The 71571-nt window shown below is 37.0% G+C and overlaps 7 protein-coding genes across 10 annotated transcripts; 3 read left to right on the top strand and 4 right to left on the bottom strand.

The window, feature by feature from the left end:
• Positions 1-7502: 7502 nt before the first annotated feature.
• Positions 7503-12397, bottom strand: LOC113292955 (DNA polymerase epsilon subunit B-like). Its single transcript, XM_026541758.1, has 12 exons — positions 11893-12397; positions 11654-11807; positions 10878-11009; positions 10684-10761; positions 10236-10340; positions 10062-10142; positions 9842-9972; positions 9660-9754; positions 9477-9576; positions 8756-8870; positions 8526-8636; positions 7503-7899 (listed from the first exon to the last, which is right to left on the bottom strand). Exons 1-12 carry the CDS (start codon positions 12231-12233, stop codon positions 7759-7761), a joined length of 1584 nt encoding a protein of 527 aa, XP_026397543.1. The 5' UTR covers positions 12234-12397; the 3' UTR covers positions 7503-7758.
• An 11779-nt stretch (positions 12398-24176) lies between these two features.
• Positions 24177-24719, bottom strand: LOC113295167 (trigger factor-like). Its single transcript, XM_026543524.1, has 2 exons — positions 24518-24719; positions 24177-24454 (listed from the first exon to the last, which is right to left on the bottom strand). The coding sequence occupies exons 1-2, from the start codon at positions 24717-24719 to the stop codon at positions 24177-24179; spliced, it is 480 nt and encodes a 159-aa protein (XP_026399309.1).
• An 11647-nt stretch (positions 24720-36366) lies between these two features.
• Positions 36367-40420, bottom strand: LOC113298332 (glutamate decarboxylase-like). The gene is made up of 5 exons (XM_026547046.1): positions 40114-40420; positions 39820-40020; positions 37787-38255; positions 37370-37422; positions 36367-36998 (listed from the first exon to the last, which is right to left on the bottom strand). Exons 1-5 carry the CDS (start codon positions 40405-40407, stop codon positions 36501-36503), a joined length of 1515 nt encoding a protein of 504 aa, XP_026402831.1. The 5' UTR covers positions 40408-40420; the 3' UTR covers positions 36367-36500.
• Positions 40421-40924: 504 nt separating this feature from the next.
• Positions 40925-46468, bottom strand: LOC113298331 (putative D-cysteine desulfhydrase 1, mitochondrial). The gene is made up of 10 exons (XM_026547045.1): positions 46104-46468; positions 45928-45993; positions 45150-45344; positions 44931-45041; positions 44467-44558; positions 43696-43788; positions 43239-43296; positions 43053-43166; positions 42046-42143; positions 40925-41414 (listed from the first exon to the last, which is right to left on the bottom strand). The coding sequence occupies exons 1-10, from the start codon at positions 46218-46220 to the stop codon at positions 41210-41212; spliced, it is 1149 nt and encodes a 382-aa protein (XP_026402830.1). The 5' UTR covers positions 46221-46468; the 3' UTR covers positions 40925-41209.
• Positions 46469-51717: 5249 nt separating this feature from the next.
• On the top strand, positions 51718-52365 carry LOC113295166. The gene is made up of 2 exons (XM_026543523.1): positions 51718-51946; positions 52001-52365. The coding sequence occupies exons 1-2, from the start codon at positions 51718-51720 to the stop codon at positions 52363-52365; spliced, it is 594 nt and encodes a 197-aa protein (XP_026399308.1).
• A 3605-nt stretch (positions 52366-55970) lies between these two features.
• On the top strand, positions 55971-67237 carry LOC113298329 (probable cyclic nucleotide-gated ion channel 20, chloroplastic). 3 transcript variants are annotated; one of them, XM_026547041.1, is made up of 15 exons: positions 55971-56184; positions 56805-57309; positions 57847-58038; positions 58684-58782; positions 59507-59644; positions 59950-60025; positions 60121-60164; positions 60532-60798; positions 61395-61540; positions 61927-62004; positions 63293-63422; positions 63996-64242; positions 65443-65605; positions 66523-66646; positions 66863-67237. In XM_026547041.1, coding segments are annotated over exons 1-14 (2193 nt in total). In that variant the 5' UTR covers positions 55971-56182; the 3' UTR covers positions 66629-66646; positions 66863-67237. The 3 variants fall into 3 exon arrangements, with proteins under 3 accessions (XP_026402826.1, XP_026402824.1, XP_026402825.1); XM_026547039.1 differs by having other exon boundaries at positions 59916-60164; XM_026547040.1 differs by lacking the exon at positions 66863-67237 and having other exon boundaries at positions 59916-60164; positions 66523-66758.
• LOC113298330 lies at positions 67234-68896 on the top strand. 2 transcript variants are annotated; one of them, XM_026547043.1, is made up of 2 exons: positions 67234-67694; positions 68030-68896. In XM_026547043.1, exons 1-2 carry the CDS (start codon positions 67256-67258, stop codon positions 68539-68541), a joined length of 951 nt encoding a protein of 316 aa, XP_026402828.1. In that variant the 5' UTR covers positions 67234-67255; the 3' UTR covers positions 68542-68896. The 2 variants fall into 2 exon arrangements, with proteins under 2 accessions (XP_026402828.1, XP_026402827.1); XM_026547042.1 differs by having other exon boundaries at positions 68024-68896.
• Positions 68897-71571: the final 2675 nt, after the last annotated feature.

Raw genomic sequence — 71571 nt, 5'->3', positions numbered from 1 at the left:
GCTAGCACTCCCATGATTGGTCGAAGCTTAGATGTAAATAAAGATCCATTTCGTCCCAAGCAAGAGGACGAAGAAGTATTATGAGCTGAAACTCCTTACCTAAGTGCAATAGGTGCATTATTGTACTTAGTACAATGTACTCGACCAGACATTTCATTTTCACTGAACTTATTAGTTAGATATAGATCACCGCTAACACAACGTCATTGGAATGGTATAAAGAATGTATTCAGATACCTTAAAGGAACCATTTGCATGGGTCTGTTTTATCCCTATGAGGACGAAAGGAGGACTGCTAAGAAAAACCCTACACTAAAACCCCAAATAATATCTTGGTTGGTTTTGCTGATGCTGGGTACCTCTCAGATCCACATAAAACTCGATCCCAAACTAGTTACGTATTCACCATAGGCAATATAGCGATATCCTGGAGATCGACCAAGCAAACTCTTGTAGAGGTACCTCCACGAACCACTCCGAGATCATTTCCCTACATGAGGCAGTTCTTGAGTGTATATGGTTAAGGTCTATCATTACAAATATTCGAGGGACAAGTAGTTTAAATTATACCACTAAGAATCCGACATGCTTTTATGAAGATAATGCATCTTGTATCGAACAAATGAAGCAAAGGTATATCAAAGGTGATAATACGAAATATATTTCACCAAAGTTCTTTTATAATCAGCAACAACAGTGTTTGTTAAACATTTAAGTCAGCCAAGTACCGTCGAATGAGAATGCGGCAGACTTATTTACTAAGTCACTTCCGAAATCCTTATTTAAAAAGAATGTAAAGAGTATTGGACTGAGGAATTGTCTGAGCTCCCCTGAGTGCAATCGGGGGTATCTAATGATACGATGTCGACATCTAGCTTAGTGTGCTGAACTATTTTTCCCTTCGCTGATATTACTTTTTCCACTAGGTTTTGTTACTCGGCAAGGTTTTTAATGAGACGAAACCAAGAATATAATTTCTCGATTAAGGTTTTTCTTTTCCCACGGGGTTTTTCTATTCCAGTTTTATGAAGCAACTTTATTAGGACTCAACACGTTGTACTCTTTTCTCCGTCAAGGTTTTGTCTCATTGGGTTTCCCTTGTCAAGGTTTTAATGAGGCAACACATTTGAAGTTCTGCTTTTATACCGTAGGGAGTGCTATATGGTCTATGGTCCATGGATGTGCGGTCCATCTCTATGACAAGGATTTTCACTATCATGTATATAAAGGATATTATATTCATGTAACCCCATTACTCTTGTCAATCAATAAAAAACTCTCTGCCTCTTTACTTTCTCTATATTTTCCACTACAGAATCGGCTGGTTTTATTTTTATTTTCTTAGCCAGACTTGAGATTCGGCTAGTTTTTTTATTTTTAATATTCTAGCCGAACTAAGTGTGTTGTAAATTAAAAAAAATAATAATAATAAAATTACATAATTGTATGTAATAAAAAATAAGACAAAATAAAAATAATGATAAACTATATATGTATATGATAAGGATAGTTTTGTAATTAACAAAAGAGTTATTTTGTAAAAGAGACGTATGTTTTTGGTCATATTAACATCTGGGTCGTACAACGTGTCGTTGATGCAATAGGGTCGTAGACTGACTTTCACCGTTTGATGTGTTTACTAAAATACCCTTATCAAATAGTAGAATGACCTTATTATCTTAACCCAGCTAAATACTCAACTAAACTAAACTTTACGTTTACGATTGCATTTTATGATTCTAGTGGGTGCTAGTTTAGGGGGCATTTAAAGAAGACGGGACTTCGGTGGTCGAATGATGATAGAACTGAGACTTTAAAGTTAAACAAGAAAATAATGAAATGCGCCTAGGTTCAATACGAAGTGCATGAGGTAGAGATACTGGCACATTGTGTTGTGTTTCTCGCATCACTGCTTCTTCACTTTCGTGCCATGCTGCTTTGTTGTTTTCTTCACTTTCGTGCCATGCTGATCTGTTGTTTTCTTCACTTCCGTGCCATGATGATCTGTTGCTCCTGGTGGAATCGGAAGAATGTGACCGCTACCCATCAGCTGGACTTACAGTTGGAGTCAATCCATACATTGTGTCGGTATGCCATTTTCGTACTTGTTCCAAGTGCATTGCCTCTACTTGCCGATTCCGCCAATGCAAATTGTTGAGTTGAATCCGAAACTCTTCCTCACTGGCAGGGACATTGGAGTAAGGATAATCACGGTCCATGCCTTGGGAAACAATGGGGATCGTGGTTGGCTCACCTTGTGAAGTAATAATTTGCAGCTCCCAACGAATTTCGGGCATATTTAACGAGGATGATGAAGAACTTGCACCCGTCCTGGGATAAGTCATAAAGCTTGACTCTTCTGGAGGTGGTTGGCTAGGAACGATACATGGATTATGGGACAAGTTTGATAACCCTGGGAAATCAAACCCATAGACGTGCATGTTATATGTCCCAATCACAGGCTTCGTAATTGACGTGTACCAGTTGACATACTGCGCTTCACTAATATCCAACTGTGTATTTAGTTCATACCTCTCCCAACCGGTTATTCTCAGCCGATAAAAATCTGATGCGGAGGTTTGCATCTGTTTTAGCGGGTTAATTGCAATTGCAAATATACCTTGTATTTGGTACTGCACTCTTTCTCCCAGATACCAAACCCCTCGCTTTGATTCCGGACTGAAAAAAATAACTCCACGCATAGAATAATCAAAAATACTTACTCCAACATCATCACTATACTGAGGTAAACCAGCGTAACTACGTTGTTGTGGCTCCGAGTCATCTGATATAACATGTAAACAAAACTGCAACCCAAGACGTCGCTGCCAGTGTTCTTGTCTAAGTTGTTCTTCATATACATGTCCAACATTGGAAATCTAACTGTCCCGTCTTTTAGGATTGGTTTACCAACACGGAAGTAGGTATACCACCAATACTGCAAATTACTCCATAATTTTAGTATATTGACTAAATAATCTACATTTGTTCATAAAAATTATTTAAATTTAGTAATAATAATAAATTTAAAAATAATAATTTTGATATTTACCTCTATGATGCTCCAGAAACCAGTGAGGTTTTTATCGCCCATGGACGCTTTATCCAGCGCACAGTACAATTCTGCTAAAATTGCAGATCCCCGGTCATAATCTGGTGCTTTATCGAGATCTTCTAACGCTTCAAGACAACCAATATGAGCAACAGAAGTTGAGTTTGGAAAGAATGCCTGACTCAGTACCCATAAGATAAACATCCTTTCGAGTTCAAGATAGTCATCTACATGTTCTGGGTCTCTGGCTTTGGGTAGGAAAATCTTCAAGGCCGCACATCTAATCCCACCTCCTTTAAATCTTTATAATATCGACGCATGTTTGTTTCCAAAGACGAGGGACAAAGCGTCTCTCATTTACTATTTGACATCCATTCGTCTTGGTTGAATGGTGGCGGGTCTCCCTTTCCACTTGGAATCCCAACAATGAAATACAAATCAAGGGGAGTAATTCCTATTACAAGTATAATATCAACTATGATTATTTATTTTGATTATTTAATAATTATTTAAAAAAATTAATTTAACTTAAGTTAAAAAAACTTACCAATTTCGAAATCCATAAAATGGAATGTGTGCGTCGTCATCCACCACCTTTCTGCCACTGTTTTCGGAATTTTTTTGTTATGTTTTCTAAGATTAATTCGATAAAGCGCACGCCAAGGATATCTGTCAACCCTTTCTCGGACTGCAGGCGGTAGACGAACATAAACATAATTTAATTCTGAAAATCCACCTCTCGTGACATAATAATCCTCAGACCGTTCACGATGCCCCGACACATGACCTGGGACTAATAATGGAGCAGCAACTATATTTGGCGAAGCAAACTCTGCTTCTCGATTTTGAGTAAAATCTACACCTGTGTGAGGCAACGGTGCCGATTCATTGTTCCGATCTCTTTTCTTCTTTATATTATTCACCGCTCTTCTCACTATGTTCATATATTGTATAGAAATTTTTGATTCAGAAGAGTTTTAGAAGAAGGAAATGGTAGTGGTGTGACTGAAAATCACATCAATACAACGAATTTATAGTGTTGAAATTCGACCGTTGGAATATAGGCGTTGGAGAGTCGACCGTTAGAGACTTTGTTTCTAACGCCCGCGTCAGCGCACCGAGCGCCCGCGTCAGCACACCGAGCTCTCGCGTCGGGCCTTCCAACGCCCGCGTTTTATCTGCAAACGCCAGAGTCTGTCCTTCGGTCGCGCGCCTGTTTCTCCAACACCCTATACTTTACCATAGTGGAAAACCCAATTTGGCCATCCACGTGGCTCAACAAATATTTGAGTTTGGCCATTGCCATAAGAATTTCCCTTAGCTAATCGAGTTTTGTATCCTATGTTTGTGATAAATAAAATGTATCTTATCTTCAAAAAGAAAAAGAAAAAAAAAAGAAAAGATTTAAGCCTAGTTTTAGAGAAATAAACTTTGCTGCAAGGTGTTGTGGAGACCTTTATTGGCAGGCCTGAGTTCCTCATTGAGGGGAGGTTTGAGCTATTTTAGATTGTTTTCAAAAATAATATTGGGGCCGCATCGACTTCTATTTCTTGTAATTTTAATTTCTCTCCTCCATTTTAATAAACCTGGCGTTTTTAGGGGCCACTCAAAAGGATTTAGGGGCCAACAATAAAACAAAAAAGGTCACCCAAAGGGAAAATGTAGCCAGCCCTTATCTCGCGTAATTCGTAATGGAGAAATTACCCTTATATATTCGGAGGATATGATAACATTGTTACCCTCCGAATGCAATCGGAAGCCAAAATCGTTCCCATACTTTCGATTGTAGTCGGTGCAATATTAGAATGATTTGTGTTTCATTTTTTCCATTTCTTTTTAATTTTTGAGTTGTTAGAGTTATAGAGAAGAAGGTGAAGGAAAAAAAGAGAAAACCCATTTTATCACTACAAAAATGGATGGATACGAAGAAGAAGAAGGTGAGAATCATGACGAAGAACAAAATGTTGAGGGTTCACGACCGTTTAGAGAAGACGATTTGGGGTATATGTTGAATGATCCAAACTTTTGTGGAGAGGAAAACATAGACGACCCTTTCATGGAAGAAAATGGAGAATCGCATGATATTGAAGCTAACGATGCATGTAAAACACAGGTATTGTGTTAAGAAACTCAAATACTCGATTTGCATGCGTTTGTGTGCTTTTGTAAACAAGAAAAACCGATTATTGCATGCATTGAATTCCATGAACTACCCAGATTCGGTGGATAATTTCTAGATTAAACTTACGAATATAACACACTGAGTACCAAATATGTATATTCGGTAGTTACAAGATACTAGTTTACTGCCGAATATGAGAAAAACCCCAAACTGGTTTTCCAAAAATATCTACATTCGGTAGTTATGTAGAGTTATTTACCTCCGAATGGCCCCAAAAACGAATTCCTCAGAAAATTTCAAAACTCCGTATTCTTATCCTTTACAATCGGTAATAGTTTAACATTATTTGACTGCCGAATATAACAGTGGCCTCAAAATAAAATTTCCGAAAACTTGAAAATCGGATGTTTATCGATTAAAGTTATCTCCCGGTTATTTATATTCGGCTGTTTTACTATATATTTTAGCTTCCGATTATATCATTTTTTGCACTCAGTAAACTGTGTACATTCATTTGCATAAATCGGGTGTTTTGGGTAACCGATAAGATTACGAATATAAAGTATTCGGAAGTTTGACTTATTTAATTACCTCCGAATATATCATTTTTTTCACTCAGTAAACTGTGTACATTCATTTGCATAGATCGGGTGCACTACAATCGGTTGAGGTTTCGTATCATTGGTGCACTACAATCGGTTGTTAACGATACACGTATTACCTCCGAATAAGACATTCGGTGGAAAACTTAAATTCTTATCTACGGATTAAGTTGGTGTTTCTAAACACGACTATATTATTCGGAGGATAATTGTTTTGTAAAGTTCCGAATGTACGATGGCCCAAAAATCAGAATTTGGGAAAAACTTATACTTTTCAAATTTTGAAATTGAAATAATCGGAAGTATAATTAGTTACCCAAACTTCCGAATATGGGCTGTCTAACATTCTATATTGGCCCTTGGAACCACCTAGAGCCAAGGCGTGGTTTGTTTTGAACTTGCTATATTCGGAGGATAATTGTTTTGTAAAGTTCCGAATGTACGATGGCCCAAAAATCAGAATTTGGGAAAAACTTATACTTTTCAAATTTTGAAATTGAAATAATCGGAAGTATAATTAGTTACCCAAACTTCCGAATATGGATTGTCTAACATTCTATATTGGCCCTTGGAACCACCTAGAGCCAAGGCGTGGTTTGTTTTGAACTTGCTATATTCGGAGGATAATTGTTTTGTAAAGTTCCGAATGTACGATGGCCCAAAAATCAGAATTTGGGAAAAACTTATACTTTTCAAATTTTGAAATTGAAATAATCGGAAGTATAATTAGTTACCCAAACTTCCGAATATGGGCTGTCTAACATTCTATATTAGCCCTTGGAACCACCTAGAGCCAAGGCGTGGTTTGTTTTGAACTTGCTATATTCGGAGGATAATTGTTTTGTAAAGTTCCGAATGTACGATGGCCCAAAAATCAGAATTTGGGAAAAACTTATACTTTTCAAATTTTGAAATTGAAATAATCGGAAGTATATAACATTATATTGTCTTCCGAATAAATACTGGCCCCAAAATGGGATTTTTCCTATATCAGAAATTTTGAGATTTTTCAATATATATATATATATATATTCGGTAGTGAGTGTACTTCCGAATACTGTGTGTCTACTTAAATATATTCGGGAGACAAAAAATTCATTAAACTACCGATTATTACCAGTTTGTATCCAGAAAGATATGACCAACAATATTCGGCCGATAACCATCAAATATTTCTCCCGAATACTGTCGATGTTCTTGAGAAATGGAGAACACGATTACATTCGGAAGTAAAGGAGCATGAATATCGCCCGAATCTGGATAAATAACCGAAAACCCTAGAATTATTTTTTCTCGATTCGCCGAATTAAAGCGAAATAAACCCCAAAAATGATAGATTCTTACCTAATTGGGGCCATTTGACTTTGGATCGGAATTTTTTTTTTTCTTCCACAATCGAAAGATAATAGGAAACTGGAAGAAGAAGAGTTGAAATGAGTAGAATTGTTTTTGATTTGGTTTTCATACAGTTTTACCATAAGGGTATTTATGTAACTTCAATATCATATAGGGTACCCCTTAACTAGAGTCTTTGGCTGGGTATAAATTGATGGCCCCTAAATCCTTTGGGGTGGCCCCTAAAAACGCTAGGTTAATAAAATCTCTGTTATCTCAAAATAAAATAAAAAATGGCTGCCATCCAGGAGGATACAAGGCTTCCACACCACACGCAGCATATCATGGGTGTCTAATGATGATTTCAGAAAATAACAGCAAGAGGGTAAAGGAAGCAGAAGACTGGCAAAACAATTAAACCTCCACAGTTACATTAATGGGTTAAATGCTTGGCATGCATATCGTTTGAATCATTTTGAGTTGCATATCTTGGCAACATTAAATATTACAGTTCATACAAGTGTGAAGTTCACTCCAAATTCTAACTCTGAAGATACATATAATATTGGATGGTTATCATTATCTGAATTTGACACTAAACCTGCTGACGTTGCAATTAGCACTAGAAAGATCTGCTGTAAGATCATTTACAGGGCTGACAATTCAACCTTCTTCATGCAAGGAAAGTATGCTGCGAATGTACTGTCACTAGAGAAGGAGCCGGTGTTGAAACACGTTGTGCCTGTGTATTCGAATGTCTTCTGTTCACTTCTGTCCCCCAACACTATCTGGAAAACCGATGCATGAAAAAATGATCATTTGTAGTAATGCAAAATGAGGCAGAAAACTGAACACATAGAAAAGTTGCACTGGAGAAACTAAATCTCAAATCCAATAACAAGCTTAAGGTTGAAGGTCTTTTTACTATTTCCAAATGTGTTCCTCTATGTATTTATTAGTCTCTCCTCAAATGATGAACAATATAAAACAGGATACTGAGTGATACAACTTTCTATTAATGTAAGCACGGCATAGATGAAACAAATGCCTTTGACATGAAAGAAACCCTTCGAAGGTGTACAGAATATAAAATCAAATTAGCGGCCTTTGATATTCATTGATGTTCAAGTTATTATAAAAATTGTATTCGTTGATGGTTCTGGGCTAGACTGCTAGTTGAGTTGATATTATATTGGAGACCTAGTACTTGATTTTGACGGTTATTGGTCCCCAAATCAGGAAACAGCGCAAGAAATCATCAAAAAGTCTAAATCACTTAAAATGATATAAGGTTTCCTCATCTAAGAACAAACAACATACTACTAAATAAACAAACTGGCAGGACCTCATAGTTTGACTGCACATGTTCGGATAATCATAGAAAGACTTAAAGAGAGGAGAGTGAATAAGATACCGTATGCGGGGATGGATATAGGCGGAGGCAATGATCATAATTCCAGATAATGGGTTGAACAGTGAGAGGCAGGGGACATAAATGGCTTTGATGAGTTATGGTTGCAACAAGCTGCAATACACGCACCTATTACTTTAAGACAAGTATCTTGCTACTTTTTTATAACAAGAAAAGAAGAGAAGGGAGAAATAGAAAGAAAACAAGACAAAACAAAACTGTACTCAACTCACATGCTCAAAAGGATCACTGGTTTCTTCTGTTGAAGGGGGAATCAGGCAGGAACGGCGCATTTTATAAAGGAGGTCTTGACGGAAGAAGATGATTTCCTGGGTGTAAAACTTGATTCTGAGCTCACAGAGAAAAATAATAATTCATATATGTCAGTTTTTGTACTGCAAGCAATATGTTAATATGCAGTCTTTTTAAAACTTAAGAAGTAAGAACTGCGAAAGTGAAGTAACTGAAACACTTCGGCATGTAAAACCAAATTATACCATACTCTACTGCTTATAGTGCAGTACTTGCAAATTTCAGGACTCATTTCCTTACATAATCGCCATGCTTTCAAAAGACTACTACAGATTTGCTAAATTTTGACCCATCGCATCAACCAATCCATGTGGTATGTCCAATAGTGCATGTTCCATTAATTAATTAGTTTGCATCTCATCTTTGAATTTCACAAAATTGTTTAATTGCAAAAGGTAACCACAAAAGCTCTTAACTAATTTATTTTGTGGGGGGTTGAAATTCATCCATCTTCACCAACAAATTTGATCCTAAAATAATTATTTTCAGCATTTTATACTACTATGTGGAGTGCAGGATATGCTAAGTGACATCAAACAATGATAACAGGCTAAATGTGGTTATATAACTATAACTGTATACTTAATAAAGAAAAGTCATAAACTGGCATATATGAAATGAATCATTAAACAGAGGTCTGACCTGCAAGGGTTACTTTTAAAGATGGCGTTGGGAACATGCTTCTGAAGCTCCTCTGTCAGATACTTGGATAACGCAGGCCTGGGCAAAACCGTTGAAGGACCTGAAAACACGGAATGTGTCTAAGATGCAGCTAAACATTCGTGAACAAAATTTCAAATAAAAAAAAGTGTTTATTCAATTTACCTGCATCCTCCGGACCTGGAATAAAAAGGAACTGGCTTTGCTCCATTAAGCGGGTATGAGCCCCAATTATTTCTCCCAGCTTTCCAAATTGTGATCTGCATATCTAATTTGTTCAATTGCTTTTCCACAGGATATCTTACATCAACATTTTGGAAAGGAACCTTTACGCAATAAATTCTAACCTGAGACTTGAGAAAGCATTAAAAGCCAGGTTACATGGACGAGAGCAGAAATTTCCCATAAAGACAAACAAGGAAGGAACCACCGCCTCATTCTCATAACCATTCAGTACAATGGCTAGTTTTTCCATAGTCTTCACAAAAAAAAAAAAACAATGTTACTGCCTCCAGCAATAAGCTGATCTATTAATTGCAAGGTAAACTTAAATACGAGCTCAATTACCTCTGCATCATCCAGCCAAATATCAGAAAAGATGACAAACATGTCATTCACAGCCTTCTTCTCCAACTCTGAAAGTCTAAGCTGTTGCCATTTTAATTGAGACCAAACTTATTATCAGCTACTCCAAATCAAAAATGCCGAAGTGGCTAAATATAAAGGCCTGATGAAGCATACCATTTCCTCTGTTGGGACTGCACCACAACCAAAAAAGTCTAGCCCTACAAGTAAAGAGAATGATTCATCCCTGGCCTCCAATGGGGGAAACCCACATGTATTGACCTGCAATACATTTCAAAATCACAGGTTTACAAATTTGTGGAGATGTTAAAAGACAGACAGAAAAGAAATGTGGCAGTTACTCATTTCAAAAACCAAAGCAAGTAACATCCGATTTTTTATTAGTATGTCAACTAAGTAAAGCTAGAAAACCGAAGTACCAGACACAAGACCCAAACTAAGTAAAGAGGCTACACGTAATTATTCAATGATGCAAAGAAGCAACCAGGTGAGAGTCATAATCTTATTTTCTAATGTGGACGTCGACTAGATTGGGAAACAATTGTAAAGTAAATCCACCATGCTCACAGTAGTTACTAGAGACATGAATAGGATAGAATTGAACCTGAAAGGTACCACTTGGGAGCAGCTCTCCTTCAGCTACAATTACAGTGTTCTCCACAAAAAAACCTGTTGTGATCTTGTGTTACATGTTAAAGAAAATGACAGTTCGCATTACAATTAAATTAGACAAACAAAAATACAAAGCTGGTTTCATGATGATGGCTTATTATAAAACATGGAACTTGTCAAGGATATTGCATTAGATAAGTTAACTGGTACAGCTGCAGTCATATCTTCTAAGTAGAAATGACCATCTTCTAATTGGGAGATTACACCCATAATCCATCTCCTCCCCGTCTGCCCAATCAGAGATTGAATTGGAGAAATCTGCAACACAAATTATTGGACGTCAACCTCAATGACAATGGGACTGTTGATAAAATTATCAGTAGCGTGAGTGCAGATTTCTTTTATACTATCATTATCATTGCGACAACCACTTATTTGTGCTTGCAACACAAGTCCTTTCAGCTCTATCATGAGACACATCTTCTCATATACATACATCTAATAATGCATTCTTGCTTGGGTTGTATTAAGAACCAGACTTGGTAAGTTAAGGAAAACATATCTATAAAAAATAAAAAATGTAGATACAGATTGGATTCCCAATTAAGTGCCTAACGAAGAATCAATGCATCCTACAACACCTCAGCTCTCAGATCCCTACTTTCCAAAAACCAACAGTCAATTTATGTCCTGCCCTTTGCTAACCGTCCCCCATTTGGTTATCATCAACATACTCAAGCCAATTTCTATTTTACATTTTGATCTACTGAGGGCAAAACCTAGATCATGTCAACATATGTTTCCTCCAGATTCTGTCAATTGGTCTTCTTTCCCCATCAGAATATCTCAGTGATACCAATAGCATACTATAAGAAAGTGTTATATTCGACATTTTAAAGCAGATACATATAAGAAGAAAAAAAAGGAGAACACAAATAATTGATGTGTGTTTTAATTTATACCTCACAGCTATCAGAGCTATTAAATTCAGAATCAAAAGCCGGTTTTGCAAAATGAGGATCACGAGAAAGCCTCTGAAGCAACAACTCAAACCTATCTCTGTATAAAGCAGCTTTAGAGGAAGCTTCACCGTGTATTGGAAGCTTTCCAGTACGCCTAAAATCAGCAATTGAAGAAAAAAAAATTACACAATCGTAAAATAAACCTATTTTGGAAGTTTAATCAGTAAAATAAGACTTACTCGTAGAAAGTTTTCTTGATTGGATCGTAACAAAATTTAGGGATTATAAAGGAATCAACAATTCTGAAATGGGAACGATTACTAGAACTAGGGCTAGCTTCAACAGCAGATTCAGCTTCGTGTAGAAGACTGATGACTCGATGAACAGAATCTCTATCGAGAACAGATGAGTTGAGAGATTCTTTATTGATTTCGTCGAGAAGGACATTGATTGCTTCATCCTCAGCGTCTTCAAATTGGGTTAAAAATGATAAAATCTCTTCTAGGGCATCTGTTTGTAAGATGTAGCCTCTTAACTTAAACTTTCGAAGTACTTTCTTCCTTGTTGCTCCCACTGCCATTTTTATTTCTCCCTCTCTATCTCTCTTCTTCTTCTCTCGTAATTGATATGGGCGCGAAAACGGCTGAAAAGGGCCTAAATGGACTGATAATAGGCGGGAAATGGAAGTGTTCAGTGTTCTTTACTAAAAATGATTTTTTTTTTCCTTCTTCTTTTTCTCGCAACCTAATTCTACTTTTCGTTGTTCCATTCAGCGCATCGAGATGCTTGATTAGAATTACCATAAGTCTCAGGAGGTTATTCTAGCTTCCAATCTAACATATAAATTGGAAGCTAGAATAACTGAACCATTCCCCGTGATCGCGCTGAATGGAACAACGTAACCATCTCAGCCGTGGGATTAAAAAATAAACAAATTTGCGCTGAACCAAACTGCGAAAAGTTGATTTTCTTTGCCCTGAACCATTCGGCGAAACTATCTCGCTACTAGTTTACATGCGAGATATATCTAGAGAGAGAAGTAGTGTTAAAAATAAACAATGCTTTTTTTTTCTAATCTGCAACGCTTTTTGTCTGATCTAGTCCATAGAACTTAGTCTAAGAGCAACTCTAGTGGGATGATGAACGAGGTAATTTGTTCACTCCATCCACTCCCACCCCAAGGAAAGTAAGTAAATGGTCAACCAGATGGGCTTGCCTATCTCAACTTGAGATGATTGAAACATTCATCCAACGGCTCTAACTTCATTTTCTATAATTTGACTATTTTTAACTCTAGAATTACACCTTATACATCCAAAAAAAAAAATAATAAGTATAATTTCACTTTGAATCTAAAACTCTTAAATTCAAAATCTAAAGAAAAAAATCCCCAAAAAATGACCAGTTCATCACAAACACAAAATACATCGACAGCGAAAGTTCGATGTCCAAAATATAGTCTGGATGAAAATAAAGTTATTTGCAGGGATTATATATCATTTACGCTTGATCCTATCAATGGTGTTCAACAACAACATAATACGCTTTGGGGGGACATTTTTAAACAATTTAGTCAGTAAACTAGGAATATAAAAAGTGGTGATGTTTTTAGGTTGTCGGGTCGTTTTAATACAATCAGTAAAGACGTGAACAGTTAGGTATTTTTGATGATGCAAATGAATCGTTGCAAAACGAGTTGTGATACTGAAGTTGGTGCGGTAAGTAGCATTTCAAATTGTTTAATTAATTTTTAAAACATGTTATGCTTGTTCGAATTTATAAATGTTCAAACTGCAACAACGAAAAACTCGAGAGGAATATCAAAAAATAAAGAAATGCGAGTTTCAAGCACGAAGCCTATTTCCACATCTCCAGAAAGATGATTAAATTATAACTGTTGATACATGAAAATAATTACCCCTTAGCAGGGCTAGGAAGCCCCTAAAGGGAGGACAAGCCCACCATGAGACATGGGGACTAAAGCCCAAGTCCAATAAGACATGCCCATGAAATAGAAAGGACAAGGAAAGAATTTATGGAGAAGTTTAAGGTTACACTAGGAGAAATGGCAATAGTTGTAAATAAAGAAGCTTCCATGACATGTGGCATGATGTCATGAAAAGAAGGGTTTTGGAAAAAGCCTATATAAGTAAGGACATAGTACAATGGAAAGGAGGTTCTCTCTCATTCAATTCTAGAAAAAGGTGTTGTCACTGTTGTGACTAGGACGTGTAGGACTAAATCGATATTCACATCTCAACAATAACCATGGTATGTTGAATATATATCAAGTACCAAAGGAACCACCTTACGAGACTACATATGTTTCTCAACAACCTGGGTCTCCTTATTATTTACCACAAACAAACTCAAACCCTCAACCCAATATTGGCGGATCCCGACAAGGTAATTTTAATCTTAATGTTAATGGAAATGAAAAAAAAAGGAACATACGGGAAACTCAAGATGTCGTACAATTATCATCTTGAGTATTCAACATCCAAGAATTTTTTGAAAAACAAGAAAAGGTCGATATTGTTAAGACATCTGAGCGCATATGGTTGAAGAAATCAAGAAAGGTCATAAGGCAGTTGAACAAGATTTGTTTAATGTGCACATGAGAAGAATTCTGGGAATGGACATTGTAGATGGTGGATTTTCGTCAAGGGCTAAAATCGTAAAACCATAATTATACATGCTCCTGATCCAGCAATCAGATGAGTATTGAGGCTCATGTCTCTCATTGAATCATGAAAGCTCATGCCACAAGAATCTCTGACTGAGAATACTGTCTCTCAGAGTATATGTAGATGTGTAGTCTCTCAGCTGAGGCAACGACATATCTCATGAATACTGAGCAATTTCAGTAAGTTATTCTATATAGAACCGCAAGATTAGACGGCTCCTAGACAGCTTTCCTGCTATTATAGAGCAATAACGTCTTCAGGATGTAACAATGTTTTCCCTGACTATATAGAAGAAGTATGACGCTTCAACAAGCTCATATCACTCAATTCCTGAATAATTAATGCTCTTAGACGATCGTACTAGTATATAGTCATCAATTAATTATTCCTAAATTTTCAGATTCATTAACTGAATTCCTGAAAAATATTCTACATTATTCATAATATTTCGTTACTTCAATTCATGGTTTTTCCCGGCAGAATTCCATGGGTTAATAGTAAATATTCAATGTACGGGCATCTGAGCCACTATCGAGTAAGCCCCGACCAAAATGGTTCAAGTGTACTCGGCAATGATGCATTAACGAGCACTTGAATGCACGAACGAGCATTCCAAAACACGAAGGAACGATGAACCTATGCAAAATAGGAAGAAAATAATAAACAATAAAATATTAATCATGATGTTGGGGATTGGGCCCACCAGCCGGCCGGTCGTGTCGTGGTCAGTCCCACGCCCAAATTTATATTTTATCATATTTTTATTATTTTCCTTGGTCTCATGAAAATTCCCTCATTTGAACAAAATTCCTTCGTTTCAAAGAAACTCCTCAGTTTTATGGTGTTTCCTTCACATCAAGGGAATAATAATTAATTAAGGAAGGTATGCGGGACCAAGCCTACTAGCCGTCCGTTCATGCCCTAGTTGTGGCCGGTCCCACACCTTGCATTCCTTATTGTTTTATTATTATTTCCTTGATCCCATGAAATTCCTTGATTTCATGATATTTCCTTCACATTAAGGAAAAAGGATAAAATTAGGGAAACTCGTGGGACCGGGCCCTAGCCGGCCGACCATGCCCAAGCCGGTCCCATACATCCTTATTTTATTATTATTAATATTGTTTGTTTCCCTCATCTCATGGAAACTCCTTCACTTCAAGGAAACTCCCCGATTTCAACAAAAATCATTGGTTTCAACAAACTCCTTGATTTCATGATATTTCCCTAAAACCATGAAAATAATATAAAGTTAGGAAAAGTGCCATGGGACCGGGATCATTGGCCGGCCGGCAATGCCTTTTCCATATCCGGTCCCACACTTCATGATTCCTTCATTTTATTATTATTATTTCCTTCATCTTATGAATTTTCCTCAGTTTCAGCAAAATCCTTGATTTCTTCATATTTTCTCAAAATGTTGCTCAAACGCACATCAGAAAATATCAAAATTCTCAGGACTGAGACATGGACACTCTGGCGACGTGAGAATGTTACCTTGATCGACCAAGGTTGGCTCTTTGGCTTGCAAGAGGCCGGTCCCACTTACTTTCATCATTTGACCTAATTTGGTCATATTAGGTTAAAACTCTTTCAAACAATTTTGGAATTTCATAAAACGATCGTCAGTCGATCCCATGACCAACCAGGGACTGTTTCATGACCCCTTGGTCGGTCCTTCATCTCTTCATAATTTATTAGGTTTTATCACCTAAGTTTCAGACAAACATTGTTTGAATAAATGATTAAACCAGCATTTAATCATCCTTTCACCAACTGGTCTTCAAAAGACTTTGGTATTTGCTCACTCGAGCATTTGGGAGCTACATGGTCGACCCATCATCCCATGTAGCCGGTCCCTCCTTCACCCAGTGGTTAATTTTCAATAAACCATCAATTGATCATCAATTGTTCGAATTAGGGTTTCGAGTCCAAGGTTCATAATTCCAGATTCGAACGCTAATAATTTTACAACGATCCCATGATCAACATTTTATTAATCATACTCGGTTCAGTTGTCAGTATCTTAAAATAATATTTTATTTGGTCATGCTACCAATAATTCATCAAACGAGCAACATTCGTTCAAATGAGAAACATTTCCCAGACTAAGGAATATTGGTTCAACTATCAATATTCAACAATTCATCAAGTGAACAATATTTTTTCACCTTAACTATATTCAGTTATCGACAATTATACCTCTGTCTCAACAGACACATTCAATTCATGAGTCTCAGAATATTTGCAAACCACGTTCGACTCAGCAATACAAGGACTCATCATCCCATGAAGTCAGCAACTGACTAACCAAATACACGTCTGCCTTGCATACTCCACAATCACGAGACATCAATCGTGTTACATGGGTGGATATTAACTAGGGTTATGGTTTGGCGGTCTACGACACGTGTGTTCATACACATGATGAGAATGTGAGCAAGTCGTGCAATCAGTTGAAGGAGTTAGCAAAGTAGTGGGTAGAAAATCAACCAAGTCTCCGCACGATGAGCAACTGGTTTTAACACGATTTCCACTTCCCCACTCTTTGACTCCAGCAACTACCACACTTCATGGGATCAAGGTGTTTACAATTCTAGCAATATAAATAAGTCTCTGAATCATGATTGAAAAAAGACAATATTTTGTCAAAACAGACAACACGAGATTAACAACTCAACGTCTGAGCAATTACTCTCAACAGAGCAAATTCAATCAATTAGAGCTTATCTTATTCCTTTACGCAGAATACACAACACACCCACAATCTTCGATCATCATTGATCTCACACATTTCTCAGCTTCCCTCCTACAGATCGACCCATTCTCTCTTGTGACCGAATTGACTCTGGAACGACCATTATCTTGGTTTAGGCCGGAGTCTTACATATTGATCTCTCGAATCCAAAGCACTCCCTTTTTGAAGTGCATCTGTGTGAGGTTTAACAGTTCGCTCGGTTCAAGGAGTTTCCTACGCACGGTCGTCTCCTCAATTCCGTAAAAACCAGCAACTCGTTTTGCCCCATCTACAGATTGGCGACCACAGTAGGAGATCATTCTCTCGGTTGCAATCTCAATACTCATAAAGATGGTCGGTCTTAGATCCAATTCAGTTACTCAAAACTCCAGTCAGAATCTCTCAAATTGTGACGCTTCTCTGGCTCATCCGAATAATTCTGGTAATATTCGTCATCCATACTTTACTACTCCTTTTTTATCTATTAATGCATTCGATGGAGAAATTCCATCACTAGCCGAACTGGCACGAATGCAAGAGATCTTAGAAAGGAACATAAATCGATTGAAGGGAGCGATCGATAATTTGTTCAACTGCATGATGAACCTGACGAGAATCTTAGGACCGCAAGTTGTGGAGCGCTCATCCCTCGACACTATTGACGCTAGCCCTCAATCCAACAGCTTCACCACCTATGAGAAGCCGGTGGATCAAGAAGTCACACACTTGATTGAAAATCTATGTGAACTCCTGCACTTCTCAAGGGATCAACGTACGAACATATTCGTTGCACTCAACCAAATATCATCAGACGTGCAACTAACTCCATCATGCCCAGCAGTTGAAGAAGCATCCATGATGTCTGAACATTCGATCAACAACATCACCTTCGGAGAAGAAGATCGCATGTCAGATGAAGGGCATAATCGAGCCTTATATGTGACAGGTTTTATCAAAGACTCCGAGTTCAAGAGAGATCTTGTCGATATGGGCCCTTCTACAAACATTATTACTATTAAGACTCTCAAAGCGGCCAAGTTCCCACAGAATAAAATTGTTCTCCATCCCATCTTGATGACAGGTTTCGAAGGAAGCCAGATCCATACATATGGATATGCATACATAGACTTGAAGGTAGGGCCTATTCAATCAAAGGTCAAATTTCACGTGATCGAACAAGAGCCTGATTATCACATGATCCTCGGACGACCGTGGCTCCATGACAATAAAGTGGTTCCTTCGACGTATCATCAATGCATGAAAGCTCTGCTCAATAACAAAATTGTTCGTATTGCAGTTTCATCATATCCTTACGCCCTGGTCTATGATACTAAATTCCTTGAGTATCAAAAGGATATCCCTGAACCTCCAAGAAGGATTTACAGTACTCCACTCCCAAACTGGAAGTCCATTGAAGAAGTTGCTGACAAACCATCATCCTCAGATGCTAAGTCGATCAAGTTATCTGCTACACCGATTAAACGCCACAAGGATCATATTTCAACCCCGAGGTCCAATTTTATATCTAGTCATGATGCGGAGGATCATTTATCGCCGATACAAAGATCAGCAATTAACCGAGGAGAACAATGAAAAGTTTCCCCGCCCCGAAGAATCATGTCAGAGCGAGTCATCACTCGAAGAAGAGGTTCAAGACGCTCCACGACAATTGCAAGACGGCACTGATGATCTCGAAACAATCAATATCGGGACAGAAGATGATCCAAGGTCAATTTTAATTAGTTCCGCGCTGTCATCATAGGAACGAACGGAGCTGATAAATCTGCTGAAAGAATATCAGGATGTCTTCGCCTGAACGTATGAAGAAATGCCTGGTCTAGACGACAGATTAGTTACGCATGATCTGCCTATCACTCCTGGCTCCAAAACTTTCAAACAACTGCCTAGGCAGTTCAGACACGAAGTCGAGGAACAAACCAAAGTCGAGATTCAGAAACTACTAACAGCAGGATTCATCAAACCTATTCAACATCCAACATGGTTGGCAAACGTTGTTCCCGTCAAGAAGAAAAATGGTCAAATCAGATGCTACGTTGATTTGAGGAATCTGAACTAATGTTGTCCAAATGATGATTTTACCTTACCCAACATTGATATGCTCGTTGATGCAACCAGTGGTCGCGGTATGTTCTCATTCATGGATGGTTACAGTGGATACAACCAGATCAAGATGTACGAGCATGATGCCAACAAGACCGCATTCTGTACTCCTATTGGGAACTTTCACTACACTGTGATGCCCTTCGGATTGAAGAATGCAGGTGCCACTTATCAACGAGCCATGACTGTCATATTCCACGACATGATGCACAAGCAAGTAGAAGACTATGTTGATGATGTGGTGGTAAAGTCGAAGACTCGAGCATCCCACCTCGAAGTTCTAAGACAAGTTTTTGAAAGATGCAGAGAATACAAATTAAAGATGAATCCTCTGAAGTGTGCTTTTGGTATTTCCTCCGGAAAGTTTCTAGGATTCTTGGTCACCGCAGAAGGAATCAAAGTTGATCCAGACAAGACGAAAGCCATTACTACCATGCCTCCTCCACGCACTGTGAAAGAACTCCAGAGTTTAATGGGCAAGGTAAATTATATTCGACGCTTCATTCCTGTATTGGCTCAACTCATTGCTTCGTTCACCCCTATACTGAAGAAAGGAGTGAGTTTTACATGGACAACCGTCTAGCAAGAAGCATTCCAGAAAATACAGCAGATACTGCTATCACCTGCTGTCATGAAATCTCCAGCGCAAGGACGATCACTAATACTCTACACAGCTTCCAGCGATGTCGCTATTGGAGCACTTCTTTCTCAAGAAGATGAAGAAGGTATCAAACGTCCGATTTAATACTTCATCCGTACGATGAGGGACGCTCAACTCCGATACCCAAAAGCCGAAAGAGCATGTCTAGCATTAGTGCGTGCAATCCAGAAATTCAGGCACTATTTTTTATCCAACAGAGTCGTGTTGTCTCCAAGGCTGACCCTATAAAGTTTCTACTATCAAAGCCAGCCTTGATAGGGAGACCAGCAAAGTGGCTACTTCAGATGTCAGAGTTTGACATAGATTGTGTACCACCTAAAGCAATCAAAGTCCAAGCAGTTGTAGATTTGCTCGCTGCTTTTCCAAGGGAAGATACAATAATGTTACATGAAGATGTGCCCGACGAGTTTCCATAAGTCTTAGTCATCAAAGAAGAGACATGGCTTTTATACTTTGACGGATCCGCAACCACCTAGCAATGATACCGAAGGAGCGGGCATAGTGCTAGTATCTCCATCTGGCGAAGTCTTCTCACATTCATTCAAGCTGGATTTTCATTGTACCAACAATTCAGCAGAATATGAAGCTTTCTTACTAAGCTTTCTCCATTCAAGCAAGCAGGATAAACACACCTTGAGATAAGGGGAGATTCAAAACTACTGGTCAATAAAATGAATGGAGCATACTCTCTCAAAGAAATCACGCTCGCGCCATTCAGAGTTGAAGCTCAAAGAATATTAACTCATTTTGCTGATGCAACGATCGTTCATACTGGACGAACTAACAATAGACATGTCGACTTCCTAGAAACTCTTGCTTCTAAGCTGCAATTCGAAGGAGCAGAGAAAACCATCACAGTACAGAGGCGTATTGTGTCATCTACCTGGCTTGCTCAAGTCGAGGACATTCAAGCAAACGATTGGCGAGCACCTATTATTCATGAATTGAGCAGTTCTCTTTCAAAAGGGAAAGTCAGCCTCAAGGAATTACAGAGTTATTTCTTGCTTCACGGAGCGTTATACTATCGAAATCCTGATGGGTCCTCATCACGATGTCTCGGAAACGACGAAGCGGACGAACAACTCAGACGCATACATGAAGAAATCTGCGGACATACGTTGGTGGTAACACTTTACAGAAAGATTCAAAGGATGGGATACTATGGGTCAAACTCATTCAGAGAGCTAAAGATTTTTCTTTCTTGATGGAATCTTATACCGCAAAAGTTTTGGCGGGAATTTACTGAGATGTTTAGCTGAGCATGAAATCCCAACAATTTTAAAGGAAATGCACGATGGAGAACATCAAGGAAAAAGAAAATTATTTCTCCAGATTCATGAGAAATATTATTGGCCGACCATGGAAGACGATGCAGCTGCACACGTTCAGAGGTGTCATCAATGCCAAATACATGGTAATCTCATCCACACTCCTTGTCTCCCATTGAATTCTGTAAATAGTCTATGTTCTTTCTATAGGTGGGGACTGGATATCATCAGGAAGGTCAATCCAGCATCTTCGAAGCATCATGAATACATCATCACTGCAACTGAGTATGTTACCAAATGGTTTGAAGCTATTCCTCTCCGAAGCACCACTGGAGTCACGATTGCATCCTTCATCAAAGAATACATAATATGTAGATTCAGTGTTCCTAAACACATTGTCACCGATCACGGAACTCCTTTTGCCAACAAGCACGTGACAGAACTGCTCGAGGAATACGACATCAAACAAGTTTTCTCTACACCATACTATCCCAAGGGAAACGGACAAGCAGAAAGCACCAACAAAACTTTGACCCGAATTCTCAGTCGAATAATTCATGATAATCCGCAAGTGTGGCATGAACAATTTCCTATGGCTTTATGGGCCTACCGCACCGCACCAAGAAGCTCGATCGGAACTTCACCATACTCTCTTGTCTATGGAGCCGACTCCATACCCCAGCAGAAATCAAAATTCCTTCAGCAAGGATTGCAATAGCCAGTAGAGTACAATGGGATGAAGCCGAAGTGTCCAACTCAAGAATTACTGAACTGGACATGCTTGAGTCGAGGAGGGCTAAGGTAGAAAAATACGTAGAAGCATACAAACAAAGGATCTACAGAGCTTACAACAAAATGGTAAGACATCGAACATTCCAAGTAGGAGATTTGGTATTAAAGACAGCAAAACACATTCAACAAGATTTGTCTGCTCCCAAGTTCTCTTCGAAATGGGAAGGACCATATGTAGTCATCAAGGCAGTATCCAGTGGATATTACAAGATCTTAGCTATTGACGGAGGAGTGGAAGTATATATAATCAACGGTAAATGGCTCAAAGCATATTATGCCTGATCCGTAGAAAAAACAATTACCTTTTCATCATTTCAAGCACTTTTAAAATGTAATTTATATTCCTCCAAAGAGCATGCAAAATGCTCCTTTGTTCATTAAACGTCTCATAAATGAACAAAATTTCCTTCTTGCCATGATCAATTATTCTACCTAAAGAAAAGCCTAAACTTATTCGAGAAACAACAATCATAAATGCTCATTTAGAGCACACCGTCCAATAACAGATAATTCTTACTGGACATCATATTCAGCTTTGTTCGCAAGTTTTCATTCCTTATCCTCAGATCCTCAATTGCTTTATCAACTCTCGTTGATTCCAAAGTGAGAGCTCTCTCTTCCTCCATAATAGCAGTCAACGAGGAGATCATGTGAGCAACAACTGCAGCCCTATCAATCTTGATAATTTCGATGCGACGACGAAGCCAGTCTACATTGAATTTCAAGAGCTCACAATTCGAGATCATATCATTCCACATGTAAAGCTCTTTATTCTTGACATCCCGCAAGTTCTTCCTGTCCATCTCATCAATAATAGGTAACAAGCCAGCAACCGTGGTCAAGAGAGTTGGAAAGAAACCCCTCCATGCTTCTGTGGTGGCAATGTGTCCATATTTTCTCCAGATTTTGGTGTACAGAAGCGCATGACACTTGGGCACGATGAAACCGCCAACAAGTTGATTACCTGGGAAAGTATTTACCATGGGAATGTCAAATGCAAGCCCAGCAGTCGGGTACTCGCGAAGAACTCCAACATCAGCGTCTACAATGTTGATCGAGTCGTCGTCAACATGATCATCATCAATTGATGCTGCCGGTTGTCTTTTCTTCTTCTTCCCGTCCTCTACAACATGAATATCAACATGCAAATATAACATTCAAGTTCAATAGACATTTGGATAAATATTATTCAAGAAGTTCTCTATCAAGACTTGCAGATGCTCCGACGCCTGCACGAGCAGGTTTGAAACATGCAGGAATCTTTATTGTATGCTTGGGTCTTGAGTTATGCGGGGAAGAAGAAGAACATTGGTCGCCTTGGTTCATCTGCAACAAACGCTTTCTTTAATCAGCCATTGACTGCGCAAAACAAAGAAACAGAAAAAGGAATACCACATACCAAATCGGATTTCTTGCCTCCCCACTTTAATGGAGACACATCAGGAGATGAACCGATGTCTGACATGTCGGTGAAGGTATGATAATCAAGATTTTCTCTGTACGATGAAACTAACTCAGGAATGGAGGAAATATTTCGATAAATGATAAACCCTAAGTCTTGAGATATATACTCCCTCCGTCCTAGTTTACTTGCTTAAATTGGATTTTGCAAAAACTTGAAAGAAATTCAAATTACTTTCACATACACTATCGATCTTCCAAATTGTCTGTTTAATATACTAGTTTTCATATCGTAGTTTTTGCTTCTTTCTTGATAATTAGAAAATTTTAATGGAAAATATAACAATTTTTTGGTACAAATTTGCTAAAAAAACACAATTTAGGCAAGTAAAGTAGGACGGAGGGAGTACAAGATACAATGGATACTTATCTTCTGTGAATAGTCAATTCAGTTGCGAGTTTTACTGAAACCCTAAGTTTCAAACAAGATCAATACTGGAGACGCGGAGGAAAATAACGTATTGGGGACTGACAATGACCAAAGCTGGATATGGTCAGAAAGCCGCACGGATTTGTGTATGTTACATGTTTTCTCAGCCTATGCGACGTATCCTAGTATTTTTCGCAGATGGAAATCACCAGGGAGAGCCGAAAGGAATCATAATGGATTTTGGCACATGAACATTGGTCCATTTCATTTAATTCAATCAGAAAGAATCAACATTAATAAAAGGGTTTCTCATTCAAAAAGAAAATCCTAATTCTGAAGTGAAGCTGTTCAAGTGATCAAAGAGATGTCTACTACGAAGACTAAGAAAAAAAACATTCAAATGTTTAAACAAGATTATGAGCCAGACTAATCGTCAAAGTCATCCGATTCGTCATCATCATCATCATCATCATCCTCCGAGGAATCCTCTCCGGACTCTTTCTCGGAATCACTGTCTGAATCATCAGGGAATTCTTCTTCGACATCGCCATATATTGCATCCAAGTAGTCTTCTTCATCACATGCAGCTTGAAGATCATCCTTAACCTGCCACTCAATTTCCCTGTGAGGTGGATACAGCCTACTTCTGCGTTCCTCCGGCTCCCAGGGTTCTTCCTCGACATCTGAGGGATCTGAGTCTGAGGCTACACCATAAGGACGAGATCGGGGTCTCTCCTCGGCCTCTTGTGTTTTCCGCTAAATTCTACGTTTCTTCTCCCGATACTCAGCAGTTATCTCCTCTTTGTCCTTCCTCTTCAAGAGTTCATCGCGAGCAGCTTTCAGCTCATCGAGGGACATGCCATTTATTGTCTTCTTAGCATGATCCATATTGGCACGTGCTTTGGCCAAAGGAATCCTGGAATCCTCATCAGAAGAGCTAGAGGAATAATCACTGCTGGAGGTCACCATTATCTGAAACCAGAAACGCGGAATCATGGATATGCAAATATCAATTTCAAAACGAAATGGTAATCCTCAACTCTTACCTGTTTATGATTTCTCCAACAATAGTGATTGCAATACAAGAGTTAACGCTTCAAAACTTACTCGTTTCTTCGAAATCTACAAAAGACGAGCAAAACTCAGGTTTTCATAAAATCATAAACACTTCTACTGTGTAAACATTCACCATAGAATTATGAAAACTAAACAATATTTTATCATAAATAATTGTCTACCTCTAAAATATTACTCAAAGTCAGGCTTTGATTTTCAAGATATATATTTATATATATACAAAAAACGTGATTTATTCACGTAAATCTGTAAAAATATATATATATTTTTTTGACGTGAGCAAAACTCACGTGAATAAAATTGTGGATATTCCACGATTCCGTCAACAAAAAATATATATCATATTTTTTCTTCGTACGATCGTTAATCTTTGAAACGAAGGTTTATCTCGATTTTGTGAAAAAACTCACACCTTTTAAGATAAAGTTTTGATTTCCATGAAAGCTCATAAATAAAATTTTATCACTAGACACAGGTCTATATATAAAAAAAATCTCTCCTAAGTCAGGGATTATTATTAGTTTCTCAAACTAACGATTGAACGAACATACGTTTTCTAAAAACAAGGGTTTTCTATAAAACTCACACTCATACATGCACATGTATATAACTTCAGCATGAACAAAACATGAACAACTCATGAAAACAACAAACAAAATAAATAAATTGCGTACCTGGTCGGTGCCGGCGACGGTCGGCGGCGTTAAAGCTCCGACGAAAACTTTACTCCTCCCTGATGGTGTGAAGGTGATGAAGAGATGAAGGTAGTGGTCGTGTGTAGGTGAAATAAAAAAAAGGATTAATCCCTTTTATATCAAATTTTATTTCCAAAACCTAATTCCACAAGGATTTCCTTTTTTGGGCACGGACCCGCGAATCCTAAACCAACCAAGGTTTCATCACCAAATCAGCGGTGCTGCACAAAATATTATGCTCGTCAGATGAAACTCTATCATGCCACTCGGATCTTCGTTCAAACCGTAGTTTTCTCGTGCAATCGAAAATCCGGTAATGTCTTATCTTACGACTAAGTTCAATTACTTATTTTGTTTGTAACTGGAAAATCACCATTCAGTGCTGACTGAGGAACATGATTGTCCCTCACAAAGCAGAGGACTTAATGTAGATGGTGGATTTTCGACAAGGGCTAAAATCGTAAAACCATAATTATATATGCTCCTGATACAGCAATCAGATGAGTATTGAGGCTCGTGTCTCTCATTGAAGCATGAAAGCTCATGCTACAAGAATCTCTGACTGAGAATACTGTCTCTCAGAGTATATATAGATGTGTAGTCTCTCAGATGAGGCAACGACATATCTCATGAATACTGAGCAATTTCAGTAAGTTATTCTATATAGAACCGCAAGATTAGACGACTCCTAGACAGCTTGCCTGCTAGTATAGAGCAATAACGTCTTCAGGATGTAACAATGTTTTCCCTGACTATATAGAAGAAGTATGACGCTTCAACAAGCTCATATCACTCAATTCCTGAATAATTAATGCTCCTTGACGATCGTACTAGCATAGAGTCATCAATTAATTATTCCTAAATTATCAGATTCATTAACTGAATTCCTGGAAAATATTCTACATTATTCATAATATTTCGTTACTTCAATTCATGGTTTTTCCAGCAGAATTCCATGGGTTAGTAATAAATATTCAACGTAGGGGCATCTGAGCCACTATCGAGTAAGCCCCGACCAAAATGGTGCAAGTGTACTCGGCAATAATGCACTAACGAGCACCTGAATGCACGAACGAGCATTCCGAAACACGAAGGAACGATGAACCTATGCAAAATAGGAAGAAAATAATAAATAATAAAATATTAATCATGACACTGGGGAATGGGCCCACCGGTCGTATCATGGCGAGTCCCACGCCCAATTTTATATTTTATCATATTTTTATTATTTTCCTTGATCTCATGGAAATTCCCTCATTTAAACAAAATTCCTTCGTTTCAAAGAAACTCCTCAGTTTTATGGTGTTTCCTTCACATCAAGGAAATAATAATTAACTAGGAAAGGTGTGCGGGACCAAGCCTACTAGCCGGCCGGTCATGCCCTAGTTGTGTCCGGTCCCACATCTTGCATTCCTTATTATTTTATTATTATTTCCTTGATCCCATGAAATTTCTTGATTTCATGATATTTCCTTCACATTAAGGAAAAAGGATAAAATTAGGGAAACTCGTGCGACCGGGCCCTAGCCGGACGACCATGCCCAAGCCGGTCCCACACGCCCTTATTTTATTATTATTAATATTATTTGTTTCCCTCATCTCATGGAAACTCCTTCACTTCAAGGAAACTCCTTGATTTCAACAAAACTCCTTGGTTTCAACAAACTCCTTGATTTCATGATATTTCCCTAAAATCATGAAAATAATATAAAATTAGGAAAAGTGTCATGGGACCAGGCTCATTGGACGGTCGGCCATGCCTTGGCCATAGACGGTCCCACACTTCATGATTCCTTAATTTTATTATTATTATTTCCTTCATCTTATGAAGTTTCCTCAGTTTCAGCAAAATCCTTGATTTCTTCATATTTTCTCAAAATGTTGCTCAAACGCACATCAGAAAATATCAAAATTCTCAGGACTGAGACATGGACACTCTGGCGACGTGAGCATGTTACCTTGACCGACCAAGGTTGGCTCTTTGGCTTGCAAGAGGCCGGTCCCACTTACTTTCATCATTTGACCTAATTTAGTCATATTAGGTTAAAACTCTTTCAAACAATTTTGGAATTTCATAAAACGATCATCAGTCGATCCCGTGACCAACCAGGGACGGTTTCATGACCCCTTGGTCGGTCCTTCATCTCTTTATAATTTATAAGGTTTTATCACCTAAGGTTCAGACGAAAATTATTTGAATAAATGATTAAACCAGCATTTAATCATCCTTTCACCAACTGGTCTTCAAGAGACTTTGGTATTTGCTCACTCGAGCATCTGGGCGCTACATGGTCGACCCATCATCCCATGTACCCGGTCCCTCCTTCACCCAGTGGTTAATTTTCAATAAACCATCAATTGATCGAATTAGGGTTTCGAGTCCAAGGTTCATGATTCCAAATTCGAACGCTAATAATTTTACGACGATCCCATGATCAACATTTTATTAATCATAGTCGGTTCAGTTGCCAGTATCTTAAAATAATATTTTATTTGGTCATGCTACCAATAATTCATCAAACGAGCAACATTCATCAAATGAGCAATATTTGCTCAGACTAAGGAATATTGGTTCAACTAGCAATATTCAACAATTCATCAAGTAAACAATATTTGTTTACCTTAATTATCAGCATTTATTCGACAATTATACCTCTGTCTCAACAGACACGTTCAATTTATGAGTCTCAGAATATTCGTAAACCACGTTCGACTCAGCAATACAAGGACTCATCGTCCCATGAAGTCAGCAACTGACTAACTAAATACACGCCTGCCTTGCAGACTCCACAATCACGAGACATCGATCGTGTTACATGGGGGGACATTAACTAGGGTTTTGGTCTGGCGGTCTACGACACATGTGTTCGTACACACGATGAGAATGTGAGCAAGTCGTGCAATCAGTTGAAGGAGTTAGCAAAGTAGTGGGTAGAAAATCAACCAAGTCTCCGCACGATGAGCAACTAGTTTTAACACGATTTCCACTTCCCAACTCTTTGACTCCAGCAACTGTCACACTTCATGGGATCAAGGTGTTTACAATTCTAGCAATATAAATAAGTCTCTGAATCATGATTGAAAACAAGACAATCTTTCGTCAAAACAGACAACACGAGATTAACAACTCAACGTCTGAGCAATTACTCTCAACAGAGCAAATTCAATCAATTAGAGCTTATCTTATTCCTTTTTGCAGAATACACAACACACCCACAATCTTCGATCATCATTTATCTCACACATTTCTCAGCTTCCCTCCTACAGATCGACCCATCCTCTCTTGTGACCGAATTGACTCTGGAACGACCATTGTCTTGGTTTAGGCCGGAGTCTTACAGATTGATCTCTCGAATTCAAAGAACTCCCTTTTTGCAGTGCATTTGTGTGAGGTTTAATTGTTCGCTCGATTCAAGGAGTTTCCTACGCACGGTCGTCTCCTCAATTCCGTAAAAACCAGCAACTTGTTTTGCCCCATCTACAGACATGTTAAGGATGAATCCTGCACAATTACGACTCTGGAAAGATGAATTGATGAAATTCAAGTACATAAGGCACGACAACGCCCAAACAACAGTTAACATTGACTTTAATGAGGAGTACACCTTAGATAAGTATAACAATAATGCCATTACGCCGGCTTAGTTATTAATTTTTAATTTTGGATATAATAGTTAGTTTCAATTTCAATGTAGTCTTTGGTTTTAAACTCAGCGTGATCCTTAGTTGTTTATTTTTTCCCCAATGTGATCCTTAAATTACATAAATAAAACTAAAATGATTGAAATGACTACTAAAAAGTAACAAAAAAACATGTGAGGGTTTCTTCTTCTGAATTCAGCCCAATTATGCGCAGTGAGATTCTCCTTTGGTCTTAAATATAAACCTCTATTTTAAATTCTCTCTCCTACCATTCAATACTCTCTTGCGGGCATACCATAATAGGATTGAACTTCTTTCCTCAAATATTTATCTCCATAAGTTGTCCAGCTGGTATCCCGTCGACTTTCCTCGATTACCATATTATGCAAAACGTTTAAATAAACGATATGGTCCACAAATTAATTATATGAAACGTCATCTTTAAAACTCCAAATTCTTGTTCAACATCCTTCCTACATCCCATCTGCTTCATGTTAAAATATTTTTTATCATGGTTTTCCTCGTGTTATGGTATCTCGACGTAAGCATGAACTAAAGTTGACCATGGTGGATAAGTTTCGTACGCAAAAAAAATACCCCATGTTATAGTTATTTCTATTGACGGTCAAATTTGCAGTTGGAGAAGTTTCATACTTTAGTTGTTCAAACAGTGACGGTTTATGCAAAATATAATTTCGTTATTTGAACCCGGAAGGTCAAAAACAGCATGCCATATCCAACAGTCATAAGAAGCCGCCGTTTTTTATATTAACTTTTCCAGACATGAAGACATCATGCCACACCCAATGCATACAATCAAGGCTACCTAGCATACAAAGAAAGACCCTTTTCATATGTTCAACTAGTAGTCGTTCAACATCATCTTGTGTTGGTTGTCGTAAGAAAACGTGGACCAAAATAGTTGACTATAGTTTCACAAAACATACTAAAATTTTCGTATGTTGTTGCTTTTCCATATGCATGTACTCATCACAGGCATCCGCTGGCAAACCGTAACCTAGAATCATTAAGGTTGTTGTGACATTTTGTTCAGGACTATGTCCTCGTACGTTTTGTGCATCAAATTGATAGTTGAATTAAGGGTTTACCCGACAAAGCTCTTTAATAATCCTAATAGCCAAGTGTTTCGGTATGCGTAAACGACCTTAAAATTCTTGATTACAGTACGTACATCCGTCAATAGCATAATCACGCATCATTCGTTAGTTTTCATCCCCTCGAAATATCCACGCATATTATCTTTTCAATACTTCTCTTGGTTATGGAGCTCGCGGTATTTGACCTGTGTATAATTGTATCACGACGTCGGTCATAATACTCCCTTCATATGAGTATTCATCCATCTGATCAAATTGTTACATAAACGCTTGTTGTTGTTGGGGAAAGATTAGGGAAACATATGTGTGTTTCCTTATTTTCCAAATTAGGATCGATAAGAAAAAGAAAATCTTGATTTAAACGACTGAAAACAAGTAATATATTGAATAAATTAAATGCATTTTTGTTAAATATAAAAATGTATAGAAGTTATGTGTGTTAATTGGTGGACGAGAGGAGATTTATATAGGTGGAAGGATACAGTAAAACCTCTGTATAAGAATATCCTAGGGACCACAAAAAAATATTCTTATATGAAGGCTATTCTTATATGGAGGTCTCACTTGACAGACCAAAAGAAATTTGTTTCATATGTGTATTTGGGCATATTCATGCATATGCATAGGAAACACAAAAATGTATCTAAGTATAAACAAAAACTATTTAAATGAGGATTTTCACATACATCACAATTTATCACACCGGAAATTGACAAATGAGATCAAATGAGTATGAAGATATTCGTATTAAGTTGTGCAAAAAAAATCAAAAAATCCATTTTGAAGCAAAACGAACTTGTAATATGGTTACAAGAATCTCTTCATCTTAAACTTTGATGTATGACAAGTGCTATATATTTATATTATGATGTCAATTATTCTTATACGGAGGTAGGTTCCTTAAGACAGGACCAGAAAAAATTATGACTTATTCCAATATGGAGTTTATTCTTAAATATAACTGGCCCAAATCAGGACGTAAATTTTTATTCTAATATGGAGTATTCTTCTGGAGAGGTTTTACTGTACATAGTTGTTGGATAATGGGTAAAAAAGTAGCCCGTTGTCGACCAACCCGGGGATGATCAACTCTATTTTAGTCGGTGGACGGCTCAACCTGACGGCCATCCAAAATATAGTTGATCGTCTCAACTATGAACGATAACTCTTTTCCCACTGTGATAAAATGAGTTTGCTCATCCACGCAGACCATTAAATGGGTTATTAGCCGGTCTCTATTGGACTTACTTTTAAGCCATCATTTACATGATTGTAAACTTAAAATTGGGATTACAATAGTCTCAAACAGTTGGTTTAGCTTGATGTTGGAAAATTCTTGCATCATCCGCTCCTTTGGAGGCTAGGGTATCAGCAACTTGGTTGCTTTTTCTATATACATGTCTGCAGGTGATAGAAAATGTACGTAGCAGCTGTTTGATTATTATAATAATGATCGAGAATCTTTGTTGATGTAGTCTACTAGAAGTTGCGAGTCTGACTAGGGATCATTCCATACTTTTTACATGGATTTTATTAAATCCAAATAGAATGCCCAAGTTACTGGAACCAAAGTGTGTGTGTTCTAGTATTTTGAGAAAGGTTCGCGTCTTTGTTTCTGCATAGCTTCGTGTCCATGTATCGTATCCGTATCAGGGCTTTTTAGGACTGAGAGAACCACTTTAGTGAAAATATGTTAAATCATTCCTATTTACTAAATTGTTGCCTTTTACATTCCTAAAAATCTCTGTTGGAAAATGGACTCTTCTTTTTTTCGGGCATAAAAGGCAATGTATTAAAGAAAAGTGCAGCTATCCCACCAACAAAGTGATTAACTGCAAAAAATCAACTTGTGCTCAGTTGTAGTGGAGATATAAAAATAAAATAAAGAAGCTTGTAGATGACAAAATATAACATACATCTACCCAAGAACTGGCAGCTGAAGAGTAATACAACTGAGATATAAAATAAGACTCAAGGTCATACGTAGAAGACCTGAACCAGATGTCCATTAACCAAGCCATAGACGATTAAACAAAACAGAGACACGGAGTTGGGCGCGGAAGACCTGAGTCTAGATGTGAATCTAAGAAGATTGTTGATGATGTCAGCTAAGGGAAGACCTGGAAACCAATCCCAGGTCAGTACAAGCACAAGGCGGGAAACTATTGAAATCCAGGTTGTCATGTGCTTAGTCATCTACATGTAATTGTTGTGTTCATGTCATGTATATATATCCATAAAGGTTTATGATGTAAACAAGTTGATTCTGATAATAACAAATAGACTTCAGAGAATTCGCTCTCCCTCTCTCTGATTCTCTTATAACCGCCATTAACCTCAACCGACTTAGAAGATAATCCGGAAATCCATACCTAACACCGTCAGAATCTTGATCAGGGATCAGAGAAAAGAGCAACAACCGATATCTCATCCCAAACAGGGGATAACGATAGGAAATCTGTGAAGGTACGAGTTTGACGTATCTTCAAAGCTTGTATCCAAAATACAACCTAATAGTAAAAAAAAAAAAAAAAAATTGTCCAATAACCTTACAAAACTCTTAATAAATATCTTACAAAGGACATAAAATTACATCATTCAAATTATAGCCATCAAAAATATTTCTCCCCACACACAACAGATGAAAATCTGAATCTTAACATTATCAATGATGACCTTTAGCTCATTGTATCTTCCATAAAGTGCATGTTTTTTTCCCACCCATATTTTCCAACAAACTGGAAATAGGTATAGTCCATACTTTCTTTCTAATGGACAAATTAGGGTCATTCTTTTTGATCCCTGAAGTACCCATTAGATCTTGTATCTATCCATAAAAATGATTCCATACTGAAGTGGTAGTACAATGGAGAAAAATATGATTATTTGATTCAGAACTTTTCTTGCAGGATAGACAACCATTAACCAAGAAAGAATTCTTATATGTATCAGTCGTTTGAGCCGCATTGTATCACTCCCATAATGTCTGTTTTACCGATCCCTTAAACGCCCATTGGAGCTTGTATCCATCCAAAAAATGATTTCATATTGAAGTGGGAGTTTGACAATAGAGAAAAATATGATGATTTAATTTAGAACTTTTCTTGCACAACACACAACTATTAACCAAGAAAGAATTCTTGTGTGTATCCATTGTTGGAGTTGCATTATAACACATGAGTCGAAATAAAATATATCATTTTGTGGAATTTGGAAATGCTATGGGAATTTCCAAACCTATTTTTACAATCCATATGGATGGAAAATGAGTTAGTTTATACCGGTTTTAAGAAATGATGCACTCCAAACATCAATCACACCAGTGTCGTACACGGGGTCTAACCGGTCCACTCCGAGCCTAAGACAACTCTGCTTTGTCTTGTAAAACCTATATTGACAGTATTGTTGAAATACCAAAGCCAGTAATATAATCGGCCTATGTGAAAGATGCATCAAATGAAAGTAGCAAATCATGACTATATTATTTTCATGTTCGTTAAAATTTTATTTTATTTCCAGTATCCGTACTTCATTGTTGAGATGTTAGCCAACCATCAAGTGGTCTGATGGTTGGCATGGTCACTCCCACTACAGAGGTAGGGGTTCGAACCTCGTAACTGCCAGATATAATTTCTTAAAGAGTTAAGGATGTAATCCAAGACCAATATTCCAAACCATCAAAAAATAAATCATTGAGATGTTGATAAATAGCTAGGTTCAGAAGTTTCTAATTTTTGGAACACAAACCTCCATTCCTCTTGGGTTGGATTAAGTATTCCGAGATTTCAGATATATAAGTGCAGTGTTGATCTAGTCAATTTATACACCAACATTCTTTCCAAAAGTGTATCTATAGTTGTAGCAAAGATGTCAAAGATGACGCAAGATCTACAGGCCCAATTCGGGCTCAATCTACATAGTACCGATATTGCCCCAATTTAACTGCCTTAATTTGACTGCAAGTGTGGGGTTTTTATCTAAAATGCCTCGATGTTATGTAAGGAGATTCCATGACTTATTAGTCACCACATAGACCCATGTTTATTTCATGTGGGACTAACTGTATTTATGCGATCTCCAACTTGGTGAGATCCAAAGTCATCTCACCAATCATCATCATACGATCACCCGTCATGCAACATCTTGAGATACACCTTATTATTTCATGTTCACAACTTTACATTATTGACAATATTCCGAGTGAACTGCATGCCAAACCAATCCGTCAAACATGATCATCATTCACATTCCACCGTCGGACTTATTTACAGTTACTATGCACCCTTGAGCCTTTCCCACCCTTTCGAGCTTGACTCACTTGAGTTAAATATGATTTGGTCAAACTCCACCAGAACGCTAGTTATGCGCCCTTGAGCCTTGCATGCCCTTCCGAGCTTGCTCCACTTGAGTTAGATAGGGTATAGCCTAACTCCACCATGAGCCCTAGCTCTATCTTAGCCTGCCTCCACCTGAGTTGATATTTTGCTCTACTTAAGGCACTAATTCCGTCTTGCGCTCATCATCTGTGAAAGCTGACATCCATAACCACTCGTTAAGGCACTAACCCTTGTGCACCTAATACGTGAAGGATTACATCCATAACCCCTCGATCTCTTATTAGCCCCTTGGTCTGATAGTATGGAAGGATCCAACAGATGATCTAACCGGTCCAATCCGAGACCAATCTACATAGTACTGATAGTGAAGGCGGACATCCATAACCACTTGATCTCTTAGTGGCCTTAGATCTCTTATATGATAGGTCCATTCTGGATACAATCCTTATTCTATAATAGTGAAGGCTGACATCCATTACCACTCAATCTCTTAGTATCATTAGGATCGTACCGATAGTGAAGGCTGACATCCATAACCACTTGATCCTTTAGTATCAGTAGTAGGTTTGTTACCAATGTAAGGATCCAACAGACGGGTCTAACTGGTCCACCCAGGCCCATGCCTAATCTAGGTAGTATTGATATTGTCCCACTTTAACCATCTTTGGTGGCAGGTAGGGGTGAGCATATTATCCGTAATCCGCGGATTTAACCGGGACCAACCGTATTTGCGCGGATGGATGCCCGGACCGTTCGCTAATGGATTGGACGCGGATGGAATTTTTGAAATCCAACGGATTATGGATTGGACCCGGATGCAACCTTAAAAATCCGTTGGACATCCGTATACGTTAGATTAAGGGCATTTATATAGTTTCTAAAAATTATATGGATAGTTTTAGAATTTTTAGGTGTTTGCTTGGAGTTTTATCCATGACACTTCTATATTTACATAAATATATAAAATGTGTAGGCTCTATAAGAAGTCATCTATATAGGCTTTATTTTTCATTATAAAGTTTAACTAACACAAATCCATTGGATTATCCGCACCCAATCTGTTCATCCGTGCATCCATTGGATGCAAATCCGTTGGGTGTTGGATTGGATGCGGATGCCAAATTTGAAATCCGTAGTGTATTGAATTAGATGCGGATGAAGTGAAAACCGGTCCATATCGGCCCATGCTCACCGCTAGTGGCTGGTGTGGCCACTACATGTAAGGACTGATCCATAACCCCCTATTGGGTTTGGGACTAAAGGAGATTTCATAACTTAGAACTCCCACATGAGGGACCCTCTATTGGGTTTAGGTCGAGCCGATCCCCAACTAAAGCAACTCAAGTGACACTGGCATGGAATATTGGAACTGAGAATTGACTGAAGTGCAGTTTATCTTGATTTATCATTCAAACTAGCAAAACAATTAGTTTTCTTTCAACCTAAAAATGAAGTTATCTCCAAAGGGCAAGAGTGGGATGGAAGGAGCTCCTGTTGCAAATTTAAACTCCGGCCATCTTCCAAAGTTATCAGCATGGGATCACCCAGTTTCAATCCCTTGGAAGGTTTGAAACTATCACAAGGTAAGTTACTAGAGAGGTAAAAAAATCATTAATAGTGCTCACATTGTTCATTTCATCCTATAAAAGTGACTTCTATCTTTACTGACAGGAGAGTGAATCCTAATCCTTTAACTTTCACGGCACAAATGAATTTGGGGAGGCCATGATGATTTTCTTTTCAGAATGAACCAGTAAAACTTAATTTTCTATATATTGCTCACACAAACCAGAGACAAATCCTGTTATTCAAAGAAAAATCACATACATACACATACACATACACTCAGAGCTTGATCAACGTGTAAATACTGCTTTTCCATTAACAGACTCCACTGGTCTTCTTTTCAGCATCCACCAGCCTTCTCCAATACCTAGCGACTCCCTCTTGAGTCTCTTTGACGCTCTTCTTCTTATGCACTGCACCTTGTCCTCCCTTTACTTCATCCACCATTGCTGTAACATGAACCACTTTATTAGAAACCCTACTAGGAAGTTCTTCAATCTCCTTCATAACTTTCTCAAAATCACTTAGAAGACGCTCAGCCAAACTACGACTAAAATCCTCCCTGATAACAACTCGAAGAACTGCAACTTCTTGGGCATCCGGTGGCATTGTATATGCTGGAATAATCCATCCAAACCTTCTTAAGCTCTCGGATATCTCGAACACAGTGTATTTACTGCTATCTTTTAGAGCGAAGGCCACCAACGGTACTCCTACGTCCTTTGACAGGATTTCAAAACAACCCATCTTTTCTAAACCTTTGCTCAACATTTGTGCATTCTCCATGCAGTTCCCAATGATGTTTTTGTACCCCTACATCAAAAATAACAAAAAATTAGAACTCAATAATTTGATGGTGATAGTACTAACATTTACATCAACATACACTGCTGCATGCATTCAGCACCTTTTAACACTTCAGAAATTAAACATTGGGTAAATAATCGTAAGGTTCAGTTTCCCAATAAGTATCTCAACGGATACATTTGCATACATAAACAGGCAATCTAATAAAAAAAAACATTTTCATGCCCACAGCATGTGAAACCTCAAGCATAATGATGAAATGTGGACTTCAACGCTGTGTCTGTTAGAGATGGCTGTGTTGAAAATGATTCAACAATAGTTCCCATGCAAAGAGTACGCACAAACAGTTCGAAATGCACAAGCTTGTATAAATTTACCTCGAAACCAAGACGAATGAACTGGTAGTACTGAGCGATTATTTGACTGGAGCCTGCAAGTTAACCATAATTAGAGACTAATGATTGTTGTTCCAGATGGCAAACTATACCATATACCAGAACCAATGGTATTCACATCCCATGCCATTAACAGTCATGCTTTTGAAACGAACACTAATCAGAAAACGTCACCAATGACGGCATAATTTATGGATTAGGGAACCAGATCCTGATAAACTGAAGTTTAGCCAAGTGACGGATGAATAAAACTTGAGCAATATGCTCAAGTGATTACAGATATTGGACATTCAAAATAGGTAGGAGAAATTGCGTAGATTCATTGAGCTAAGCTAATGTGCATTTTTCCCTTGTTCATAAAATAAATCCTAGAAAAAACTAAAATAAAAAAATAATTACCTTTAGAAAAATTCAGGGTAAATGTAGGTTGGTCTGCTCCGAGATAGTTAATATGGAATATCAACTCTTCAGGCAAGTCTTGTTTACTCCTCCATACAACCCAGCCAACACCAGCATAAACAAGACCATATTTATGGCCACTAACATTTATACTCTTAACCAATGGAAGCCGGAAATCCCACTCGAGCTCTGGGCATAAGAAGGGGGCAATAAATCCACCACTGGCAGCATCAACGTGGATTGGTGTGTCATATCCCGTCTCTTTATTTTTTGCAGTGAGGAGATCATTTAGGGTTTTGACATCCTCAAATTCCCCAGTTAAGGTAGAACCTAAGATAGCAGCTACACATATTGTATTTTCATCCACCATTTCCACCGCTTTTACAGGGTCCATCACATAATATCCCTCCCTGAGCTTTACCTCTTTTAGTTCAACCTCAAAATACCTAGCGAATTTCTCCCAGCACACCTGAAAAGATGAGGCAGCAACTGTGATTAGCCCTTGTATAATGGCCTTTTTTTCTTGAAGCAGAAAGGTTAAGGTCTTTATTAAAGAAAAATTGATCAATTAAATTAATGTTCACCCTTTAAAACACCATCCCAGTGATCCTACCTATACTGCTATACAATATGTAGTGACCTTAAAATATGTGGATCACAGATGTGAGATAAGCCTCCTAACAAATGCAGTACATAACATCAACTGCCGCCATGATGTCGGCAAGGGCATGTAAATCAAGAAAGTTACCGATTAAGGATATAGCTAATAATGTGAATCAGCAACAGGCCTTTCCAGGTTATACATCAATATGGACATAGATGACTATAATACAACTAGGTATCACCCCGGCCTACGGCCGGGCTCAATCTTTTTCGTTTTCGTTTTGTTGTTTGATCGGCTGGTCCGTATTCTACCAAAATCGTTTTTAGTCATTCACAAAACTAATTAGATTATAACGGTCAAACATCGAGCTTATAAGTTAATTCGGACTTACGTCCCTAGTATTTGTGGTTGTGTCAAATTAGCCGTGGTCCCTTGAGGATAACATAGTATTTTGTTGATCGGGTCAAATTAGCCGGGGCGGTGGTCCCTCGAGAATACTATAGTATTTTGTTGGTCAGGTCAAATTAGTCGGGGCTTACAGCCCCGACCGTGGCCCTTAAACATTTCCTAATGTTTTGTTGGTAGAGGTTGTGACACTTAAATCTCGCACACAAATCTTTACCATGTTTTTTATTTTATTTGTTTTTTGAAAATAGCTTTTAGATTAGTTGAGGCTAACTTAAATTTTCTTGAGAAAGTTATGGTACAAATCATTATGCTTATTGGATGATTGAACGTTCAAATGACTTATTCGATGGACCAGAGTATATCTGGTGTATACGAATAATCTTCATGGAGGCTCATCCACCAAACATAATCCAAACAGACCCTTAGCCATATGTATACTGTGGAGATGTATTAGTAAGGAGATATTTGGTTGCATTAAACATAAAACCTCTTACCCGATTCACTCCTCTTTCTCTATTAGGTTTTCTTTCTTCTCCTTTTCTCTTTAGACCAATTTTTTTTTAAATCATCAGCTCTGTTTTCTTTTATTTCACCGTATCCATCCTTTAAATTATCCATAATAATAACTTAGTATTAATAACTCAGTATTATTATGATATAGAGAGACGAAGTTAAGAATTAGAAGTCGTTAATGGAGGGGAAGAACTATAGATAGAAGACCATCTGTTGGTGAAACCGTTAAAGAATGATGCTCTTCTTTTCTATAAATACATCTACTTAGTGTTAGTCTATATTAACGAAAACTTAATCAAATTAGGAAATCTGACGCTGCAGTCAAATTAAGAAATCCAAGGATCCAACGCCGTTAAATAATCTTTAGAATCATATTTTTTTTAGGAAGCCAAGAGATCGGACGGACGTCCATATAGGACATATAACCGATCAATCTTCATTGTGGGATAACGAAATCGATGGTCGGATTTATAAGACTACACACCACTTCTTTTTATAATATAGATACCTGAACATTTGCACCAGTGACAATGTTAGGCTTGTCGAAAGGTTTGCCTTCAGCCTTTCTTTTGTTCTGCCACTTCCTCTTAAATGCTAGTCCAGCTAGCATTATGGCCTCAGAGGAACCTACTGTCCCGACTCCAACTGCTGTTTCATCTTCCCCAACTGGTGCATTGAAGAGGTGCGCAATCATATTAACACACCGGTTCTGCCAAATTCAAAAATACACGTTATCTCTATACAAACTGTACAGCATAAATGAAAATTAGATTGCTTTATTAGAAATCACCAGTACTATTACCTGAAGTTCAGTAGTAACAGGATACTCATCCATATCAACATAATTCTTGTTAACAGAAGCCATCATGAGTTTATCACATTCAGGTTCCATCCAAGTAGTAACAAATGAAGCAAGATTTAGTCTAGGATTACCATCTAACATCAACTCATCACTAATGATCTGATATGCTGCATCTTTAGGTATTGACTTTTCCGCCATTTTGAATTTTGGCAGAGAAGTTCTTACATACCTTGATGCAAATGTACTGTTTACTGATTCTTCAGCATGTGAGATCGTCGTTGTGGAGATCACCATTGCTAAGTTTAAATCGTTTTCTGAACTCTGTAACCTTTCAAAGTTTCAGAATATAGAGGGAGAAAGAAAGTGAGTGTAGTTTAAACTCGGTTGCTTCTTTTTAAAAGCAGAACGGGGAAGGTGAAGCAGTAATGTTGGGGCACGTAGCAGGTATGAATTGACACGATGCAGGAGAGGAGTAAAGTCGCTCGTTAACCGACAATTGACTCGATGATATGCAGCAGGAATAAGAAAGCTTACTTTATGGAGTACGTACAACTCAGCTAAAATTCTGACGACACGTAGTATTTCCAGTCAAAGATTGTTTGACTTCTTTGTTTTCGTGCACTCCTCATTATGTACACGTCCAAACGTGGCATAGGCTAAAGTACTATGCCACGTTTATTAAAGGTCTGGAAAAGTTACTACTGTACTGGGAGGGATTTTCAGAACCATCCTGAGGCACCTCGATCATATCTGTGTCAAGAACTCCAGTGGGAAGCATCTCCAGCCAAGCTTATTAAAGTTAAAAAATCAGTAAATGAACAAGGCAAACTCATTACGGCAGAATCACAGATCACCCATCTTTTCGACCCCGTAGCTCATGAGGCTAATTCAACCTTAATGGCAGTGAAGAAAATAGTACAACCATTCAACAATGTGTAACACTACCTACAATGTTCAAAACCTTATTTGCACTTGTTCGATAAAAATAGCCTAAAAATAAATCATATTTGGGCCAACTATCACTATCACCCATCAAAGAGGGGGGGGTTTATTGAAGGAAAGTCTGTTCTTGGATATGCTTGCTGTGTTTCTCTATTTAGAACATTTTCCCAATACCGTCTGTACGAGGAACACTTTCACCAATAGCCATTTGACGCCAATTCCCCATAGTCTGCACCATTTGTTCTGCTTTATCATACAAACCAAGGAGCCCGCCTGTGTGTATAAACAGAATCTTTCTCCCTTCCCACTTTCCTGGATTCTCAGCTATGTCCTTTAACATACGAATAACAGCCTTCCCACTACAGAAAGAGAGGAGAGTTAGTTACACCTGATATTACTTAGTATTTTATGATCTCTTATTTAGATAAACAACTCTATCATTGGGACATTAACCACATGCAGTTAGCCCACACCTCGTGAGTAGCGATTTATCGTGCAAAAAGAAGTGAGAATGGATTCTCAACTTGCTAAGAAAATGTCCAGATTAACTTGCTAAGAATATGTCCAGATGCTAGTACGATTCAAGTGGGGATGATTCACTAGGTTAGAAGATTTTAGGGCTCATAGTTGGTGAACTGAACTCTAAATATCACAAAAATCATGTCAACCAAAATCCATTGAATTTAGGAATACAGATAATGGAAGTGCAAGTTAGAGTATCTGCGGCATCAAATAATTACCACCTTTACTATTTGGTGTGATTTCTAGTGTAATAACTGCTTAATCCTTGGGTTATTTCACGATCAGGAGATCACAGGAGTCCCCGTGGACCCCACAAGCATGTCTAATAAGCCTGTGGAACTATACCATACTAACCACTGGTGATTGGATCCTAAAAATCTAGTAGAACCATCCCAGTAGCACAACGACAGACGGAAGCTCAGAGGAAACAATGGAAAACCGTTTCAAGAGAATAAAAGTTTATCTTACCTGTAAACTGGATCAAGGATAACCCCTGTTGCGGCAGCAATTTCTTTGATAAGAGTAAGCTCCTCGGAGGTGCTTATGGCATAACCCAAGCCTTTGGCCTGTGAAGATATAACTTACATTAGATATGCTCTGTTGAGAACCCCGCTATAGATAACATATTCATAATATTCTAATATTCATACTCTTGTAGAAACGTGATTGATGACAGAATTTTTTTTATCGAATGCCTGATACATGCTATCACAAAAAAAAAACTACATGTAGGCATGAAAATTATTAATATTTTTCAAATTCTACAGTGGCATGAAAAAAAAAACTACATGATGGCATATATATTGTAAGAAAACAGAAGAGGAATTGACATATTGGAAGATCAGTGTGCAAATCCGGCCTCCAATCAGCTCCATCCTAACGAGTATCTTCAGAATACGGATGCAATCAAGATCTAGGGTTTGTTTGGGCATAAGTTAGCATATGCATGCTATATTGCTGATACAAAATTATATTGCAATAATAGAAAGCAGTCATCATTCTTCACACTCTTCTACACACCACAAACGTAGAATCCAAAAATAAATAACACCGCTGATATTCAGGAAATTATAGGGAAACTAAGTCGAACCACTAATTAGGTCAGCTTGTAGAAGTAAATATGCTATGCATAAGCACTGCATTGGAAGGAAAAAGGTCGGGAAACACCCATGTAAGTCTAGATAGTTGCACAAAAGGAACTTGACTACCTAACCCACCTAAAATAGAGTTTACTTGCTCCTTTAATTTCGTTTAGATGTGTAACAGAGAAAGGAGTTACTTATTATCTGTTAAACTGGTCTGAAGCAAAGCTACGCATAGGAAGTGATTGACTAGACTAGTAATCAATGAAAACAAACTGACAAACTATTCGAGTATGACCAGAGTAGACTATCCACTAACAGTAATCTTAAAAACCGAACATACAATGAAAAATAAATCTGATGAGCAAAGTTGGAAGAAATAAAAATGCTCACATCTTGAATGTTGACTATATCGCGTGAGTTAACTCCAGCATCCAGTCCATCAAGATGGCTTTGAACATTGTCGTAGAAGTAACTTGGGGTGTCACAAACAGCAAAAGAATGAATCTGCAGGAAGAAGAGACCATTAATAGAGTTCAAAACTGAATTAAGCAGCATAGACCAGTTATAATCACTTACTTTTGCCTTCAAAGTACTCAACATAGATCCCAATGACAGACCAGCGGTAGTACCCCCACTAGCATAAATAAGAGAAACAAAGATTGTAAAGCTAATTAGTTAAATGGTCCCCAACTTTCCTAAACAGGCATTTCAAATGAACCTGAACGTTTGGTTTTGAAAGCAGATGATTACAATTTTATCTCTTCGAAAAAGAAGTTCAGTCTAAAAATTAAGGTTTCCAGCAACATCAAATATGAATCCGTATATTGTGCATATATGTGCCCCTAAGTTAAGGTTTCCAGCAACATCAAATTAAGAAGTGCATATTCCTACTTTTCATCATATTAATTTTATTCACCCCTTTCTCAGTGAAAGCCAAAAAATTATGCATGCAGATGCCAAAAGAAATCTAAACGAAGAGTGCTCGTATGAGTTGAAGAGCTTGGAAGTTTAAAACAAGAGAAAAGAGAAAGACCTGCCACAAGCTACAACAATGTCGTCGAATTTCATTTTCCCCTGACCAATACAAAGTTGATCTTCGATCTCCCTAACTGCTTCGATATAGGCCCTGAGACATGACAAAACAGAAGTATCAGATATTCATTTAACACTGAGACATGAGAGCTTCTTTCTTCTTCTTTTTTTTTCGTTTTGGTATGCAAAAGGATCCCAAGGATTAGGTATGTCGTAGACTTGAAAGAAATTGAACGGCATTGTCGTTCAATTATTTAAAAAAAAGATAGATGCTCTTACAGTACGAATATAGTTCGAGCAAGGTAAACCGAACCCATAACAATAAATTACACAAGACAAGTAATAAGCGCATATAAAACTTATATGCCTGATAATACATATCTTCCAGACTATAAAGAGAAACCTTTATGATACAACACAAGAGTATCCTTGATTCTTTTTTTGGTTCTCACACTGGAAGTATACTGACTCCAAGATATCTTACTGGAAAAACATTGATGAGCCAAATATAAAGGAAAAAACGACTAAACTGCCAGTTGTGCAGTTTGCAAAACCTGCTTAACCTTTTGTTACCAAGAGATAACAAACATGAATATACTTCTTTTGATTCCAGAATTAATGACCCCCACAGTTTAAATATTAGATTAACCGGTAAAAGAAAACAAGAGAGATGCTGCTTCTAGAAGAGAAGCCAGAAATGTAATGTAATATCATACGCATTAGAACAATGTTAAGAAAAAGTGGGAATAAGATATCTGCAACCATTTCTCACCAGGTTCCCAGGGAGTTGGATCCACCAACTGGAATTACATAAGGCCTCCTCCCTTCATTTATCAATCTCTCCTTGAGCAATTCAGTAAGAGCCTAGGGCATAAAAAGGACGGGACAATCTCATTAGAAAGTAAACGAACAACAGCCTAGCAAGTTAGTCTACAATGCGGCAGTGGTGTTTGAATTATCGGGTACATTAGTTAATTTTGACAGCACGGGACACACATTTGGTAAGTTATATGGGACAACAAATACGTTTTTTTTTAACCTACTAAATATCTGAACAATTAAGTGGCAATCCAACAACCATACTTCATACAGTAATATTGTCCACTCACTATCTTTTAATAAGTATTTCAGTATCCTGTAAAAAATGCTGCATTCCCATGATTTTGGCAATACGGGATACCAAATTAGTTTTCATATCTACTAATTGAAAGTGAGCAATTAGTTGAGAAGACAAACCACGCTTCCAATTCTGGAATATTCTTCCTTTGAGACAAGTTCAACATTGGCTCCAACTAAACGTTCAACAAGAAGGTTTCCAACCAATCCAGGATCTTTGTCCACTATTGCCTATAAGAATTTCAAGGCAAATTAAACAAAAGAACTTACCAAAAAACAATTGACAATCAACGCAAATAGAAACGCAAATTACAGACTGAGAAATGAAAAGTGGCTAACCTGAGAGGTACGGAGTATAAGATGGCAATCAAGATTTAAATACCTAGCAGCCACAGCAGTCGCACGACAGTGATTACTTTGTATGCCTCCAATGGTTATAATGCAGTCTGCACCCTGTGCTACGGCATCTGCCATTAAGAATTCCAGCTTCCTGACTTTGTTACCACTCAACTGCATTCCCGAAAGATCGTCTCTCTGAATAATTTGAGATATTTCTATTAAATCAGTTAAATTGAAAAGAACGATAAATTAGATGACCGTGGTGGGAGGCTGACGAAACGATAAACCTATGCAAATTTACTTCCTGGGCATTGATTTGAATGGTAACTTTAAAATTAGATAGAAAAAAAAATCAATAGTTTAACCGTCACAAACCCTCGTGTGACCTGTATAAAAGTTGTGTTTAGATTGCTCTCAAAAAATCTCTTAAATAATGCTCAATTGTTATAAGTTGTCGCGGTGGGAGGCCGAGGAGAGTTCTAAACTTCTAAAAGGTTGTTATTGTTGTGCTGAAACTTAGGACGTCACCAATTCCTCAAATTATCTTCTAATTTGAAAGAAATTGCAATGGAAAATTATGCAGTTCGATGGTTTAATGGAAATTTGAATATATAGTAATTGATTATCAGTGTATTAAGAAAAACTTAGAAGAATCTCCAACAAGTATGATCAAATTTACTAAAATTGATTGATTTTTTTTTTTCTTTTTGAAATAAGTTGAAGTTGAGATTAATCAAATTCGTTGCATTTGATTGAAAATAAAGCAGAATCCGAATACCTTTATCCATACTTCAACATCTTTCGGCAGATTGGGAAGATTCCATCTGTGAATAGGAGTAGGGGTCTGATAATAATAATAAGAAGAACAAACTGTTAAAATCTCATTGAGTTTTGAGAGGAGTGAACTAAAAAAAACATAAAAGCAAATTAAAATCACAGAGAGGAAGAGATTACATGAGCAAGAGAGTAGACATGAGAAGGGAGTGGGTTAAGATGAAGAGCCCATGAAGGAGGATCATAAGGTTTCTTACTAAGAAAACCGAAATTTTGTTTGGATTCATCACCCTCCATTATACAACGAACTGTGTTTGGAGAAATTTGAGCTTGAAGTTTAACCGAATTTTTAGGGCAGAATATTGCAGAGGAAGCACAACCTAAGAGCGTTATATAGTACTAAGTGACTGTCTACTCTTCCTGAACTTTTTCGGAATCTAAAAACTTCTCAGAATCTGAAAACTATTGAAATACATTGTATTTCATCTCTTTTAAAAGACCAAAAACAAAACTCAGGCGAGTTTAATTATAAAATCTCGTCAAAGAAAAACGGTCGATATTATCAGGGGCCTATTATATTAGTGAAAAATACTAGAACCCCTACTATATGGGTCAAATATATAGAAGCCCCACTAAATGGATCTTCCCCTATCAACTCCATACTTTCACTTTTTAATATTTTTTTTTTTGCCTAGAACTTTAGATTTCAGGGCTTGTTAATAAAGTTTAGGGTTTGGAAAAAATTCGTAATACCAAAAATACCCCTTAGTATATATACCTAACGAAATAGGCTATATGTTTCATTTCCAGATTCATTTTCATTTTCGTGTTGTCTCACTTCTCTCTCTCGTCTCTGCTCTGAAATAAATTAGAGTTCCTTCGTCAAACCGAAGAAAACAACGAACCTAAATCTGAGAAGAATCATATCAGTGTTAAGCAGATGTAGAGCAGAATCATATCAGTGTAGAATCAATCAACAAACCTAAATCTATAAATTTAACAACTTATCATCAGTTACTTCACAAATCAGGCTCAGACGATTTGATTGATTCTTCGTTTGAATCTAGGTTTTAGAAAAATTCATTGGCGAACTTCAAATCTCTGCAACCTCAACACACGGATCATCAGCAAACGAAGTATAAGGTAAGTTAATTTCATTTTCTCTTGTCGTAGTACTTCGATTAAGTGATTTTAGTTGATTGATTTAGAAAAGCAATTTCAGAAAAGTAATTTAGGATTTCCAAAATCTAAATCTTCAAATTCGTTTCAATTGACTTATCTGAGTCAAAATCAGATCTTAGATTTACAATCATCTACTCGCTTAGATCATTTTCATGTAAATATTTTAAAGAATCTTGAACAAAATTTCATGTAAATACTTTCTGATGAAGCAGTGATATCTTAATTAAGAGCTTCTCATTCACTTGCAAGGTTAACTGTATTATTTTATGACTGGTAATTGCTTGATAGTCACCTCTCGTTTTTGCTAGTGTTATTCATTTAGAGATGGATTTGCTGATTTTATGTTGACATATCTAAGTCAGATGCATGTGTAACTCCTAGTTACATAATTCAGATGCATGTGTATCTGCAAGTTACACATGTTAATTAGATGTGTAACTTTTACTTACACATACTGATTTTGGGTACACATATCAATATGTATGTGTAACTCCTAGTTACACTAGTCATATGCATGTGTAACTGCTAGCTACACTAGCCAGATGAATGTGTATCTCCTAGTTACACATGTTATATGCATGTGTAACTCTCAGTTACACAATTCAGATGCATGTGTAACCGCTAGCTACACTAGTCAGATGCTTGTGAAACTGAAATATACATTTTCATGTAAATACTTTCTGCTGAAGCAGTGATATCTTAATTAAGAGCTTCTCATTCACTTGCAAGGTTAACTGTATTATTTTATGACTGGTAATTGCTTGATAGTCACCTCTCGTTTTTGCTAGTGTTATTCATTTAGAGATGGATTTGCTGATTTTATGTTGACATATCTAAGTCAGATGCATGTGTAACTCCTAGTTACATAATTCAGATGCATGTGTATCTGCAAGTTACACATGTTAATTAGATGTGTAACTTTTACTTACACATACTGATTTTGGGTACACATATCAATATGTATGTGTAACTCCTAATTACACTAGTCATATGCATGTGTAACTGCTAGCTACACTAGCCAGATGAATGTGTATCTCCTAGTTACACATGTTATATGCATGTGTAACTCTCAGTTACACAATTCAGATGCATGTGTAACCGCTAGCTACACTAGTCAGATGCTTGTGAAACTGAAATATACATTGTTTTATGTACTGTTCATTTTAATCGTATAAATACTGATTGCTTGTTGTTATATTTCAGGTTTTAGATAACTTCATAAAAGCTAATTGCTTAAACGTGGTAATGGTCTCGCTGGAACTGGAGTTGACGCTGAATACACAAGTCAGATGCATGTGTAACTCTCAGTTACACTAGATAGACACATATGTAACTCTCAATTACACTAAACAGATGCGTGTGTAACTTCTAGTTACACATGCTAAGAAATTATTGTAAATGAATATTAAAGTAATAACTTTTTTTTTTGTGTTTTTTTTTTGATGTCTATTTATTTGCATATATATACAAGTGTAACTTTGCATTACACATATCATAAGGATGTGTAACTTCTGGTTACACATGCCATATGCATGTGTAACTTCTGTTTACACCTTCGCACTGTATTTTAATAATTTCGGGCCTATATTTAATAATTTTGGGCCTAGATTTAAATTTTATTTAATTATGGGCTTGACAATATGCATAAGGGTATCAAGGTCTTTTAAAAACTCGGGGCCTAGATTTAAACTTTTTTTAATTAAGGGCCTCATATTATGGGTTATCCATGGGTTGGGCCTGAGCCTAATTTCCCCATCTAACATTTAAAACTCAGGTTACGAGTAAAATTTTTGAGGTAGGTCATTTGTTGGATGTGAGCATTAAGAGTAAATTTTTTGAGTAGGTCATTTGTTTGATGTGAGGATGTAAAAAACTTGAGTTATGAGGAAATGCGGAGGTAAGTACGGTATTTTCTCTTAGAAAAGGAATCTCTAATGCCAAGCACCATGGTGCACAGGTGCAGGGAATCCCTTTCCTATCCTCAAATGAAGGGAAGGGACATAAACATGGTGATTGATTCTGAAACTGATATGGGATCGGAGAGGGAAAGGTCGGATTACGACATCGAGTGATGGCCTGCAACAGGTAAGACTCTACCAATTCCTCATTATGGTTTTCTTTCTTCCCTTCCTTATACAGGATACGGAAACTCAATAGCCGTACGTATGAATAGTGTCACACGGCTACTCAGTTGTCGTTTTTTTCTCTCAGTAAGAGTATATTTGTATAGGTAAAAAAAGATATTTTAGAGTAAAAAAAGGATATATAACAGGTAAAAAGGAGATATAATAAGTAAAAAAGGAGTTTTAGTAAAAAAAAAAAAGTGAAAAAAAAAAGTTTTAAGGTAAAACTTTAAAAATCAGATACGGAAACTAAGTAGCCCTGTAAAATGCTATGGAAACTGAGTAGCCGTGTGATTTCCCTTCCCTACTACCCGGATTAGATGCGATCCTCCCCGATTAGATGTGATCCTCCTTGTAGAGAAAGGGAGGGATATCCGTACACATATAGGGATGTGGAAGACCATAGTGGTTGCAGTTTTGGTTTTTTCTCTATCTATGAAGGATAGGGTAGGGAAAAGAGGCACCATAGTGCTTGGTCTAAAAGAATAAATTGTTCTTGCAATATTAGTGTATCAACCATATTCCAAACTGACATAGAAGACTTATAGAGGTAGTAGTAGTACTCAAAATTGTAAATAGCCGACCTTCGCAAACATTTGGATATTGAAAAAGAAAAAACAAATTTTCATTAAAACAAAAAAATGTTTTTAAAGCTTTTGAAATTCCAGTTCGGCGTATTATCTTCATTCTCACCCCCCAGCCAACTTACCACTACATCTACAACCCAACCACCCTAGCCAACTTACCACTACATCTACAACCCGAATAGGTCACATTAAGAAACATCAACAACTTGGAGCTTCCAAGCAAAGTTTATGATGCTCAAGGTTTTCATTTTTCATGTGCTTTATTCATCTACTTGAATGTCGGACCCGCAACAATAGAATAAAGGATAGTCATTTACTTCATTGTCTTGTGATAAAACAAGAGCAGAAGTCGCACTTCAAAAGATAAGGTGGAAGACTTGTCAATAATCTGGAACCATTACAACTGCTGATGATTGGGAAATTTGTTCGTAAATAGACCAACTACACATTGTATGATCCTTATTCTTAATAGAATTGATCATCACAATCGACGTATATTCCGAAGATCCTAAATTCAACTTCCTTAAGATCCTAAAATCTAATTTCTTAAGATTATCCTACTTACGCAAGTGGACGACCAATCAGTTTATTAATTAGTTGGTAAAAGAAAAGTTACTTGGTGACAATCCACTGACACTCAAACATGCTAATCTTACAGTTGACCTCTTCCAATCTATCTTACTGCTCGAGTAACACATCTCGGATTCAATATATTGTATTTGAGGTAATTGATCCGGGATATATAATGAATCAACTGATAATGACGGAACTAAAGATATATATTCACTTGGGCTAAAGATAATTTGCTACATTAACTTATATATTAATTTTGGAAATTTAGTTACAAAATTCCCTACTACAGAGTAATTTGTGGAAACTTGGGTGTCTTACAACAAACATTAGCGTAGCCATAGTTTTGTCTTTGTATATGATCAAAACCGTAACGGATTAATAATATTTATCGTTTCTTCTATTGATAATAATGTAATAGGTTGTGTGCACAGTATATAATAATATAATCAAACTATAAAAAGGGATGTCACGGTAGTACGCCCATACCTTGCACGGTCAGGAGCAATTTTGGATGATTAGGGTGTTGAGATAATATGCAACAAAGTTTATATCCACTTCGGAGCGATTGTTAGGTTGAATCATATAAAGCAACTACTTCAGCCTTCATTCATCTCTCTTTTGATGATGATAATTATGTAAGAGACCATTAATAGATCCCATACTAAGTTGATGATACATATGCTTATTCTAGAAAAATGTCTTTTGATTCATCTTATCGAGGATTAAAGTTTGATAGTTTTATGTCTTCGATCAATATCTTGTAGAGTATTTACATAGGAAATAAAACCAAATGAATAAAATCTTGCACAAAATTTAAAAAAAATAAATAAATAAATAAAAACTTTAATTAAACCATTGGACCATTCTGAAAGAGGTGAGCCTGTCACCATCTTTAATCAAGTTACACATGTAGTGCTTCAGGCATTGGCATCGCACTCATCTGTAGTAGTTGAATCATCAGAGTTCTTTCCAGAACTGCTAATTTATTTGAAGATGATGGGTGCAGAATGACTGCCACGTATCAAGTATGCAAACTTGATATCAAACTAAAACTGCATATCATACCCTGCTGAATAACCCGTCCATCAATTTTTAGCCTCATAACTAAAATGAAAATAAGGAAAGTGAGAGAACTGCAGTTTATTATTGATAAAAACGATAACCTAAAACAGGTTATTACAAAGCTTTTAATACTAATCATACATTCTAACTTTTGCTAAACACAAAAGCCTAGCTGTAAAAGAACTGTGGAGAGTTGCAGCTCTTGTTACCCTAAGAGACATTTGGTTTTTGAGGAACAAAATAACTTATGAAGAGGAGCATCCTAATATGAATGCTTTTAAGCAGAGGGTTATTCAGTTTACCAGAGAATGTGATGTTAGAACGACAAGAACTATGTGGGATTCTTCTTATGATTTGCAGATATTGAAGTTCTTTGATTTAAAATATAGGAAGGTGAAGACAACAAAGATATCTAAGATCTTCTTCTACCTTCCTGAACCTTCTTTTACTTTAACCCGTTGTGATGGAGCTTCAAGTGGCAATCCAGGTGAAGCAGGTTATGGGTTTATAAGCATACAGGGGACTTGAGAGTTTATATTTGCAATGTCAGGAGGTTTGGGTCTTGCTACAAACTTCATGGCTGAAATCTTTGCAATTATATGTGCTGGAGAATGGGGAGTGAGTAACAACCTCCTTAAAATCTGTTTTAGAATTGATTCTCAAATAGCTATAACAACTTTCCAGTCAGGGGATGTCCCTTGGTGGGCTTGTACTACTATTAGATGGAATATGATCAAAAATTCTCTTCATGAACGGTACTTCTCTCATAATTACAGGGAGATTAATTTCTCAACTGACATATTGGCAAAGAAGGGTATTGGTCTGGCAAAAGGAGAAAAGAGGAGTTACTACAATAGTCCTATATTCTTAAGAAAAATGGAAGTACCAGACTTACCATACTACAAATTTGATTAACTAGTTGATCCTTTTAACTAGTTCTTTTATTTTTGTTTTCATTTCCCGTGTTACAAAAATGGTATTTCTGTAATTTTCTTGATATAGTTCTTTTGTTTAATGAAATTTGATATTATCTAGCAAAGTAAATAAATAATACTAATCATACAGACACGATCTTTAAGAATAGTCAAGTCAATACTTCACAACCCTAGTGACTATGAGATTAGGCTGGGAAAAGGTTAAAGGCGAGTTTGCTATTACTGTAAGTTTTACAAAATTGTTTTTTTTTTTAATTGCCCCGTGCTGTAAAAATAAAGTAGTTAGTCGTTTAGTACACTATAATATGTAAAATGATGTGGAACCAATAAACTGTAAATTTTGTTTGGTAAATTGTTATCTTGAAGTGCTTTTGATGTGGCTAGTGACCAAAACAGACATTGTTTGAAAATTATTATTAAATAGATCGGTAGCTAGCTCAGCCGGTATCCACGTTCCTCAAAGGTTGATGCGTTTCAGGAGGTCACAGGTTCGAGTCCCAGATGACGCAGTATTGCAGAATTTGACATGGAAGTTAGAGTTAGCTTGCCCCCCTTGCGACATAATCGTCCCCTCTATCCGATTCGGCTCCCTTGGCTGGTTCCTCATGAGGCTCGCTGGTAGGCTGACACGACAACCTATTCAAATTAATGTAGTAGTATTCGTTGGATCTTAGTTTGTTCGGCTTCCAACTAGTTTCATGTAATAACTGTTATCCAATAATATTATTAATAATAAATATATTTTTCAATTTTGAATATTGTTTAAAGAAATATACAAAATATTTTCTTAATTGTATTTTACTCATTTAATATTTTAATTTTTATCTTTAATAAATAAAAAAACTAAAACTAAATAAAATTTATTTATTATTATTATATAAATAAAATAAATAGAAACTATTATTATTATTATTATTTAAATTTTATTACTAGATAAAAAGGATTACATTAGCTAGTTGGAAGCTTAACAAGCTAAGCTCCAACAACATACTACTACATCAATTGAACAGGTTGATGTGCTAACTTATCCAAAGGAGCCGAAGCGGATGGGGGACTGAGATTGTGTCACAAGGGAGGCAAACTAACTCTACCTTCCATGTTAATTTCTGCAATATTACGTCATTGGGGGCTCGAACCTGGGACTTCTTGGAACACATGAGTCTTTGGGGAACGGGGATGACCAACTGAGGTAGGTACCCGTTTTATACAAAAAAAAAAATCTGATTACTGAAATTATTATATATAAACAAATATTTGAGAATTTTGTCATTTCAATATAAACAACAAGGTTAAAATACAGAATCGATTAATCAATATTTAAGAACTTTGATTACTGAACCAACGTTTATGCTTTTATAATTTTTAAAAACTACTCCTAGGTTGCTTTTAAAAGTTGCCCTAAAAGGAAAATGGGTCATTTGTCCAAATATTTTTAAAACATGGTTCTAATGGACGAGTGAAAATTAGTATGGGTGAAATGAATACAAAAAAAAGAGCAAGAATGAAACTGGATTCATCCTGGATTAAACTTAAAAAAGAGCGAGGATGAAACTGGATGCATCCTGATGTAAATTAAAAATAAGAAAAAATATCTGAATTTTACATGTCTTTTTTACCCAGGAATTGTTAATTTTGGCCTTTTTAACCAATTTTGTGAAAAAATACTTTTGGAGAAAAACACTTTAAACTTTTTTTTCTTCTTTCGGAAACAGGTTTTTTCTAAAAAAGTTTGTTACAAATTGATTATAAAGTACTTTTGTTGAACAAAAACAATCCCAAACAGGGCTACAGTGACCAGTAAAAAACAATTTCTACCTGTCCTTGCCAAATTTGAAAATTTAGGCATTCCCATTAAACTTGCTCTTAGAAAGGAAAATTAATTCGTAATAATTAGCAAAATCGACTACTTACATCCAATTAGTTTTTGATCTCCTTTCGACAAAAAAGCATCCACGTGTCTTTATGTATCTACCTACCCTAAGTGGAGAGCGAATTCGTGCACACTTCTTAACGAGTGTATATTTCACATTTCAATTTCTATCTTTGATTTAATTTAGGGAGTTATGTAACGAGGATCGTGGTTCTAAACATGGAGGATAATGGGACCATCAGTTAAATAATCGACCAATCAAAAGAATATGTGAAATATACACTCATTAGAGGAGTGTGAACAGATTTGGACTCCCCTAAGTGAAATATTCACCTACAACACAACCATAAATTGCGGTACCACCTTGGCCGCATAGAACAAAACTTACCAAAGTTTGAACAACTGAGGTGTACAACAGCACGATCAAAATGATCTAGAAGTCTTTTTTTTTTTTTTTTTTGAACAGAACCCAAAATTATATTACAGAGAAAGACAGTTTACATCATAGGCTAAGTGAGGAGTTAGCACAGAGCTGTCAAACGGGCAAGCTAGGGTCAACCCGGCCCTAACTTGCCAACCTGTACTAGGGTTAGGGTTAACCCTAGCCCTAGTACTATTCACGAACAAGCTCAAAACCCCAACCCTAGCCCTAGACGGGTCAACCCTGACGGGTTGGCGGGTTGGCTTGTTAATGTTATCAATTTAAAAATTAAATTTAAAATTTAGGATTGTTTAGGATTATTCATTTAGTAAAGATAGAACCTAGGTCAATTTGGTGTTTAACTAGAAGCCCCACCACTGAGTTGTAAAGTGGACGTTTTTATTGCCACTTAATCAACGATATAGCCGGTTACGGCGCTTTAGTTTTCTTAGGCAGAGAACCCTAACATCAACTAAGCATTTTACTTTTTTTTTATCATTTTATAAGTTTAAATTAATGTGAGTAAGACTAACTCACTGTTTAAATTATGCTAGTCCTTTTATCAATTTAGGACATCCCGAATAAATATGTGATTGATGAATCTAAGTTGTAATTTAATTTATTGATTGATTATTTAAAATCTAAAAATTGTTATATTTGTTTGGGTAGATTCAAAATTAGCTTTATTTATTGATTTAAAATTAACTAATTCTAATATATGTTTGCAAATCATGGATTTTAAAGAGTTGGTGGGATTGAGGGGTATATTTATTAATTTTGACGGGTTGACGGGTAACCCGCGGGTTGGCCCTAGCCCGGCTTGTTTTCTAGTAGGGTTGTATATGCCAACCCAAACCCGGCCCGTTTAGACAACAAGCCAAGCCGGGCCGGGTTGAAACAAGCCGGGTTAGGGTCAACCCGCAAGCCGGGTTATAAATTGACAACTCTAAGTTAGCAACTCAGGTGGATGTAACCACCATTCCTCACAAAGTTGAAACATGCGAACTGCTTTAGCTAGAGCATCAACAGATTTATTTGCACTCTTATATACATACACACAGGACCATCCAGACTTACAATATTGATTAAACAAACTGGCACACCTATTTAACAGAGAACTAGATTGCCAAAGAGGGAGAGGAAATCCAGCGGTTACACAGTGAACAAATTTTTTACAAAAGTCTTTAGTATTATAGAAGTCTTTGTTTGAGACTTCGGCGTCTGTGACGACCTAGACTGTTGACTCATTAAACCATTCTTATAAATTATAATACTGCTTCTGGTCTCTGATTCCTCAGACCAATTCTTCATAGAAATTCTTGTCTGTCTGTCTGTCTGTCTGACTGAGTTACTCTTATCACCTCAGTCGAACTTCAATGAGATCTTCAATCTGTCACTTCTCGATCGTTTTGGTTCCGCAGAAGTTGTCGTTGCATACATAATCGATAGGTTTGAAGAGGATTTGAGAAAAGAAAAAAAGGGTTTTTTTTTATTAATCTTTTAAAAATGTAAGTCATTTAACTTATTTCTTTTGTATTTTTATAATAATTATATCTTTAGATTATCTCTGTAGTGAAAATTCAATTTAGGTTTTTTACTTAATAATATATGTGGCAGGATGGGATAGTATTTATCTCATTCAATTCTGTATACCTGTAGCTGCTTGTGTTTTTTGGTTTTTCTTCTGTGTAAGTTCTGTTGAACTCTTTTGTATTTTTAAGGAAATAACTAAGATAATAATATGTTTATGGAATTCTTCGTTTAGTTTTTTGGGGCTGCAAGCTTCTGATAAATTTCTGGGTTGTTTCGTTGTTTGTGGTTGTTAATTGAAAACAAAACAAACAGTAATTGAAAACAAATTAAACAGTAGTCAATTGAAGTCTGACACATTTGGCTTAGCAATTAATTTGTTTGAGGGGAAGACAGTTTCAAGGCAACAAGTGGATTTTTGTTCTTCAGATAATGACTGAAGAACATGTAGAGATGCATTATTTTTGGATCATATTAATTGTGTTTGTCTTTTTTTTTTTTTTGACTGGCAGCACTTGGGTTGCAAATTCTGCAAAGCCACCATCAGAAATTCTGTTCATAATTATTGAATAAACCATTTTGTGTTCTTTCTTTGCAGGTCTGGGCAACACAATGCCGAGAGAGATGACAAACCCATGCTATGGGATACTCAATCTACGTCATACACATCTAGGGATGTCGAATTGCCAGAGTTCACCGTCAGGACCCGAAGTGCATCAATGTCCAGGACACCTTATTCAGTTGATTCATTTGTTAATGAAAACCACCCTGTCTTTCATACTGGTCCTTTGGGAGGTGGAAGAAGAGCTCCTCCAATTGTACATATGAGTGGTCCTCTTAACCCTTATCAGAAGCCCGATAGTGTTTTCTTGCCAATGAAAAACTTGACTGGCCCCACGACACCCAACATCTTGGCATTAGACTATTCTTCATTCAAATACACAGATGAAAAAGATTCTCCCGTTCACAGTCATTCCACCACAAATGAACATTTAATGAAGTCTGGGCAGTTAGGGATGTGTAATGATCCTTACTGCACAACATGCCCAACTTATAAGAAAGCTGCACAGCGGGGAAACTCAAAGCCTCATTCCGACCTAAGGGTAATTCTCTTCCCTCCTACAGCATGATTCACTTCCTTTTATTTGCCCGTTAACAGTTGGATTCTAAAATTTTGATTCTTCATTTGTCAAATAACACCTCTTGCCTCATGGACATGGTCTTTTGACTTGTTTTTGTAACTAATAATTCCGTAAACACATGGATGGAAGTAAACCAAGTAACTGCTAAAGAAAACTTTACTGACATTTAGCTTCATTGAGTCAGTTGACTAAATTATGTAAAGCAGATCGGATGAGAAATAAAGGGTGGTCAACTGATCTGCATGTGACACTGACATGTTGAAGAAAGTAAACTTAGAGACGTGACAATTGGTTGTCGTCAATCGTAGAACTATAGCTATTTCATTCCTAAAATACATTAATGGAGGTGATCCAAAAAGGTTAATACCTTTGTACGTGCAGGTCATTTGACCAACACTTTTATCTTTCTCCTTATTGTTTGCAATTCTTTTGTTTCTCAACATCAACATTAAACATTTGAACGGGATGACAAAAATTTGCATGTGATTCTTTTTGCAGTTCCAGCGTTTTGCTCAGAGAGATATCAAAGGCTGGGCAAGGAGATTCTATAACTTTCTTTATTCATATATTCCTGGCATCATGAATCCTCATGCTAAAGTTGTTCAACAGTGGAACAAGTTTTTTGTCATATCTTGCTTGGTGGCAATTTTTGTAGATCCGTTGTTTTTCTTGTTGCTGTCAGTGCGAGAGGTATAATAGGTTTCTTTTCTTGCCGAAAGCTTCATTTGGTTGGCATTTGTAATTTCTGGTATACTTTATACAAATAGTCCACTATGCTTGAACTTTTCTTGCTCTGATGGCTAAAACGGGCGTTAGTGTCACCAATCCCGACAAGTACATAGAGTTCGTTTTGCTACAAAGAAATTAAATACTTTTTTGTTTCCATAGAAATTGTTTCAAGATTTTTACCTTCGCAAGTTAGAATGCATAAATATCACAAATGTGTTGCTTCGCTTGATTTTAAAAATGCCACAATCTTTAAGTTTATTCAGCAAAAAAAATAAAATTACTTTTATATCTAGCATAGAAAGGGCAAAATGTTTAACGGTAACATTTTCATATTTCCACCACAATGAGTAGTCATTTACACATTAAACTGGTCATCAGATATAGGTTAATTTTCTACTGCAATGACAAGGTCATGTGACAGTCAGATAGGTTGTGTATCTGGAATGGACCTTGAGTGCAAGGTCCAATTTAATGGCTACACTGATGGTCCATTCCGGAAACAATTATCTCACTATCACATGACGTTATCCTGTATGCTCTTTGTCTTGATCTTATGCATCATTTTCTTGACATATTGTCTGCTTTGTTGTCTGTATATGGTAGCAGGAGTTTAAATGTATAGTTCTTGATTGGCGTATGGCAATAACAATTGCAGTTGTGAGGAGCGTAACTGACTTAATTTATGCAATGCACATGATTCTTCAGGTAACATGTTTTTCCATTGCTATGTAAGATCATATTTCTTGCTTATGGATATGTTCAGCACCACTTGTTTCATGGAACTAGAATTCTTTGGTAAGCTGTGTTTAACGCATGGTCATAAGGAAGGTTCTGGAAAATGGGGACATAACCGACAACCAAAGAACTGCAGCCTTGACTTCATTAATTATGTCCTGAAAGCCCCCAACTAGGCTTTTTTTCCATCACTCGTCGGTTCCTTTTTCCCCAGATGGTCTTGGTTATTGCAAAAATTAGAATATGCCAAAGTTCTCTCCCTCTTTTCTTCCCTGTCTTTTGCTGCCAAGATAGAAGCTGCTGCATTACGTTCCTTCCTTGAATTTCAGGCTTCTAAGAAGTAGTTCCAGTTTTTAAAAGCATATTAGCAATGAATGAAGAAATGGTTCTCTGTTTCCTCCTCTCTTTGACATAGAGCACATTAATAATGTTTCAATTTTTTTGACTTTTACCTTTGTTTGTCGAATTATAGTGTTGTTTATTGTTTTTCAAGCTGCCAACTGCTGCTTTCTTAAACTTCCAAAGACAATCTCTTCTCACCATTTCTCGTCAGGCAAACAACAGTTTCAGGGTCATGATGCTCCATCATTCTAAGGAAATCAAATGCTACATTATTTTATTTGTCGTATTAGCTCAGATGGATTATTTGTGGTGGTGTTAACAATAAATTGCATTTACAATTCGCATGCTGCAGTTTAGGCTGGCTTATGTTGCTCCGGAGTCTAGAGTTGTGGGTGCTGGAGATTTGGTGGATCAGCCAAAGAAAATTGCTCTCAATTACGTTTATGGCTACTTCTTTATTGATTTATTTGTTGTGTTACCTCTTCCTCAGGTTTCTCTCTCTCTCTCTCTCTCTCTCACACACACACACACACGGTCTTGTGCGCACACAGACATACACACGCACACACATAATATTATTACGTAATTGGTTATTTTGAGTTATGTTAACTTGCATAAGTTTCAAGTATTTACTTATCCTAGGACTTCGCGCCAAAATGTGGTACTTGTTTTAATGCAGTATGACTCCCAAATGATTCCTTCACTTGCATTTTCTCCCCTTAAACTTCAATATTTTATTTTATTTTTGTGTCCTTTTGCAGATCATGATCTTGGTTGTTTTACCACGATATGTAGGATCATCTGCTGCAAATTATGCAAAAAATCTTTTACGAGCGACAGTTCTTCTCCAGTATATACCCAGGATTTTCAGGTGTTTGCCGTTACTTGCTGGTCGCTCTCCAAGCGGCTTCATATTTGAGACTGCATGGGCCAACTTTGTTATTAACCTTCTCATGTTTGTACTAGCTGGGCATGTTGTTGGATCGTGTTGGTACCTTTTCGGCTTACAGGTTGGTGTTGCTCTCCTGACACCGAGTTCTTTATGTGTGTACATTGTTTTATTCTACATTGAAACACTTCATTTCAGTAGATAAGTAACCATTTCATGTCATTTGGTGCACATTCTAAAACATTGTGGAACTAAAATCTTTTCATAAATTTAGCGATCTGTACTCCTCTTTGATCCTGATCCTTTGGAAGTAATTCCAATGGTTGGTGGCATTTTGTTGAATTACAATGTTACTCCGTGTCATATGTTGTCCCTGTAGTTTTTTTTTATCTTGCTGACATAGTTGATTTGATTGATGATTTCAATCTTCTTCTCTAGTAGTCCTATCCAAATATTCTCTCACTGCAACATTTTGAAATAATGCGCAGAGGGTAAATCAGTGTCTTCGAGATGCTTGTGTTGGTTTTGAAAATGACGATTGCAAAAAGTTCATAGATTGTGGAAATGGAGATAACATAAGCTCCTTTAAGAAATATCCAAGCTGGGAAAGCTGGCATAAAGACATAAATGCTACTGACTGCCTTGACAAAGATAGTGAACGTTTTAATTATGGGATCTATGGGCAAGCTGTTAGAATCACTACCGTTCGTAGTAACATTGTTAGATATGTTTACTCCTTGTTCTGGGGTTTCCAGGTACGTACAATGTCTACTATTTATTGTTAACGTGTGTTTGTGCAGTTTTTGCCTCTGATAACTTCTATTTGCACTGTGGTTTATGTTGAAATACTCTTATATTCAGTTTTACCTGGATTAAAGCTATAGTGATTTACGAAATCACCTTTAGTTTAAATGAGAGTGGTAATAATGCTTCTAATTGACTTTACTTCTTCCAAATCTGTAAATCTAGTCTACAAATAAAAATATAAGTACTGTATTATGCAGAAGTTCATGTTGCTTACTGCTCTGTTATGGCTGTAAGGAGTTGTGATCTCTGAAGCAGTCACAAGAGATGATGTTTGGTGGAGATGATCTTCTAACCATCGGGGCCGTCTAGCTAAAACAGCTAACCTAATGAAACATTGAAAATATAAATTGCATCTAGTCATCCTTGCAATGATAATATTCAACTGAGACTTTCGGAAATTGTTATACTGTATTAAGTAGGACATGCCAACCTATATCAAATTCTAATTTAAGATGATAGAATGCTATTTGTTTCTGGATTCCTTTCGTTACTCTTTCAGCTATCAAGTTGTAATCAGCATTTGTGATCCTTTGTTCTTCTATAGCAAATCAGCACTCTGGCGGGAAATCTTGTTCCTAGTGACTTTGTATGGGAAGTTCTCTTCACTATGGCCATCATTGGACTTGGCTTGTTTCTTTTTGCACTGCTGATTGGAAATATGCAGAATTTTCTCATAGCGCTTGGTCGAAGGTATAACGATGTTAATTATGGAATCTTGTTGTTTAAGTTCATTCTAGCAAGTTGCTTTTTTTTTTTTTTTTTTTTTTTTTTTTTTGCTAATAATTGATTTTTTTATTACTATTATTATTATTTATTTATTTTGCTAATTTTTAATTTTATTTTTTAAACCCACTTCTTGGACCGAGGTCGATTTAACAACCCTGCTGTTAAATTTTCGTAAGTTATTTATTGTTTACATCTCCTTCCCATTTGAGTAATATAGATAAACATTAAAACTAAATAAAATGCACCACATCCGTCCTTGCATATAAAAATTGTATAGGAACCTTTGCCGTGGATGAATCCGAACCCTAGAATTTTTTGTTGTTAAGCATTTATCGTCTTTGTTTATCCAGGAGATTAGATATGCAACTTAGGCGCCGTGATGTTGAGCAATGGATGAATCACCGCAGACTGCCTGAAGGGGTAAAAAGGTGTGGCTGTTTTCTTGTGTATATTTTGCCTCTTTGTCCTTTATGTATTCTACTTCTTGGCGTCACTAATTTTGGGAATTAATGGTGGTCTGTTATTTTAATTCATATACACGAAAACAATAGGTGCATTTCATTACTTGATAACCTGTGCTTATAAAATATTTGCTGGTACTGAAGTGAACCCATTTCCATTTTATATTGCTTTGATTCAATTACCAGTAAACAGTGAATAGAGCAATTAAGTGAACTACACCCTGATGGTAATCCATTTCTTTGTTTTTCTTTTTTCGAAGAGAGGGAAGTTTATTTTTGAAGGCCGTTATTGGGGCGTCACACTCCTTTAGAGGGGCGTCACCTAATAAGACAAAAACGGGTCATCCGTAAGTAATATCAAAAACCCCTTATCTTAATAATTTTGTGATGACCAAACAACCCTTGTTTGCTAATTTTAATTTAGTTTAATTAATTACACCTAGGTTGGACATATAGCAAACCTAGGCGTAAAATTGGAATTACGCTTGGAAATCAACTAAATCTAGGCGTAAAATTGGAATTACGGCTGGAAATCAACTAAACCTAGGCGTAAAATTGGAATTACGCCTGGAAATCAACTAAACCTAGGCGTAAAATTGGAATTACGCCTGGATATCAACTAAACCTAGGCGTAAATTGGAATTACGCCTGGAAATAAACTAAACCTAGACGTGAACGACATGCAAATCAAAGTTTACGCTTAAATTGAACTAAACCTAGGCGTAAGTTCTTCAAAAACTAAATTACGATTGAAAAATCTAGTACCGTACCCAGACGTAACACTAGCAGAAAGTAAATAAAATCCTAATTTTACTTCGATTTCATTCGATTTAAGCACAAAAACGAGTACAAAAAGATGGGTTTGTTCGATTATTACCTTACATACACCATGGGTTGTTGTTGAGGAGTTTGAAAACTTCATTCTTCAATTGATTGAATCGGTGGAATGAGTTAAGGATGATGTTGAGGTTGATTGAGATGTTGATTACCATCACTAGGATCAGTTTGCTTCTTCCTCATCTGTTTTTATTAGTTTTAATTGAAGGGTCATTTTGGACAAATTGCTATTGAATCAAAAGTATCCCTTAACCAGATTTTTGGTCACCAGATATCCAAGTGACGCCCTTCTAAAGGACTGTGACGCCCCAATAACAGCCTTCTTATTTTTATAACCGTGTAGGAGGTATTCTTACACCTTATCGAACAGAGTATTAGTTATTCACATATCGCTCTGCTTAATTTTCTGATAATCTAGGCGAGTCAGGCAATCAGAACGATTTAGCTGGGCTGCAACTCAAGGTATAAATGAAGAAGTTCTGCTGGGGAATCTGTCAGAGGACCTACAAATTGATGTACGCCGTCATCTTTTCAAGTTTGTCAAGAAAGTAAGTACCCCACCCCCATCCTTTTTAACTTATATACCGTATAATGCTTCATAAAAATTTATATTGCTTGGATCCGGGGATGCCCTTTTAAGAAGTTACTATGACTGAGGGACTTTTAAAAGATTTGTGCTGGAATGCACACCAATGTAACATCAATCTCCAACACAAACTTGAACTAATGCTAGAATGTATCTGCATGCCTCCGATGTGTCTAACCATCTACCTGATATACCGAATTTAGTATCAACCTTGCCAAACTCGATGATCATTTGAAACCGTTAATATCTTCTCTGTTACCAATTCTTATGGTTTTTGGAAGAGAATATCCTAATTTATATTTCAAGTGACATCAAGCAATGTTTTTGCTAGGATCCACGATGCACTCGGTTAGAGTGAAGCTTGCAATAGTGTATTTTTTACCTCTTCTTATTTTTTTCCTAAATTTCTGTGGTCCCAGGTACCAGTTTCATACTTTGTTTTATATCTCATATGCAAGAGTTGGAACATAGCTAGAATATAGTGAAACATTTTGGGGGACTGTTAATGACTGCTTTCCCGAAACATGTTTTTTAGGTCCGGATCTTCGCTTTAATGGATGACCCAATCTTTGATGCCATCTGTGAAAAGTTAAAACAGAAGATATATGTAGCAGAAAGCAGAATTCTTTACTATGGAGGTCCAGTTGATAAGTTGGTTTTTATTGTAAGGGGGAAACTGGAGAGTGTTGGAGCAGATGGGAATAAAGCCGAACTGTCAGAAGGGAATGTCTTTGGTGAAGAGCTTCTTGCATTGTGTCTTGAGCAAGCTTCAGTTAACAGAGGTATTGTCTCATTCACTACCGTCATTAACCTTATTTAGTGTATGCATGGAGATGTTAAGCATACCAAACCTTTCTTAATGTCCGAGTTGGGACCTTTTATTGTTTCCATGTCAAAATTCTTCTAGTTTGCTCCTGTTTGTCGGATGTCTTGACTATAGGTTCCCGTTGATTGATGAAAGGCTATGGAATTTATCCTTTTAGAAGATAATTAACGTGGTTAATGAAAAGAAGATGGCTAGTAACAAATGAGAAGTGTAAATAGACAAAGAATCAAGGATGTTATTTGGTGTGTCACAACGATACGCCTAAAAAAAAAATTCAGCCGTATCTATACGTATTTACACGGATACGCGTACTAATACTCCAGTACTTCAAGATAAGATACAACTCAGTTAAAAAACTTTGACTCAATATTAGATATCAACAGCTGTCAAGATAAATCTCAATACCTTAATAAGATAAATATCTCAATACCTTGTACTAGAAAATTTAGATATTTTACTAGACTCTATGAGAAGTTTTAACTATAGTGACAAAATATTAGTTCCAAACCTGTCCACTGATCTTGCTCTAGACTTTCTTCTTTCTTATCCAGACCTTTTCTCTCCAGCGAGGTTAATCATACATATTATATGCATATATATCTTGCAAATTCACTACTTATATATCTATGTTAAGCTGATATTTATATTATGTGTGCCGTATCCACGTATTTTAGTTTTTTAAGTTGTCGTATCGAAGTAGCGTATTGGATACAAGATACCGATACCGTGTCTGTATCGTTGTAACATAGGGTATTATACATCAAATCCAGGTATTTTGTACCAAGTATCCCATATCGAAGGTACTAAGCAACCATGGATAGCTCTAAATCTGAAACCTGGATACCATAAGCAGAACCTAGAGTTTATGAATATCAGAAATAGGGAATGTGATAGGATAAACATTTTTATTGTTTATGCATATGCATGCCTACGGTGTGGACGTCCAGGTAAGTTTCAAGGTGAGAGCAAGGCCAGATAGTAGATTTCACTTGTCATTCTATTTCTGTATTTTCCTTCACTCGTAACTCGTGGTGTGATTCTAGCACTTGTTAGCAATTTTTCAGTCTTAGTTGGCAGTAATAATGTTAGTTGACTTTTAACTAGACTATTATACAGAGTTTGAAAGGAATATTTTGTTGAATTATTTTCCATGTAGATGGCAAGAAAATGAAGACCCCAGGGCACCGGGTAATTTCCAACAGGATGGTTACCTGCTTAACTAATGTTGAAGCCTTTTCTCTCAAGGTTGATGATCTCGAGGAAGTCACGGCCTTTTATGCAGCATTCCTGCGGAAGCCAATTGTTCAAGCAGCTATAAGGTTATTCACGCTCTAATCTTAATCCCAAATAAGTGATGGATATACCTGATTAAAATGCAAAATTAAGCATTGGCTAGTTAACTTTCACCCCAGGTAGTACGGGCATGCGTGTTTTTTGTGCCTGATTAATGTCATGAAATTAGATAAGTCAAAAACTTATAGCTTACTTTGATATGTTTCGCTTTAGCACCCATTTTTTTTAAAGGCCTACTGTATGTTTTAAACAGCTGTAGAACAATAGACGAAAGTGGAATTTGAGCCCTTTTGGAATGATTGTTAAGATGAACTTACGGTTTTGGCTCTAGGATCTCATTTAGCCTAACTAGCTATTCCACTCTCCTCAACCGTAATACCTCGAGAGAAACCATTTGTACTGCATTGTGAGAACTGGGTCAGCTGTTTAAGATGAACTTACGGTTTTGGCTCTAGGATCTCATTTAGCCTAACTAGCTACTCCACTCTCCTCAACCGTAATACCTCGAGAGAAACCATTTGTACTGCATTGTGAGAACTGGGTCAGCTGTTGTGATTGATTACTATATGAAACCAATTGAGTTCAGGTGTTCGTTGTATACATCTTGGTTATATGACAATAGAAACAGCAAACACAGATTTATGGTTCACTTAAATTTAGAGATACATCTACAGAATGTCGAAGTTCCCCTATGTCTAGTGTTTGTGGAGTTGTACACTCTTCCTTGAAAATATCTAGTACCCAGAGCAATATGTGAACCTGTTGATAGTTGCACGTTACTTGAGGATTCCAAACCTTTTCTTTATTTTATTTTCTGAGCAAAGCTCTAAATTACCGTGTGATTGTTTGATATTACTGTATCAAAATTTTGGTTATATATCATTTCGGCTTAGGTAAAGCCTGATATATTCAGTATGGTCATCACATTATCTTTCAATGATAGGTATGAATCACCCTTTTGGAGAGGACTTGCAGCAACACGCATCCAAGTAGCATGGAGATACCGAAAGAAGCGTCTGAGCCGTGCCAACAAATCTATATCACAGTGAAATCTATCAGGCTTCTAGGTAACATTGATATTCTTTTATATGGAATTCTGGTTTAGTCAGGGATATTCCCATGAATGTATACATCAGAAACATTGTACATATCAATATCATAGGATCTCATTTTTTATGACAGTACTGAATCCTGGCAAGAGAAGTATCATCAACAATAAATTAACACCTTATTTAATGATTGGTTATAATAATACTCAGAATGTTACATTTCATCATTGGCAGGTCAAAGTTAGCTCACAATTTAGCAACTTCGCATTGCATATGCTCCCGAGAGGATACGCTGTATATTTTATTTTTATTTATGGAGGTCAACCACAGAGAGGTGTTAATGACTAAGCCAGCCTTTGCAAAGAACAACCCCCTTCCCCTGTTGGTACCCTAGACCGGGTTATATTGCACCAAATTACTCCTCCATGGACTAGGTATGGTTTGCCAAACTCAGTCAAACGCCTCTTATGTCTCCTCTCTGCTCTCAGGTCAACAACATCTCTCTGTCACGACTTAATCTTGTTATAGTCTTAAGGACAAGGAGAATATATAATGAATAGAGTGTCATATCTAGCTTGGCTTCTATTCTTCTTCCTATACATCTTATAATCAGTTGATCTCAGATTAATGGCACCTCATCATCCTTCACTCATCAACCACCCCTGTCACTCTAAGCATCCTCTCTCGCTCCTCTCTTCTCCACCCTATCCTCTAGGCATTTTCAACTGTGATGCTTGTAATCGTCAAGACATGGGATTCTGTTACCATTGCAAAGAGTGCAAAGTCGATCTTCACGTTCACTGCGCTGCTTTGCCTCTTTCTGTAAACCACAATTCTCATTCCCAACACCCTCTTAAGCTGACCTTCCTTATCCCATATCCAACCAACGACTTCTCTTGTGATATTTGCAAGAACTTAGGATCAAAATGTTGGGAATATCGCTGCGATTCTTGCGGGTTCGATGCTCATTTGAATTGTGCAACGACAGTCAGTCCTACAACCATTCAGCGGGGGTTACCTGTTCAGCAACCACAGCCTATGATTCAACATCAATTTTCATTACCAGGTGCCAATTCCTATCGTATTTCAGCTTATTCCCTTAATTACTTGCTTGTCGTATTCCATATATCCACGACTTGTTCTTTTTTTTTTTCTTTCTGAAAACTTTTCATCAAGAAAAAGTAAACACTTCATTATATTTGATGTTCTGAATGGTTGCTAAATGATTAAGGGATTAAATATGACAAGTAGTTATTGGCTTAATGCAATAGGCAATTATTTATAATTCCTTTACTCCAGAAAATTTCAATCTTTTTATTGGTAATTATAATATTCTTAAAATCATTGAATTCCTAAGTGCTAACTCATAGGGGTAAGCAATAATTTTGATGTCAGCTGCAGGTCATAAGCAGCAAACACCTCCGACACTTCAAAACAATAACTCATTTCCTCGTATGACACAGCCATATGCCAAACCTGCACCAACAGGGTACAACTTAGCGACTAGTCAGCAGTACCCAAATTACTATGCAATGAATAATAATCAACCAACTTTTGGTGCACCAGCTATGGGTGTACCAACTCCGGGTATACAGCAGACTTATTATATGCAAAATCAACCTGGTATTTATATGCAAAATCAACCTGGTAATAATCCTTCAATGGGTGCATCGATGACTCAAGGCTTTTACCAAGGTGTAGGACAACAGGCAGGGCAAGTACTCATGCAGAATATGTTGGGATCATTTTCAGCATTCGGTGGTGGGAATGTTGATCCATCAACACTAGGTGGTGGGAATTTTGATCCATCATCATTAGGTGGTGGGAATTTTGATCCGTCGTCATTAGGTGGTGGGAACGTTGATCCATCAGGTGGTGCGAATTTCGAATGGGACCATAACGCGTTAATCTAACGGTGAATTTGCCCGGGCACTCCATTACCTACCTACAGTGACGGTCTTTTCTATAAGCATACGTATAACCACAATGCATCTAGGGGAATTGGGCTAAAGCAGGGCCAAAATATTGTGTGTGCCTATATCTACTCTGTGAATGGAATTTTAACTTTAAATAAAGAATCTCCGGTTTTATGATTGATCTAAGAAACATATTTGCATAAGAATTTGTTTTGTACTTTGGAATTTACTGTTACTTCTCAAACAATATGATATTTACTTCTCTCTGCATTACAATTTGTTGTATACTGTTATTTGGGATCAAGACTTTAGAAGTACCGTTGGATGAAGTTAGATTGTTGTTTAGTTTTTATTGTTTAATTACTTGTTGTGAACTAACAATATAATTATCTTTCAGTAGATCAAACTTGTTTATTCAACGGTCCTACTCTTCTGACATAAGGTCACTCAAGTTTGTTTTAAAATTTGATTATCGTAGATCCAGATGATTTTAGATTTAAGAAACAGAACAGTTGATCAATCAACGTTAACAGAAGGATGTTTGCAGGAGTTACTTTGAAGATTGAAGAATGAAAGATTATTATTTTGGTTCCGATCTTTCTGTTACTTTTTGCGAACTTGATTCTCTAGGATCCACAAGCAGTTTATCTTAATAGACATAAGACTCATAGAAGATTGCACAAACCGTCTAATTGAAATAGTTTGTGTGGACATAATTTGATTCATTTCTTGGTCTGATCGATGAATGACTTGGAAATGAAACAAATTTAGTCCTTTGATGTTTTGGGTTGCGATCCAAAAGAGTTGAGTGCAAAAGTATTTACAACTGTGAAATTCAGGTATGTAGGCCAGATTAGTTGTAGGCTCAGGAATACTAAAGGAAGTGAGAAACTTATGAGTGTTTACTTGTTCTCAGCTATACAAAGTTTCTTTAATCATTTTGTACAACGACTTAATTATGAGGGTACTGGATTAGGACCCGGGGTTTTTCTGCCAGACACTTTTCCTCGTTAACAAAATCTTGTGTCTCTGTGTTATTTACTTTACTTCTGTATTATATCATTTAGCTTTATAATTAAAATAAATACACTTGTACATTAATAATTTTGGTAAACAATCTCATAATTAGTTCGACCTGAACTTTGACAATTACCAAAAACACCTTGTTAAAATAACCTTTTGATTGCCGTTGTTTCGATAATATTATACAAGGTACGTCTCCATAGGTTGATATCGAAAATATTGTAAGTGTACTTGGCACCCTCGTCATTTCAGTTACTTTGTTGCCCTCCTCGTTGATCTACCGAAATATCTGCAGCTCAAGAATTTTAAGATTAAAGTTTCCAGTTTATTGCTATTGGTATTCATTATACCTTGGGCCAGAGCCGTGATTTTCTGAAGTAATTCCTGGGTACTGCCATGGTTGCTACAGAGGCTTTCATCTCCGGACGTAGAGCTTCGTTGCGGAGAGAACACTAAAAGAAAATAAATCATCTCCAAACGTGGCACTTCATCACAGAGGGAACATGTAAAGAGATTAAATTATCTCCGGACGTGGAACTTCATCGTGGTGGGAATATGTGAGGAAAATAAATTATCTCCGGACGCGGCACTTCGTTGCAAAGGGAAACGTGTAACTCATCTCCGTACGCGGAACTTCATCGAGAAGGGAACATGTGAGGAAAATAAATCATATTCGGACGCGATACTTCATCGTTGAGGGAATATGTAAGGAAAATATATCACCTCCAGACGCGGCACTTCGTGGCGAAGGGGACATGTGAGGAAAATAATTTATATCCGGACACGACGCTTCATCGCTGAGGGAATATGTGAGGAAAATATATCACCTCCAGACGCGGCACTTCGTCGCAAAGGGGACACGTGAGGAAAATAAATTATATCCGGACACGACACTTCGTCGCTGAGGGAATATGTGAGGAAAATATATCACCTCCAGACGCGACACTTCGTCGCGAAGGGGACATGTGAGGAAAATAAATTATATCCGGACATGACACTTCGGCAGAGGGAACATATGAGGAAAATAAATCATCTGAAGAGATGCTTTTAATCATTGAATCATAGTGTTAATCAGTTATTTCTATCGTAATTTAAACTATTTTCGTCTTTTTTTTTTTGTTCTTCATCCGCTAAGTTAGTATTTAAGCTCCCATTAGCGCTACATTTTCGTTGCTCTCATGTGCGTCCTAAGCTGGTATATTCTACTTCCTCCATTATGATTGCTTCAATTAACCCTTTTATGTTTGTGGCTTGCTCTGCAACAATATCTATTGGGTCTATCAATATGCTTATTACAATGTCGAGTTTGACGCCAGATAACCGTTCTGCAACCGAGTCCTTCCTTTATTGTCCATTTTTGACATCTACCGGCACCCATTTTTAATTGTTTCTTTATTGCCATACTCTCATTTTGTCTTTCTCTTTCTTTCTGCTCAACATTTCGTCAGTTGTACCTCTGTATTCTTCTTTCCTTTGTTATGTATGGCTTTATGGTTGATTGTACGCGGACCATGATGGCTTTGTTTGGAGGTTTTAGGTGTCCGTTCATAGTTATTAACAAGCGGGTCCGAATACTGTAATTACTATTTCTAAGGAACTCAGAACGTTTCGGATACTGGCATAGCTATCGGTTAGCCAGTCAACAAATCTTGATTCAAGACAACATATAAATGGAAATCTGTCAAGTATGGAAATTATAAAGACTGGCATTCTCCGACATGCGGACTACGCCTGCTGACTTTTTAAGGTTACTCCAAGTTAATATCCAGATTGGATACGCTTTATGGACATACCTACCCATTTTCAGAGTATTTATACTGTTTTCGGACGCGATACACATGTATAGAAAACACATTTTGCTTGCACGAGATAAGTAATAACAAAACAGTTAATAGTTTTCTCATAGAAATCTTAACTAGCTTATCTATACGAGTTTTAGCAGCTGCAGTCTTTGGATGAGTTTTCATGTATGTGTTCCTCGAACATAGAACTAAGCTAACCCCT

The sequence above is a fragment of the Papaver somniferum genome, chromosome 7 (genome assembly GCF_003573695.1).
Source record: "Papaver somniferum cultivar HN1 chromosome 7, ASM357369v1, whole genome shotgun sequence".
NCBI lineage: Eukaryota > Viridiplantae > Streptophyta > Magnoliopsida > Ranunculales > Papaveraceae > Papaver > Papaver somniferum.
The sequence above is the reverse complement of the archived record's forward strand: the minus strand, read 5'-3'. Positions and strand labels throughout refer to the sequence as shown.

Coding starts and splice junctions, on each gene's coding strand:
- LOC113295167 (XM_026543524.1), bottom strand. CDS start 24,719: ATGGTGACCTCCAGCAGTGATTATTCCTCTAGCTCTTCTGATGAGGAT. Junction 24,455..24,517: donor TGAGTATCGGGAGAAGAAAC/GTAGAATTTAGC, acceptor CTTATGGTGTAG/CCTCAGACTCAGATCCCTCA.
- LOC113298331 (XM_026547045.1), bottom strand. CDS start 46,220: ATGGAGGGTGATGAATCCAAACAAAATTTCGGTTTTCTTAGTAAGAAA. Junction 43,167..43,238: donor TGAGTACTTTGAAGGCAAAA/GTAAGTGATTAT, acceptor TTCTTCCTGCAG/ATTCATTCTTTTGCTGTTTG. Junction 42,144..43,052: donor ATATAGTCAACATTCAAGAT/GTGAGCATTTTT, acceptor ATATCTTCACAG/GCCAAAGGCTTGGGTTATGC.
- LOC113295166 (XM_026543523.1), top strand. CDS start 51,718: ATGAATGCTTTTAAGCAGAGGGTTATTCAGTTTACCAGAGAATGTGAT. Junction 51,947..52,000: donor TGGCAATCCAGGTGAAGCAG/GTTATGGGTTTA, acceptor TTGCAATGTCAG/GAGGTTTGGGTCTTGCTACA.
- LOC113298329 (XM_026547039.1), top strand. Junction 60,165..60,531: donor GGTACCTTTTCGGCTTACAG/GTTGGTGTTGCT, acceptor AATAATGCGCAG/AGGGTAAATCAGTGTCTTCG. Junction 62,005..63,292: donor CTGCCTGAAGGGGTAAAAAG/GTGTGGCTGTTT, acceptor CTGATAATCTAG/GCGAGTCAGGCAATCAGAAC.
- LOC113292955 (XM_026541758.1), bottom strand. CDS start 12,233: ATGGCAGTGGGAGCAACAAGGAAGAAAGTACTTCGAAAGTTTAAGTTA. Junction 10,341..10,683: donor TCCCAAGTGGTACCTTTCAG/GTTCAATTCTAT, acceptor AATGTATTGCAG/GTCAATACATGTGGGTTTCC. Junction 7,900..8,525: donor TATATCCATCCCCGCATACG/GTATCTTATTCA, acceptor TCGGTTTTCCAG/ATAGTGTTGGGGGACAGAAG.
- LOC113298330 (XM_026547042.1), top strand. CDS start 67,256: ATGGCACCTCATCATCCTTCACTCATCAACCACCCCTGTCACTCTAAG. Junction 67,695..68,023: donor ACATCAATTTTCATTACCAG/GTGCCAATTCCT, acceptor TTTTGATGTCAG/CTGCAGGTCATAAGCAGCAA.
- LOC113298332 (XM_026547046.1), bottom strand. CDS start 40,407: ATGGTGATCTCCACAACGACGATCTCACATGCTGAAGAATCAGTAAAC. Junction 40,021..40,113: donor CTGTTACTACTGAACTTCAG/GTAATAGTACTG, acceptor TGAATTTGGCAG/AACCGGTGTGTTAATATGAT. Junction 37,423..37,786: donor TACCCTGAATTTTTCTAAAG/GTAATTATTTTT, acceptor GTTAACTTGCAG/GCTCCAGTCAAATAATCGCT.